The 72,089-nt window shown below is 35.0% G+C and overlaps 5 protein-coding genes and 1 non-coding gene across 7 annotated transcripts; 4 read left to right on the plus strand and 2 right to left on the minus strand.

Moving 5' to 3' along the window:
• The first annotated feature begins 9,027 nt into the window (after positions 1-9,027).
• Positions 9,028-12,914, plus strand: LOC142539206 (UDP-D-apiose/UDP-D-xylose synthase 2-like). Its single transcript, XM_075644490.1, has 9 exons — positions 9,028-9,352; positions 9,819-9,911; positions 9,995-10,102; positions 11,420-11,534; positions 11,624-11,757; positions 11,841-11,942; positions 12,025-12,117; positions 12,319-12,454; positions 12,541-12,914. The coding sequence occupies exons 1-9, from the start codon at positions 9,074-9,076 to the stop codon at positions 12,651-12,653; spliced, it is 1,173 nt and encodes a 390-aa protein (XP_075500605.1). The 5' UTR covers positions 9,028-9,073; the 3' UTR covers positions 12,654-12,914.
• A 2,848-nt stretch (positions 12,915-15,762) lies between these two features.
• On the plus strand, positions 15,763-19,551 carry LOC142539207 (BTB/POZ domain-containing protein At3g44820-like). 2 transcript variants are annotated; one of them, XM_075644493.1, is made up of 5 exons: positions 15,763-16,547; positions 16,951-17,020; positions 17,188-17,959; positions 18,209-18,396; positions 18,567-19,551. In XM_075644493.1, exons 1-5 carry the CDS (start codon positions 16,495-16,497, stop codon positions 19,128-19,130), a joined length of 1,647 nt encoding a protein of 548 aa, XP_075500608.1. In that variant the 5' UTR covers positions 15,763-16,494; the 3' UTR covers positions 19,131-19,551. The 2 variants fall into 2 exon arrangements, with proteins under 2 accessions (XP_075500608.1, XP_075500607.1); XM_075644492.1 differs by having other exon boundaries at positions 17,188-18,396; positions 18,567-19,546.
• Positions 19,552-19,717: 166 nt separating this feature from the next.
• Positions 19,718-23,878, minus strand: LOC142539208 (protein RETICULATA-RELATED 1, chloroplastic-like). Its single transcript, XM_075644494.1, has 7 exons — positions 23,274-23,878; positions 23,042-23,140; positions 22,547-22,767; positions 21,745-21,814; positions 21,516-21,595; positions 20,952-21,016; positions 19,718-20,217 (listed from the first exon to the last, which is right to left on the minus strand). Exons 1-7 carry the CDS (start codon positions 23,745-23,747, stop codon positions 20,024-20,026), a joined length of 1,203 nt encoding a protein of 400 aa, XP_075500609.1. The 5' UTR covers positions 23,748-23,878; the 3' UTR covers positions 19,718-20,023.
• A 6,679-nt stretch (positions 23,879-30,557) lies between these two features.
• On the plus strand, positions 30,558-48,179 carry LOC142538799 (AT-hook motif nuclear-localized protein 11-like). The gene is made up of 6 exons (XM_075644095.1): positions 30,558-30,665; positions 30,802-31,172; positions 32,586-32,656; positions 32,757-32,894; positions 33,245-33,406; positions 47,658-48,179. Coding segments are annotated over exons 1-6 (945 nt in total). The 5' UTR covers positions 30,558-30,663; the 3' UTR covers positions 47,859-48,179.
• Positions 48,180-48,725: 546 nt separating this feature from the next.
• On the minus strand, positions 48,726-49,864 carry LOC142538800 (uncharacterized protein At4g22758-like). The gene is made up of 2 exons (XM_075644096.1): positions 49,361-49,864; positions 48,726-48,932 (listed from the first exon to the last, which is right to left on the minus strand). The coding sequence occupies exons 1-2, from the start codon at positions 49,770-49,772 to the stop codon at positions 48,769-48,771; spliced, it is 576 nt and encodes a 191-aa protein (XP_075500211.1). The 5' UTR covers positions 49,773-49,864; the 3' UTR covers positions 48,726-48,768.
• Positions 49,865-51,561: 1,697 nt separating this feature from the next.
• TRNAR-CCG (transfer RNA arginine (anticodon CCG)) lies at positions 51,562-51,634 on the plus strand. The gene has a single exon. It is a non-coding gene; the product is annotated as a tRNA-Arg (tRNA).
• The last annotated feature ends 20,455 nt before the right edge of the window (positions 51,635-72,089 follow it).

A 72,089-nucleotide genomic window follows, 5' to 3' on the forward strand; every position in this document is an offset into this window, starting at 1 on the left:
AGGCAAGAGTCCGGCTTCCTCAAATTGTTCCCGGCATTTATCAAAGCCGGTCTTGAAAAAAGGATAAGCCTTATCTACCACAGCCTTCTTGAACTCAGGAGATTGGAGGAGGGAGGCCTGCCACTTGTCTTTGTTGTACTCAGCCAGGGCCAAGTCATTCTCGGCCTTCTCCGCCCGAGTTTGCTGCACTTCTATCTGCTCAGATAGAGAAACATTTCTCGATTCCGAAATAGATAAGGCGCTTTGCAAGTTTTTCTCCCGAATAGCGGCTTCGGTAAGATCTTCCCGGGCCTTATCCAGTGCCATTTGGGCCGACTCCAAGGAAGCATGAAGGATGGCCGTCTCTTCTTCATGAAGTCTTTTAGCCCGGTCAAGCTCTCCTTGCAGTTTGTCGTGAAGTTCTTGGGTAGCCCGGACTTGTTGACCTTTCTTGGTAGCCACCAGAGCTACTTCCTCAAAAGCCGAGACCATCATTTGGGCAGCCTGCACAGAGCAAGTTAAAAAAAAAGATGGAGGGGAAAATGAAATGGAGGATAGGCTTACAGATAAGAATCGGTTCGATCCTTCCAGGAATCGGGCACCGGGCCGAGAGTTTTTCAGAAAAGCCTCCTAATCAAGAATGAGCATCTGCTTGAGGAGATGAATGCTGATTGCGGTGGCCCCCTCAAAAAATATGTTAGCCCAGGTGGGCTGTTTAGTCAGGAGCTGCTCTCGGGGGGGCTCTTCTGTTGTCTGTTTGCGGGGAGGGTCAGTTGTCTGGTTGGTCCGGGAGGACCCTTGATCCCCTTCCTGATTACTCTCTATCAAGATCAGCTCGGGGCCTGAAGTGTCCTTTTGCTTCCTCTGAAGGAGAGTAACGTGGTCTTGGGAGTCCGAGGAGGCCTCCCGGTTTGTTTCTTGGTTTGGCTCAGAATTTGCTCGGGCCATCTCCTCTGCCCGGGCTGCCTCCTCGGCTTGTTTTTTCTTTTTTTCAGCAGCAGCCCTCTGAGCTGCCAATTTCTTCTCCTTGGCCAGTCTCTCGGCCTCTTATTTTTTGGCAAAGGCTTCCTACATCTCTGGATTATCTGCAAAGTAAAAGAGGAAAAGAGTTAGTACGAAGGATCCATATGAATAACAAGTGAAGTAATTACAAGCATAAGGAAATGAGGAATTACTAGGTTGAAAGCCCGAGCCAGCCACATCATCGATTACCCGGTCCTAGTGGGTCCTCAGCCCGGGTACTCAACTCGTAGGCAATCAAGTTCTCATTGGAAATAAGAACGGAAGAGGAGAATTTCTTGCCCTCCACCAAATCTTGGCTTCGGGTATAGAATTCCTCGAATTTATAAGCCCGGGGAAGGGCAGGTTGCTGAGGAAGAGAAGTAATGAAGCCGATTTGACAGGACAGAGGGGTTGGGAGTTGAATGAAAAAGTACCCTCCTTCCCATCCCTTCTTCCCAGAAGGGATGTCATCAAGGAATCGGGCATTAAGCCGAGCAGTCAGGGAGAAGGCATTGTCCCCGAGTCTGCAAGAGAAAAAGTAATGGAGAACGAGGGGATTGATAACAAGATTATTCATCTTTAAAAGGATGTAGGTCGAGGCCATGATCTTGAAGGAATTTGGATGAAATTGGTTAACAGGTACGCCAAAAAACTTGGCGACCGCAATATAAAAGGGAGAGACAGGGAACCGGAGATCATTTTTGACTTGGTCCCGGAAGAAGGTAGTATAACCCGTGGGAGGACTGTCTGCCCTGTCAGAAGCCTCGGGATTACGATAGAGAAATTGGACAGAATAGCCCCTAGAGTTCGGAGTTCCTCGCCCGCCCCCGAGTGCAAAGTGCTGCTCATTGAGGAGAACCAAGGAACCCCCGGGGCCTCGGTAGTAGGAGGGTCGGAAACCCGGGCTTTGCCCTTACCCTTGTCCTTTTTCAGGGCTCGGGAAGTGCCCGAAGAAGTGGGTTTTGAAGAGGAGGGTTTTGTTTGTTGAGTTTTTGGTTTTTGGGTGGATTGAGTAATAGAGCGACGAGGTGGGGACGGGGAGGAAGTAGAACGCATCGCGGTGGACTCGTCACTAGGAGAGCCTCGCGCATTCGCTCCAGAAGTTGAAGAAGTAGAATTAGACATTGTTTGAGAGAGAAGACTTACGATTTTTAGGAGAATATGATTTGAGGTTGCAGACGTTGGGAGATCGTTGGAGTCAAGAAATTTGCACGTCGGAAAGCTGAGAGGAAAATTCGCAAGTTCTTCGCTGCAATTTTGAATTTGCAAGTGACTTTTGGGAAATTGGGGGGGCTATTATATATAGGCGGTAAAGAGAGATCATGGCCGTTGGTATAAGTACACGTGGACGGTCAGGATGCGCCTCGTAAATTATACCGGGCATGCGAAAGGACGTGCACATATCTCAAGGTGTCAGACTTATCGGATTCTCGGAATACGGAACGTTTTTTCGACGGGAATTTAATGTTAAAACATGCGTCATAATGACACCCCTTGGATTACCCGAGAATACTAAACGATAAAATATCCGGGAGGACATGAGGCCCCGGCATCTTATTCAAAGCCCGGGCAATATGAGACCCCGGCATATTAGCTTGAGTCCGAGAGACACGAGGCCCCGACATATTATCTCAAGTCCATGAGACATGAGGCTCCGACACCTCATCCCATCTATGACATATTTGACGCCCCTGATGCTCCTACACTTTCTTAATAATGTTCTTACAGATTACAAGTATGACTGATCGGGACAGCGAGTCAAGCTCTAGCCCGACTATTTTAGGGATGGGTGGTGATACCCTCATAAGGATTTTGGTCATCATTTTACCCATTTTGTTACTTGGATAGCCCGAGTCAAAGTTATTGTTCCGGATACTCTCCTCAAACACCCGGGCACTACGTCTCTTCCCGGGCAATCATCATCACAGCCCGGGCTCTCAAGCCAATACCCGGGCTCTCACGCAAATACCTGGGTACCCTACTTCCCGGGCCACCTCGAGAATTGCACCACACTCGAGTGTGATTGGTACAGGACCGTCTAATCTATCAGAACCACTTGACTTGGAGTGTCCTAGAAGTCATCAGAAGCTACAAGTATGGGCAGCCGACTTGCCATACTTAGTAGGTGGCACGAGAATCGAGGTACATGCCCCATTTTTCTACTATAAATAGCATGTATTAATGTCATTTATAGATTCTGAAATCTTTTAACTTTCAAGCACTTACATATTTCCTCTCAGATATTGTTTGTGTTCATCTGAAAACTTGCTGACTTTAGCATCGCAGTGGCTACGTCGGACACCCCTTCGGCGCCCATTCACTGAGTTCCTTTCTTAGTTGCAGGTGTTGTTACAACCATTATCTTCACTCAACTTCCCAAAACACTAAAAATTATTGATTTGATCCGTTGGAGCTCCTTACCTGGCTCATCTATTTTAACGAGATTACATCAATTCAGCACATGCGTCGATCTGCTAATAGTGCAGCTCACTTTCTAGTTCCAAAACTTTAATTTCTTCTCATTCACTGAAACGGCTTGTTTGAAATATTCTAATATGATTTATGAACGTTGTATCTCATATTTCCAAATTAATTTATGTGTCATATTACTATATATATATATATATATATATATATATATTTTGTACAGAATCTTGATGCGAAATCAATATATCATGATGATTACTATTTGTCGGTAAAATGTAGTCCATCCCCATTCACGTGGAACTAAAGAACATCAATCATTTTCATTCAGAAGTTTTGAGTAAGTGAAGTATTTATTTATAAATAAATATTTGATTAATTGTTACAAATTTAATTCTCTTTTACTAATATTTTTTTTGTACGAATATGTCATACAAAATTTGTCGATTGAGACTCATATAACTGATATTGTTTGCAAATTATTGGTTTGTCCAGGAATTTATTAAGAATAGAAATTTCGAGTTACATAACAAAATAAATAAATAACACCAATCATTTCTATTACTTAATTGGGTACTGAATCATTTCGATTATTTAACTAGAAATCATGAATACAAAAAGTCATCTTTATAAATCAAAAGAAACCCACTAAAAAAAATTAAAAGCACTCGAAATGAACTTGAGAAGAAAATTTTGAAATAAAAAATATTAAAATACCAAAAAAATATTATTTTACACAAATAACAGCTGTAAATAAAAATATTTTTTTTTGTAACAACAACCGACATTTCCAAGTTAATGGTTACTTGAAATTTTGAAACAATTAATTTTTAGCATGGAAACAAAACTTACGTGAGCCCACTCGCTATTGAAAAATTCAGAAGGACAATCAAATAATGGTGGTATTGCCTCTAGTTTTTGGATCGGTTTGGCGTGTTACATATGGACGAATATTTTAAAAATTTTGTAAGTGAAAAATTTAATGGAAAAAAAAAATACAATTAAAGGTTTTAGTAAAATTATTGTACGAACACCTTTTTAATTATAAAAAAATATTTATAAAATAATGATCATTCTTAAAATAATTTTTTATATAAAAAACACTTTTATAAATAAACATGTGAAAAACACATATTGCCATATCAATTTTATGTTGTAAGAGCTTACGGTGAATAATTATATATTGTTAGTTGTTTATTAAAGTTAAGCTCAGATTAAAGTTTTGGTTAATGAAATTTAATGTATTTAATAATTTGTGTGTGTTTACGTGTGAATATTAAAATGTAATTTCTGTTTTTATAATGAGTTAAAACAGAAATATGATAAGATGATTATCAACATTATCTTTATAATGGTTATGATTCTTAGACTAGCGTATTGTCATGTTTTCTATCTCTGAAACACCATTATCAAATTTAAATTCAGGGAGAAAACTAAAGAGCTTTCAAAAAAAAAAAAACGCTTAAATTTGGAAGATAAACCACTTGTTATAAATGATTAAGTACTATTAACATACATACGCTTCCGTTACCGTTTATTGATTAATTTTTTTATGATTTAACATTCTAAATTCTTGATTTTTATATGATCATTCTACAACAATAATAACTTGATCAAATCCAAAAATAACAAAATCCGGTACGTCTCTCGTGAGACGATCTCACGAATCTTTATTTGTGAGACGAGTCAACCCTATCGATATTCACAATAAAAAGTAGGCAAAAACTTGTGTGAAACGGTCTCATGTGTCGTATTTTGTGAGACAGATACCTTATTTGGGTCATCCATGAAAAAGTATTATTTTTTATGCTAATAGTATTACTTTTTATTGTGAATATCGATAGGGTTGATCCTTCTCACAGATAAAGATTCGTGAGATCGTATCATAAGAGATCTACTCTAAAAAGTAATACTCTTAACATAAAAAGTAATACTTTTTCGTGGATGACCCAAATAAGAGACTCGTCTCACAAAATACGACATGTGAGACCGTCTCACACAAGTTTTTGTCCAATTATTTTTATAGTGGTTATGGTTCTTAGATCGCGTATTATCATGTTCTCTATGTTCAGAGTATATGTCCTGTAAGCCAACTGTTAGCTGGAGAATTTATTGACTCAAGTGTAATAAACAATCTTTATTTTAATATAATTTACTTTTTAATAGTTTCGTTTTACTTTATCTGTATACCTATGCAATCAGCATAGATAAAGTCCTTGATTATGCTTTAATACAAATGAATCGTAATTCGATGTTGAAACTCATTTGTAAACATTGCATATTCTAAATTCGTTCCTAGTCGATTCAGCCGCCTAAAATAAGGATAAAGGTCGCTTGAGCTCGAGACTAGCATCTGTGATGTTGTGTACTGTGTTTCTTGGTAATGGCATAGAGATGTCCAAACATGCAGATGGGTAGTCATAGGATGATTATACCGAACAACCCTCCCTCGGATTTTTCAAGTGGTTATCATTCATCGAGAAGATAAGTTTGTGGTTATGATTGTACACCATTAGTCCTTATGACTCGGGACAACACTGAGTCTCTATATACTATGACTGTGCTTTGACTCGTTTACCGGCTCCAGGAGAGTCATCAGGTGGCGAGGTTGGGTACAGTTGCAACACATGTAGGAGCCAGTGTATTGTAGTCGAGAATTCACCGTTCACCTACGGGTGTGGATATTATATGTGATCTGATGAAATAATAGTGCGTGGAATCTCTGGCCAGAGTATGAGATGTACATTGAAGAAGGAGTTCTCCAATGATACAAGGGATGCCACTATTTATATGTATCACATAGTTATCGAATTATTATGCAACCCTCGATGAACTAATGGTTACAAATTCAATCGGGATATATAAGATGAAGGGACTGTACTGTACGTTAATCATAATCGACTGATTTTTGCAGGCACTATCAGTGATACCTAGGGGATCATGGGACGATGCTACCAGACGCTCTTACCATGATCCGATGGGTGTAATCAAAAATGAGTTTTGACATTCTCGATCAAGGTGTTGATGAAAAGAATGAGGCTAACTAGGGTAAGCCCGAATAAGAATAAATGTTATTCTGAATCACAAAGAGTTGTGAACCCACGGCTAACTGTATCCCTGAACCATTGAAGATCACACAAGCACTGGATCGTTTGTTCCCGTTGAGAGAATAAATTCAAGAAGTTGAAATTTATGATATAGTAAATTCAAGGAGTTGAATTTTGAGAAAATAAATTCAAGGAGTTGAATTTATGAGATAGTAAATTCAAGAAGTTGAATTTATAAAATTTGGGAGAATAAATTCAAGGAGTTGAATTTATAAAATCTGAGAATTTAATTTATTAAACTCAAAACTCGGTTTATAAAATATTAAATTTTAGAGGTGATAAAATTCAAGGAGTTGAATTTATAATTTAAATAATAAATTCAAATGTCGAATTTATAATCGATTTAATTTATTAAGCTCAAAAGTTGAGTATCAAATATTAAATTAAAATTGGTGGGAAGTATTTTTAATGGGCTTGTAGGAGTACAAGTCCAACAAACTAAATAATTAAAGTTCTTAATGGACTTTGATTAATTAATTAAACTAGTTGGACTAGTCCAATTAATTAATCAAGCTCATTAATGTTAATTATGTGAATTAGGTCATGACTTAATTATAAAAGATAATAATCAAGCCATAACCCTAGCCTCCATCATAGTGATTTTCGAAAAATCACTCTCCTCCTCCTCTCCAAATTTCGGCCACTTCTCTTTGGGAAAAGTTTGAGCCGTCTCTCAAACTTTGATCTCCAACGTAAAATCTCTTCTAATTTTTCAAGTGCAAATTAGAAGATGAACAAATCATCTAGTCGTGGACCTGATTAGAAGAATAAATAAAGATTTCTTGAAGAAAGTTCGTAGGGATTCATCAAGAGCTATATCCGCCTATACCAGATTAGTTGGAGCCAAGTGATTTAATTCACCAAATGTATAATATTACAACACCCTATGAATGTTTGAATATATAAAATCATACGAATACTCAAACAAATATTTTGATTGTCAAAATAAAATAAATTTTTAAACTTCAGCTGCGTTTTGGGCACGAGAAAACCGAGATCCAACACTCTATCTTTGAAACACCATATCAAATTTAAATTCAGGGAGAAAACTAAAGGACTTTTAAAAAAAATGCTTAGATTTGGAAAATAAACCACCTGTTATAAAATATTAAGTACTATGATCATACGTTTCCATTACAGTTTATTGATTAATTTTTTTATGATTTAACAAGACGAATCAAATAATGGTGGTATTGCCTCTAGTTTTTGGATCGGTTTGGCGTGTTACATATGGACGAATATTTTAAAAATTTTGTAAGTGAAAAATTTAATGGAAAAAAAAATACAATTAAAGGTTTTAGTAAAATTATTGTACGAACACCTTTTAAATTATAAAAAAAATATTTATAAAATAATGATCATTCTTAAAATAATTTTTTATATAAAAAAACACTTTTATAAATAAACATGTGAAAAACACATATTGCCATATCAATATGATTATTTCTCCAACAATATATATAATAAAAATAGAATTTGAAATTTTCCATCAAAGTAAATAGCCAAATAAAAGATTAGTCGTCGTTTTTTCAAAAAATAAATAATAAAGTAAGAACAATTTTCTAATTTGCATTATGAAATAGTTAACGTAGAATCAGACTTTATTTTTCTTCCTTTTTTCTTTTACAAATTTTAAATTGAAAAAAAATAATAAAAATTAATTTTTTTAATAAAAAATTAATAAAACAAAAAATAATGATAAACGATTCGAATACTGACGATAGCTAGTCATCATCATCATTTATTATTATATAATGAATTTACTATTTTTGTATTCAATTGACCAATTATTATACCAATTTATACAATACATTCATCATTTATTAAAGTACTATTATAATATAAATAAATATTTATCAAATTAAATTCAAATCGTAAAAATTAAAACTATTTATGAATTTCATGATTATTTATAGATTTACCAATTTTTTATGATTATTTGAAAAATATTGCATGTCAAGTTCAAAAATAAAAAAGAGTAGGTCTCTTGTGAAACGATCTGACGAATATTTATCTGTGAGACGGGTCAACTCTACCGATATTCACAATAAAAAATAATACTCTTAGTATAAAAAGTAATATTTTTTCATGGATGACCCAAATAAGAGATCCATCTCACAAAATACGACCCGTGAGACCGTCTCATACAAGTTTTTGTCAATAAATATACAAAGTAAAAAATTTTATTAAATTTATTTATATTAAGTTGCATTCATAAATTGAAATAGAAAAAAATGATAAAATACGATCATTTTAGGATATTTAAATAATATAAGACTATATTATAAAATTTAATGTAAGTAAGATTATTTTTTTAAAAAATAAAGTTTTTAAATGGGCTAATAAAACTAACATCTCAGAAATCAATGTAGGGACGGCACTGTATCTTTTATTATATATTTTATATTATTTTAGATAAATATATAAAATAATCTTAATCAAATTATATAATTTTTATTTTAAGAAAATGAATATTTAAAATAAAATACCCCCTTTCTCCAGCTTTAAATAACACGTACCAACGTAGAACCAAGAGCCTGTAGGCAAGACAAAAATCAGAAATGGCGAGTGCAAGAGTAGATCTGGACGGTAATCTGATCAAGCCGATCACGATATGCATGATTGGCGCCGGTGGTTTCATCGGCTCGCACTTGTGCGAGAAGCTCATGGCGGAAACGCCGCATGTGGTGTTGGCGGTCGATGTTTACAATGACAAGATTAAGCACCTTCTAGAGCCTTCTGGAAGCGTTTCGGCGCCCTGGGCTGATCGCATCCAGTTTCATCGACTCAACATTAAGAACGACTCTCGCCTCGAAGGTCTCATCAAGATGGCGGATCTCGTAATTTTCTTCGACTTCTTCTCGCATTTCATTCGATTTTGAAGGTGCTTGTGTTTTTATGGGTCGTGGCTCTAATTCGGATCTGAATTCTTTTTTCTTCATTAAGTTTCCTCGTGCTTTCCAGTGTGTGCATTGGCTGTTGCTTTTAAAATCCGTTGCTTTGAAATTCGCAGTTTAAGGATTTTCTGATGAATCTCACGAGATATTTGAAGTTTCACGTCTTTTTCTTGGTGTAAACTATTGATTTCGAAATTTGATGTTTTCACGAGGCCAGAGTTAGAATGCATTCTCGATTTTCTTTTTCTTTGGCAATATGTCTTTGTTTTCCTTTCTTTATTTTATTTTTTTATATATGCTCGCTTTCTCTTCAGCATTAATGATATGATTTCCAGCAGCGATGATAGCGTCGCTGTCGAATGCTATAAATTTACCGGCCTGAATTTTGAATTTTTTATTGTGACGGCAGACCATAAATTTAGCTGCCATATGCACTCCGGCGGATTACAATACGCGTCCTCTCGACACAATTTACAGCAATTTCATTGATGCTCTTCCAGTGGTAAGTGATGATGCTTATTCCATCTAATTGAAAGATCTCATCAATGTTTTGCCCGATTGAATATGATATTGGTTTGGATTTAGGTGAAATACTGCTCAGAGAATGGCAAGCGTCTCATACATTTCTCCACCTGTGAAATCTATGGGAAAACGATCGGTTCTTTTTTACCTAAAGATAGCCCATTGCGGGGGGTGAGCTTTTGCTTTAGTTACCTTTTTAGATTTTATGATTGAGGTATGCTACATAAGAGAAGCCTTGTTTCCATTTGCTTTGTTGAGTGATTTTTCTGTCCTTCACAACTGAACCGACAAAGGAAGGTATCAACTTTTCAAACGTCAGTCAAAAAGTTGTCCATGGCCTCGCAGTCATTTTAAGTTAAAATATTTGATTTTGAGTAATGTGGTTACTCTTAACAAACTCCCTTTCTATCTCGATCATACTCCAGAATTTTGTTAATTGATGTATGATACATTTTAGAAGTCTTCATCCTATTTTTTTTTGTCGAGTTCTTTATCTACGACTGGACCAACAAAGGAAGGTGTCAACGAGTCAACATCTCCAATGTCACTAGAAAATCTGTTCATGCGGATCCACACGGTCATTTTAAATTTAATATTATGTTTTATTAAAAAGATATGTTACCCTTGCTGAATTTTTTTCTATATTGATCATGCTCGAGAAATATATAATTATTTTGATCTATATTATTATTGAAATAACGTGTAGAAGACCCATGAATATGGTATGGCGTAGGGATATGCATTCATTTACAAGTCTCTTTAAGACTGAGCTTAATGTACATTATCTTCTGCCAGAAATTCTAGTTAGTTTATGTATTTATTCTTCTTTCAGCTTGGACTCTATATGATGCACATGCTAATATGTAGATTCCATGTCATGTTCCAAGATAACACCTGCAGGGGCATGCAACTGATATTATCTTACTTTTCTATTTGGCAAAGTAACAATATCAACTTATATTTAACACTGTCCATTTCCTGTTTAAGATAGTTAGTAGTTCATCTTGCCGTTTGAACATCCTTTAGGTTTTTCAGAGCTTATCTGTCCACCTGACCCGATTTACCTCTTGGTTCCCTGTTCTTGATTAAATTTGTTTTTGGCGCATATGACAGAGGCATTTAAACTCGAACAACAGTGTTTTACGACTCGTGTTTTTATTCATGCTCTTTAAGCTTTTAATTTGCTGTGTTGTCCTCCCTGTTTCTTGTTTTATAAGTTCATTCCACTGGTATAGTTTCTCAGAACTGAAGTCAACTTGACAGATTCTATCATTCATTTGCTACTTCCATAATATTGTTTATGTGTGTTTTCAGTGATGTTTCTAATTTACAACATCCGTATGATCCATGTTATTTTTTTAGAGTAATTTATGACGGCCATGACTTGTACTTCGGCTTTGAAATACGTAGGACACAGGGATTTACAATTGCCTTTGGCTTGATTTGTTTGGTGACATTCCTGAAACAAGTTTTATCATCTTTTCTCAGGATCCTGCTTACTATCTTCTTAAAGAAGATGAATCCCCGTGCATTTTTGGCTCAATTGAGAAGCAAAGATGGTCGTATGCATGTGCCAAGCAGTTGATCGAGAGGTTGATCTATGGTAGTAATAATGATCCGCATTAATCCATGTTCCGTTTTGACGTTAAACTGCACATCATTATATTTTTCTCATCTTCCTTTATTTCACAGCTGAGGGTTCTGAGAATGGTCTCGAATTCACAATAGTAAGGCCGTTCAATTGGATTGGTCCTCGAATGGATTTCATACCTGGGATCGATGGTCCAAGCGAGGGTGTTCCCAGGGTTCTTGCATGCTTTAGCAATGTACACTTCTTTCCCCTGGCTATAATACACAACTCATTAACTTTGTTTTGAAAATGGTTTGATTCTCCCTCCTTAATGCTCAGAATCTCTTGAGGCGAGAACCATTAAAGCTTGTTGATGGTGGTCAATCACAGAGAACCTTTGTTTATATTAAGGATGCCATTGAAGCTGTTCATTTGATGATTGTATGTTTGATGTATATTTCCCCTATATTCTTGTCTGGCATAAATCTTTCAAACATTATTTTACTGCAACGTTTTTGCTCAGGAAAATCCAGCCAGGGCTAACGGTCAGATATTCAACGTTGGCAACCCCGATAATGAAGTCACTGTTAAGCAGCTTGCTGAAATGATGACTCAGGTGATTTGTGTTCTATGTTTACCTTTTAATTCTCTAAAATTTGCAATATTTTGTGTTCGATCCTACATCGGGTCTACAAGTAATTGTGAAAAAACTTCTAGGATCGAGGATGACTCTTTTTTAATAGGCTAGTTTTTGAGTAGGACGGTCTTTTCTTCTGGGTATTTTTACAACCGGGTGTTTTTCTTGGTTCATTTGCAGGTTTACTCGAAGGTCACTGGAGAGTCTCCGTTGGATACACCTACGATTGATATAAGCTCCAAAGAATTTTACGGAGAAGGATATGACGACAGTGACAAGAGAATACCAGACATGACCATCATCAATAAACAACTTGGTATATATACTTCGCATAAAACTCGTGACTACTAAAACTCATCTTCCAAAGGTTTTTTTTTCCTCTCTAAATCACATAATTATCAGGCTGGAACCCAAAGACGTCGCTGTGGGACTTACTCGAGTCTACTCTTACTTACCAACACCGGACGTACGCCGAAGCTGTGAAGAAAGCTACTTCCAAACCAGTCGCAAGTTGAATGCAAAATGTGTTCTTTCCCTTCAATTTGCTCTATATATCTTATGTGGATGCCTATAAAATACTAAAGTTGTTTTCTGTATTAATATATATATTTTTAATTTGTCTCTAGCGTCCAGTTTACACCCACTGTGTGTTCAATACCTTGGAGACCTCATGGTGATGTGCAACTATATTTATCCCTGAAATAATTTCTGTATTGTATTATTGTATCCTGTGTTTCTAAATGAATAAAATTACGTGTCGGTGGTTTATTTTTAAATTTATTTTGAGATTTACGTGGAAAACATGTCTTACGTATGATAGCTGAAAGTAGGGATGTAAATGAATTGAACCGTTTGCGAGCAATTTGAAGCTCGGCTCGACAAAAAAGACTCGTTTGAGTTCGTTTGTTAATTATATCAAGTCAAGTTAAAACTCGATTTTGAGCTCAAAAATTTAATCTAACCAAGTTCAAGTTTAAGGATATCCGGCTTGTGAGTTCGCAAACATATTTGGTAATAAGCCCGCGAGTTCGGCTTGTTTAGATGTCTCGTAAGCTCGAACTTGGCTCATTTGTTGAGTTGACAAATAAAAATATTAGTACCAAGTCAATGGAATGAATTGAACATAAAACATAGTTGAAAAAAAGATAAATTTACATTACAATTACATTTTTTATCTTACTTGCATATCATTATACTTAAATGTTCTTTAAAATATAATAAATTAACAGAAATACACTAATTTATTCTCTTTTTCCCCAAAAAATTTACATTACCAATTAATATATACGTTGAGTAACTTTACAAATTATTAAAATATTATATTAAATTGAACATAATGAATTTATATTGATTAAAAAATAAAATTTATTTGGAACACATCGAATGGACAATTAAAAGAGTGAAATTATTGCAATGTAATTTATATGGTGATAGTACGACAAATGTTTGTTATCTGGATACTAGATGTATTGTTTGGAATGTTCAATAATATAATGAGTTTATGTACGACGAATATTTGTTATCTGGATATTAGATGTATTGTTTGAGATGTTCAATAATATAATGAGTTTATGTTTTTTAGTTGTTATTTTGTCGTTTTGGTTATTTATGAATAAATTTATATTTTTGTGTTTGATTTAAAATTAGTTCATATATAGACTTAATTTTTAACAATCTGGAATCAAGTTCAAACTCGAGCTCAATTCTATGCTTTACAAACTCGAAAACGATCCGAGCTCAAGCCAAACTTGTTAAACATGATAAACGAGCTATTAATGAATCAAGCTCGAGTCCGAATTGATTAACATGATAAATGAGCTTTTAACGAGTCGAGCTCGAGCTTTTCTCGAGTTTAGTAATTTAAATACAAACCAAGCTCGAACTTGATAATAAAAACTCGAATCGAGCTCGACTTCAAACAATCTTAAACGAGCCAAACTCAAGTCTAATATTGTTTGGTTTAGTTTAGTTTAGATCGTTTTCATCCCTACCTATGTGGGCACTATTCTCACTTCATTTCAACGGGTAAGATCTTGCCACACATACAATTTCAAAAAAAAAGTGGGTCCTATATATGCATGGACAAATCTTTGTCATCCATCCAATCATGAGGGCAATGCCCACGTGGTTAGGATGAAATAAACCAAATGAAAGGTTAGTAGTTTTGACGTGGAAAACATGTTTTGTCAGATTTCTCTTTTTCGTACAAATAACGATTCCTCAAGGACTTCCAAATATATATCATAAATTGTCTTAGAAGCAAAGGAAAGTGGAAAGTCTACAAGCAAAGGCCAACAGCTTCCATACGAAACAATAAAGTGTTCTTAGGTTTTTGCTGGCCTTTGTTTCATCATATCATTCTAATTCACCTGTACTGTTGCTCTTCATTCATCGAGAAATATTTGAATTATACATTAGAAAGGAGGAAATGTCAAACTACGTTTAAAATCTAGCACCCAGACAATCACAATATGTAGGATTTAAATTATTGCAATGTATTTTAATTTTATTCACACAAACACACACACATATATAAATATGCAAACAAAATATTTATGTAGTATTTAATCATATTAGTGTAATTATTATTTTTAGGGTATAAACATTTTCGGAATAAAATATTTTGATATAAAGTAAAGATGACAGTGAGTTGAGTTCAAATTCAACTCATATTAAATTCAATGTGTTCGGAACGAGTTAGACCTCGTTGAACGAGTCCACAAGTGAGTCTGGGATGGATTAGATATTCATATGATGATTCAAATTAGTTTTATGGACCAAAAGATACTTGTATGATTGAATCAACGTATCCTTTCCAAAACATCTATAAATATACAATATTATGCATCATTTAATATATATATTTTTCAGATCTTGAAATAAATTAGCATACATGTTAAGAGTCTTTTTCTTCTTTCAAAAGAGAGGATAGTTTATATCATTTTTATGTTATGAAACTTTGTGATTTGTAGTGCTATTATTTCGTCAGAACATCTCACTAATCAATTTGTGAGAAAAATTTCTAACATGACTCGCTCGTGAAAAATACTTTTTATGTCATAAAAAATTATTTTTCATTATAAATATGGATCAGGTTGATCCGTCTCACGAATATTCATACTTTAACTATTAATATTATTCATAATATTTTAGGATTGAAATAATTTTATTTTATTTGGTTTTGATATGTTTAATAATGTATAATTATATTTTTTGGTTATGTGTTAATAATAATTAATACGTTAACCTTTTTTCTTAAATATTATTAATATATATTGGAAATTAATTTTGATGATTTATTAATTTTAAACATTTTTTTTGTATCGTATAGTGACAAAAATTTAAAAAGTTTTAACTTATCCAGACTCCCCGGGTTTCGGAGTGAGACGGACAGGGTTTGCCATCCCTTAATGATACACTAAAGTTAATTTTTTTATGGTAAAAATTCGTGGGAGACGGTCTCATGGGTCGTATTTTGTAAGATATATCTCTTATTTTGATCATCCATGAAAAATAATTTATGCTAAAAGTATTACTTTTTATTGTGAATATCGATAGGAATTGACCCGTCTCACAGATAAAAATTCGTGAAATCGTACTCACAAAAGACCTACTCTTTTCAACCGAAGAAGTCCGTTTGTCGACACTGTAATGGGATCCACTGGTCTCCATTTCTCAACATCAACTGTTTGACAAAAAAGCTATCTATCTCCACATAATCCTCTGACGCACAAAACACATTTTACACCCTTGCATTATTAGCTCTGTTCATGGGATTTTCAGAGGGTGGTTCGAATTCTTGTAGAAAATGATAGCTTTTACCGTTTATGTGACCCGTATTCTTGTTTATACCTGTGAATTTATTTAAGCGGAATTATAAATGTGCCATGCTTTTTCTGCTTTGTTAGAAGCACAAGGAGAACCTGCCGGTTGTCAAGATACAGTCTTTATGAGTCATGATTGTTATATTTTTATTTTTTCTGTCAGTTATGACCAAGTTTGACTCCGGAAATTGGGTGGATTCTTTTGAATTATTTAATGATTTCTTTACTGAACTGGATATATGTGGTTTGTATGTTTGGTGGGATGACCTATTGTTGATGGGTCCTTTGTATAGTTATTTAATGAAATGCTGAGCTGTGGAAACAATGAATATCAGGATCTGTTGTGTTTTGAATGGACGGAATTGAGTTAAAGAAACCTTTTATGGTTGGGACAGAGAGATGGGGAAAAAAATGAGAGAGGAAACTGATTTGAATTGGCTGTTTGTCATATAGAAAAAAGGACCCGAATTCAAGAAATTTTCCTGTGTGAATAAAAGAAGGGGGGTGCAGAATCTTGAAGTTTTGGTTGTTAATGGCAGGTCATGCTGGAAAATATTCTGGCTTTTATTGCGAAGGAAATGATTGGTACTCATCTCCCCTCTCTAAATATCTTGTTTTCGTTTTGTGTTTCAATTTAAATCATGATTGATAACTTAAAGTTTCTGTTCTATGATCCTAGAAGTCCAGAACTTTACCCAAGGTTTTCTATTCTTTTAAGTTTGTATATTTGCTAATGCTTGATAGGTGACTGTTTAAATATTTATAAGTACATACTTTTAGCGAGGTAATTGTCTTTTTTACACAATGGGTTTGATTTGGAATCAGCCAAAGCATATATGTTGCTCATATCAGGACTTGGTTAGTTGAGAATGAAGCCTGTAATAATGGAGCTCAACACACTTAAAAGGAAGAACAATAATTGACGGAGGGATGTTTTTTCATTAAGATGGTATTTTTTTTACTGTACAAGTTTTTAATTTTACGTCAGGTACTGCAATGCAAGTCTTCCAAGCGATATAACATTGGTAATGGATGGAGTTAACTTTCATCTTCACAAGGTGATTGAAATTTCATATAAGTAGGTTTTTATATTAAATTTATGTATCTATTAGTAATTCTTGAACTCAAATTATTGCTATTCTTTTTATGGAGAGCATGCATACGTTTGGTAGCAGATCAGTGTCATATGCCATTTATAATCTGATTGAAAATGCTTATTTTCCAGTTTCCTCTTATTTCAAGATGTGGGAAGCTGGCTAAATTTATCGAACAATCTCCAAGTACCTCTGATAAAACCCTCGAGATAACTCTTGAAGAATTCCCAGGTGGTGTTTGTACATTTTTAGAGGCAGTCAGATTCTGTTATGGTGGTCGGATCGAGTTCACGCCAAGAAATATTGTATCGTTGTGTTGTGCAGCAGACTATCTCAATATGACTGATGATTATGGAGAAGATAATTTGTTGTCCAAGTCCGAAATTTGCTTTCATAAGCAAGTACTAAAATCCTGGAAGAATTGCATTGTAGCCCTCAGAAGCTGTGAACCAATTTTTCCAAGATTGGACAAACTTCACATCATTATCCGTTGTCTAGATGCTTTATCGGTGATGGTCTGTACTGACCCCAGTTTATTTGGATGGCCTATGATGATGTATGGTAGCCTGCAGAGCCCTGGAGGTAGCATACTATGGAACGGTATAAACACTGGAGCAAAAATCCACAGTTTTGAATCTGATTGGTGGTTTGAGGATGTTTCATTCCTAGGCGTTGAATTGTTTGAGAGGCTAATTCAGAGACTGGAAGCCAAAGGAATAAAACCTGAAAATTTAGTGCGTGCTATAATGTACTATTGTAAGAAATACCTTCCGGGATTGGACCGATGGAAAGGAGGACAAGTTGGTATATCTAGAACAGTTGCTAGTTTTACCATGACACCAGCTGTTGTTGATCAACTATTTCTCTTGGAACGTGTCGTGAACTTACTTCCTGAGAAGAAGGGTAAAACTTTCTGCCGTTTTTTGCTAGGACTCTTACGGGTGGCATTAATATTGGGAGCTAACCATACATGTCTGGATTCTTTGGAAAGGAGAATAGGCACACAGTTAGAACTGGCAACCTTAGATGGTTTACTTATACCTAGTTATTCGGATTCTGATAACTTATATGCCACCGATTGTGTTGAAAGAATGCTTTGTATTTTTGTATTGTCTGAAGCAAAGTTAACTTCTGTATCTCCATCATCTATAGACCGAGAAACGTCACCAGTAACTGGACGCTGGAAGAAAGTCGCGAAACTTGTAGATAATTATATTGCAGAGGTTGCTTCTGATGTGAACATGAAACCAAAGAAAGTTCGTTCTCTAGCAGAAGCTCTACCGGAATCTTCTAGATCTTTGCACGACGGTTTATATAGAGCATTAGATATATACTTCAAGGTTCGAGGGCCTCCTTTTACTTGTTCTGCTTTAACTTACATGCTTAAAATACTTAGCCGCACCCGATTATTGATTCGATACAATTTTATAGGTTTTTATGCTGCAACCAGAGGATGAAGTTACTTTTTTTTTTTTTGTGTTTAAAATGGGATTTTTCTGAACTTGTACAGACACATCCCTGGCTGTCGGAGAAAGAGCGGGAGCATCTCTGCAGCATCATCGATTTTCAGAAGCTTTCCATTGATGCTTGTGCTCATGCATCCCATAACGAAAGGCTACCACTTCGAGTTACACTTCAAGTATTGTATTTTGAGCAAATTCAGTTGAAAACGGCTTTAGCTCGTTACCGCCATGTTCTTGATGTCCAAACTGCACCTGCAGCTTCCCTCGTTGAAATGTCAGGTCAAATAGTTCAACGAGATGGATGGGTTACTCTTGTCCGAGAAAACCATGGGCTGAAAACGGACATGGAAAGGATGACACCAAGAGTAGAAAAACTTGAACAAGAATTTGGGAAGATAAAGGAAGAGATGAAAAGGGTGGTGAAGCCACATAGTTACCATAGTTCTCCTAGCATCATTGCTCGAAGGATTGGATGTAACTTACTTGTTCGTCATTCAAATGCACAAAGTGACATTTTGGAGAGCATGACACCTACACCAAGAGCATCAGTCGAGCAAGCACAGCCATCTACACCTTATTCTCGCAATCGCAGAAGATTCTCTTTGCTTTGAGCACCATTTATCAGAAAAGCCGATCTCCATTCCGTCTTGCTTCCAAAAATTGATACCGGTAAGTTTTGTTTCTCAAGACCTGTAGATATTAAAGGAACAAGCTTTCATTTATGTTCTTGCAGTCGATGAGAGGTCAATATGTGTATAGGCATAGACAACGCATTTGTGTTGCAAGTAACAGAACTTGGGAAAAAGTAGAGGGTAAGTTGTTCTGTTTCAACAGCCTGCTATCCCTTTTTCCCTGATGTGTTACTAGCTCTGCAGTCATTGTTTTCTTGAAATGTAAATGCACAATGTTTTACGTATAAGAAAAGTTATTTCAGTTTCAAAGACTAGGAATATGGTGTGATAATTTCAGCTCCTCAAGTTTTGTTTCTATACCATGGAATACACAGAGCTTGTCCCAAACGATCTGTGCTTTTCTTTATAGAAATAATAACTGGTTTTAACTTAATAGAACAGTTAAGTATGACACCAGTGACAATATGAATAGATTAGCCAAACAGGAGGTATAATTTATACTTCGAATATTTGTTGATGCTAAAAATTTTCTTTTCTAATCATATATATTCTAATGATTTATCAAATTGCAAAATCTGTGTGCGCTGTTTGTTTTACCTTAAACATAACTTCGATAAACATATCATTATTTCTTCGTCTACTCAATAAATCTCCTGTGTTCAAATTATAAAAAAATCAAAATTTTTAATTCTTTTAAAATAGATTTGCATCACATCATCCTGCAATGAACCATCTGTAACTGCTCTCCAGTATCTTCTGGGTTCTAGACTGTATTTTGTTCCAGTGTATCGCAAGTTCGCGGTAGGGGCGTAGGGCTTTAACATTTTTTCACACTCAGAGTGAACACAGTGCAAATGGAAGAAAACACTTCTTTATTGTACCCCACTCCATTTAGCCCAGTCCACAAACTGCATTCCACCGTAAATATTATTTGCAAATCGTACACCTACTGTGAAGGCCAAAGCCACAGCTGGGATTTGCTTAGCCAAAGGTGAGGCTTCAACGAGACCTTCCAATCCATTTACTATTTGGTAACGGGTGTTGGAAGAGACTGCAAGAAAAACACCTGAAAGGTAAACATGAAACAAAGTGAGATGAACAGGACGGCTTGGATTTAAATGTGAGAGACTAATACCAATGAAGCTGTTGCAATCATATGAAATTATCGGAAGCGTTTGAAGCATGAATGCTGTGAAGTTAATGCAAGGAATTTAGGTCCAAAAAGGACATCTTTAATGTTCGGACCCTTAGCCAAAGGTTTGATCACACATGGACAGACACGACAACCCGACAAAGGGAAAATTTAGGTTGCTTCAACCAGCTACGTTGCATATCGAACGATGAACGGAAAAGCTAGGTTAGCACCTGGGCTTTCTATAACCTTAATACAGAAATTTTTCTTGGATTAGTTCCTAATTCCAGTACACAAGCTTGCCTAAAGTTGGATAGGATCTTTGTTAGAACTCGATCTGTACCCTGATAATAATTCCTTGGATTTTAATTCCTTATCTTCAATATATATAAAAAGGGCTAGGACATGGAATCAATGAAAATTATTTAAATTTTATGAAACAATTTTTTAAAAATCTGATAAGATGAACCAACAAACTATAAAATAAACAGAGAAGAGCTTCTCTATGCAACCAAAGCGTAAATATATGAAAGTGTACTCAAAATAAGAAAGTAGATTCGTTCAATTTGGATATTAACTGTCAGAAGTCAGAACCCATAGCAGCAGATAAATTAGAGGAGATAAATATCTATGTGAAGAAATTCACAAAGCAAAACAAATTTTCTTACCCCACAATGCAGCACTTTTCACCAAGGGAGGCACAGGTATGTCTTCTTCCGACTTCTTGATACTCCTGCAAATTACAAACTATACATCACTAACAATCACAGTTTCACACTCATTTATTAATATAGTATTAACCAGGTCGCACAACGTATAATAAACGGATGCAGTGACTCAAAAATCCTATGCGGAAGTATATTTTGATTACTCAGCATAGCAACATTTTCATGACAAATTTTTAATAGTACATTAATTCAGTAAAATATAAGATGTTGGCGACAAATATCAACAGTCTCTAGCTCTTCACGCTCTCAAACAGAGGTAATGAATCTAGGAGGATGAATGATTCCATATCTTTTTTTTTTTTTGGACTTGGGTCATAATAATTCACATTTTGTTCCAAAATCCCAAGTCAAAATATATACGACCAAATACATATTAAAATGGAGAATACTTCGTATCAATCAAACATGCAACACTCGAACAAGAGAGAGGGTGGATCAAATATTGCTTCTGAACACATTTTCAAGGTAAATTAAAAATAACAAGATAAATAGACAAAAGCAAACCTTTTAGCATTCATGATCACATTAGCAATTCCTTGGCCAATAAGACCACATCCAAACCCAACCGAGCCGTATAATACACCCTACATCCAAAAAAAAAAACTGTACAGGTTTAGAACTATAATTTGGATGACTAAAGACGCTGTCTATCTTCAATGACGTTGAGCGACAAGAAAAGTGTGCAACTACAAGACATTTTATAGCCACTGCAAATGCCAATAAAATGTTGTACCTTGTAGAAGTATGTGCCAATTCGCTGCTGCAATGAGAATCTAATTCCAGGTCTCTCAGCTTCAAAAACACTGAATGATCAAACTATTACAATTGATATATTACAAATGACGGTAGTATTAAGAAAATTAGTGCAATTTCACTGTTCAAATTTAGAAATCTATCAAGGTCCCCAAGGGTTATCACTGAATATTGTACTCATGACACACCTACAGTAAACAAAATTAACTCCTAGTGCATATGCAGTTTCGCTCCCTAATTTCACAATCAGATAGATATATTCGAAGTCCATCTAAAAAATATATTTTTTATGTTGTTAGGAAGGGAATCTATTCATTCCACCTTCCATTGCAAACTAGAATGCTTTCGTTAATATATTTAATTAATCCACTATTTTAAAAACACCCATTATTCAAGAGCAACTAATCAGGAGCAGAACATACAGACATTTCATGAGAAAAACTACCAGTAATAGTAATAGGGTTGTAAAAATACAAAAAAGTTGAACCAACAGCGGAGGCAGCAGTGCATGACTAAATAAAGATTCTGTGGATATTATAAGAGTAATCGGACATCAATGAATATAACAAATCTCTGATCAAGGTTCCCAATCATGAGCATACACTAGTTCCGCAATTTGTTTTGAGAGTAAAAATTACAAAAGGTATTCATCTACTGTTAAAAGTTTTTTGACATACTGCCATATCTACAGAATAGCTTTAAGACAACCCATTAAAAGAGAGCCCTCTTACAGAAGTTCAGACCAGATTAATGAATAATACGACATTTCTGGGATTAGTCACCTGCTGGGAAGAGCACCACAGACATGCCGCATGCGTCCAAGAAATCCACTTGAGATGGATCGTTTGCCTATACGGGCATAAGGAGCCAACATACCAACTAAAGCAATGTCAACAACAATACCAACTAAAAGATCTGCAGCATACAATTCGAACTCTGCCCAGAAATCCGTCCCTCTTTTATTAACTTCAGCAAATGTTGCGCAACAAGAATCAATCACCACCTGAAACATGATCAAATCGAACTCAAATCTTAGGGGAAAGTACCCATCAAATGATTAATAAGGACCAGGCTACAGGGTGTGAATAATCAAATAATCACGTTTTTTTATGCAAAACTGGTATGACAAGAAGTAACTTTTCAGAAAAGTTAAAGCTTCATCCAGCTGAAACAAAAACCATGGCCATTGCTTCTATTTTAATAATTTCCACAAAAAGTGTTTGGCAGTTAAAGACTATTTATACATCAAAACAATGAAAGCACATAAGTTCACAAACCTCGGTTCCAACTTTGAACAAAAACGAAGGATCGGCCAGCATCCGGTTTCGAAGCATCGAGCTATGTCTCACAAAAAATCCTAAAGGCCAAGCCGAACCCTGCATGTCAACCAAAATTCAAAATTAACCAATTTTTCATTACATGCATATCAATCATTATTTATGTTGCCTTCGCAAAAGCATCAAAATATCGTATGCACCAGAAAATTTCAAAACTATATCGGACTCGAACCTGCAAATCTATGTAGCGCGAAAGAATCAGTCTACGAATCCCCATCGATTTCGCAGCTTCCAGCATATCAGCAGGCAGAGTTGCACCTAGTTTTTCTGCCTCTTCTATTACCTCATCATACCTAATAATGGGACCAAACTCCTCCTCCTCACCATCATTGTCCTCTCCTCCTCCTCCACCACCACCTCCAGGAGACCGTCCATTGCCACCATCTCCGCCGCCTCCATGATCACCAACTTTCATATTCTCGAAATTCTCTGATGAAAGACTGGATTCCTTTAATATCTCCTGCTCAGAACACTTGACACGAGACGCCACATCGTGCCGGAGTTTAACGAATTGGTGATTGCAAGGTGTGAAATCTGTGAAGAACTTGAAATCGAAAGCGACGTTTCTGCCCGTACTGCAGTGAGGCAATGAGTCGTGCACTTTGGTGAATGTGAAGCCGCCGGCTGGAGAACAAGTGTACGACATCGTTCAAATCGGAAAACCACAGAGACAGCTGAAATTTCCCCCCGTGGCTGCGCACGATGTAAAGATTGTACCAAAGAGCAAACTAGTCTAGGGTGGGATAACCGCATCAGCCTGTTGTACATTTGAGACAAATTAATCCTTTGTTAAACGCGACCACGCGAGCGTTGTAAAGTTCAGGTTTTGTTGTCCGATTGGGTGGAGCAGTGAATTGGATCCTATGTTGTATTTGAAAACAGACTATATGGTATGTATTTTTTTACACTAAGATGATCAATTGATCATTTGATGAACATCACATAAATTTGAAAAATTGTCGGACGGGACTGAGATGATCAAATGATCATCTCGTGTAAAACGAGCACAACACATATTCAGCCACAACAGATGATCTAAATCCGTGGAGTAGACGATGTCTTATCAATCGTTTTTCGAACGAGTCTGTCATACAATGTGATTTTTCTGGTTTGTCCATGATTTATCCCAGTAGTATTCACTGAATCATAGCGACTATATATTCTTACTTAAAAAAATAGATTTTGTTTTATTTTATTTTTTTCAAATTCGGGAAAGGATTTGTGTTCGTGTTTACGTTTCTTTGAGCTCATAGTTATGTATAGCCTTTGCGAACCTTATTTTTATATTTTAAGATTAAACTTTAATCAGAATTTGGACATAAAACATTGTGCGTTCTACTTATTAGCCTTTACAACTGAAACTTAAAAAACAAATCGAATTTTTGGTTGCCCAATTTTGTGAACTCGATCCGAATTGGGATTAAAAATTCTCAAATAAAGTCTCCTGTTTGTTTTTGTCAAAAAAATGTTTCAAATATTTCAAATTCTTTTTTTTATACCAAATAAAAAGGTACATGTTGGTTTCTTTTTGGGTTGATAATGGTGTAGATTTTGTAAGAATCTACATTTCCGATTCATGTCTGATGCTCTAGAAGAACAAGAATATGGTTCAATGTTCCGAATAACTACCATGAACTGGATGTCCATTTTATGAGCCAAATTCCCACACTAAGAGAATTGGATGACACGTCACCAGAAACCAAAGAATGAACGTTGGAAAAGAGGTCATAGATGTGTTGTTGATCCACCGTTTTCTCTCATCCAAAAAGCAACAAAAATTTAAAATTTTTTGTTTTGACGTTCAAAACTTTACTTGGATGTCATATGATTTAAAACCATTCATAGGCATTTAGAATATTTTCTTTTGTGTTCTAAACACTGGACACCAAACTATTTCGAATTTTAAACGGAGATAGTCCTTATATTTTCCTACAAACTTTCTTCAACTTCCTAATCAAGTTGCAACGGCATTGGGGTGGCGCCGGTGGAAGAGTGGTGGCCGAAATATTTTCTCCAATATATAGGGGTTGGCTGAAATTTTTTGTGAGGTAGATGGGAGTGAAAATTCTTGTGAACAAAATTTGTATATAAAAGTTATGTGTGTTATTCAACTGCTGTGAAAAATACTATATTTAATTAAATCATTATCAACTTTTGATAATCCATAATATACATACATACAAATATATAAATATATATATATATATATATATATATATATATATAAATCTCGTTTATATAATGAAAAATGAAAATTTCAAAAGACTTGGTAGCTGTCAGTTTTGTGAACTTCTTCACTAAAATATGTGGTTCCATCATCCTCACATAATTATCAATTAAGCTAATTTTCACATCTTCCATTACATGGAATCAGCTTATAAACTCCTTTATGTGCAATCTGTTTGATTTTCATCAAACTACAGTTCCCAAATTCAACTCTTTGAACTTGACTATCTCAACGAGAACACATAATCCAATATTTATGTGACCGTCAATGATTCAAATATATAGTTAGCTGCGGATTCACAACTTCTTGTCATTCAAAATAACATTTATTTTTATTCAGACTTACCCTAATTAGCCTAATTCTTTTTATCAACTCCTTAATCAAGAACATCAGAACTCAAGTCTGATTGCACCCATCAGATAATGGTAAGAGTATCTAGTAGCATTATCCCATGATCCCCTAGTCATTGATAGTGCCTGCAAGAACCTTAAGTTATGATTAACGTACAATAAAGTCCCTTTAACTCATATATCCTAATCGAATCTGCAACCATTGCTATATCGAGAGTTGTAAATGAATCCAATAACAATGTGATGTATCTTTGAGTATTAATAGTAACATGATATGTGCAACTACGAAAACGTCTTTCCCTAAAACACATGTCTTGCTCTGGCCAGAGACTCCTTGTACCATAATTTATCAGATCACATAGGATATCTTCACCCGTAGGTGAGCAGTGACTTACCAACTACAATATATTTTCTCCTACATATTTCGAAACTATGCCCAATCTCGCCACCTGTTGACCATCAATAGAGTCGGTAAACGGATCAAAGTGCATGCTAGTACGTAGAGCCTCTACGTTGCCTCGGGTCAAAGGATTAATGATGTACAACCATAACCGCAGACTATTCCATTCTATAAGTGACAACTACTCAGAAAGTCCGATGGATGGTTGTTCAGTGCATCATCAAATTATCATCCATCTGTATGAATGAAAATCTCCATGCCCTTATCCATGAAACATGATGTTTACATCATAGATGACAGTCTCAAGCGCAAGCAACATTTATCCTTATTTTAGGTGGATGAATCGACTTGGAATCTGTTTAGAATATATGGTACGATTCCTCATAAGATTCACGATCTTACGTTGACAGAAAGACCTTACTTCATGCATTTTCCAAGTGAAACAGAAGATTTGGTCCAAGTTTTGATCAGTTTGTCTAACATTTGATTTTTAATCATTATTACTTGGAGTTCAGATCACACGTTTTCATTATCTGTCATAAGCATATTCATTTTGGTCTTTAAACAGTCTAGCTCGTCAGGTTGTATACAACTCGAACTGCTAGACTTATCGTTAGAAATTTGTTTTCTACTTTGACTTTCTCAAATGTCTATGAAAGTCTTTTATACTCCATCACCATATCATTTAGTTCATAGATTAGATCATCCCGTGTAAATTCATCTGAGGTAAGTCAAATATCTCACCATTGTTGGATTCCAGATCATCATCAGCCATTATACGTTTGACTGATTCTTCATAACTCTCGTTGGATGCATTATCTGAACAAGAGGTTTCAGAATCTAACTCGGCCCACTTACTTTTTCTCTCTTTTGCCACCAAATTTTTTTGTTCTCTTGTTTTTTCTGAAATATTTATTTTCATCTTTGGTTCTTCTTTTCTCATATGACTTCTTCTTATCTTTCTTTGGTATGGTGCACCCAGCAATGAAATAGCATGTCCTGACACAATTAAAACATGCTTGATCAAACGAGTTTGTCTCTTTTTGTAATTGTTTTTCGTACTGAAATTTTGAAATTACTATGATTTTTCCTCATTAATTTCTCAAACTTCTTGACAAAAAAAGACATAATGTCATTGCTCAATTGTTCTGTACATATTGATGGAGACTTTTCAGCTACAACAAGTGCTTTTGTTGTTTGTGGAATATATGCCTCTTCTTCATTCCTTGTTCCTAGATCGAACACATAAACTTTTATATTAGTAAATAGATCATGCAACTCGAGTGTATTCAGATCTTTTGATTCATGCATGGCTATGGTCTTGACATCCCACTCTTTTGGAAGTTCTCTTACACTTTCAATATTTCTTCTCGGTTGTTGTACTCGTTTCTAATAGCAGTCAGATCGATTACAATGCTATTGAAACTCTCATCGAACTCGTTCATGGTCTCTCTAACTTTCATCTTGATGTTGTCAAATTTCTTAATAGATGTCATCATCTTGTTTTCTTTACTCTGATCGTTCCCTTCACATATTTGAGTTAATTTCTCTCTGATTTCTTTATCTATAGAACAAATCTTAATCTTACTAAACATATTTTTATCGAGTATTTTGTAAAGTATATCCTTGGCTACGTTATCCAGATTGACTTTTTTATTGTCCTTGGAAGTTCACTCCATTCTTGGTTTATCACCATTTGGGGAGGTCCATTTGATATGGCTACAAGAGTATTGATCTTCACGATCTTCATGGATCCATTAGTTATGACACACATCTTCATCTTGGGCTGACAGGTGTACATCTATCCAAATTTTCCATTCATAATATTATTCCTTAGAAAACATATGGATCTTATTAAAAGATGCCATTGATGTATATCAAATATTCATATATCAGATTACCACTTGTTGGAATCGAATATAAGTTTAGAGGAGGTGAATAAACTTATAAAACAATTATAACAGATTTCCCAATCAAACTGGGTTAGCAGCTTGAAATAGTTTTCTAATCGAACTAATTTATTCAAGCAACTAAGAAGTATATAAGTGCTGAAAAACCTCAATACACAAAGTGAATAAAATATATGCAGAAAGAATCATATCAGATAAGCGAGTGATTAAAAGTAAATGAAGTCTAGAGTTTGTTCATGGAAGTTTAAAGACAATTCTTCTACGCCTCCCCTGCTTCTATTTCCAGAATGATTCTACTAGAATATTTGATTAGTACAACCCTTGTACCAAACCCACTTCAGCTCGGTTTAACAACCTTCTGAGCAAAAACTCCTAGCAACTACACAACAATCTCATCTATTCAAAAACGTATTTCTGTCAGTTACAAGCCTCTCATTACAATGTAATTCAGATAAACAATAGATAAGTGAGAAAATAAACAAGTGCACAAAGTTATCCTCAATCGATCAGATAAAATTTAAGTGTGTGCATATCAGCTTGAAAATATAAATTTGAAAGATGCTAATAAGAATTCTGAAATGTTTGTAATAACAAAAATTTAGAGTTTCAATTGTCTTCAACATTTCTGATGCTTTCTTTTTTTTATATAGATAATTGTCCCAACGACAATAAATTTGAACGATATTCACATATGTACTGGATGCCCAATGATATATCAGAGAAATCCATGTATCCTTGTCGTCTTTTCAGATATAGTACTAGTAAAATAAATTCTTTTGGACGCTAACTAGATATAGTAACCAATAGGTCTTTTAGAGAATGTGACTTGTCTTTGTAGATCAAATTCAAATTGAACTCTTAGGGAACTGTCTCTTGTACGCAGAGAATGTTTCAGACCTGCCCGATGATCAGCTCAATTGGTCTTTTCTGACTTAAGTGATTCAGCTCAATTTATCCTTGATAAGTCGGATTGGTACCATTCTATTCTTTAAGCTCATCAGTCCAATACCGATTCAGCTCAGTTCAGTTCAGACCAATTCTCTTAAACGATATTTAACTATTTAACATTCTTTGTCAAGTCTATTCAATTTCTTGTCCACCGGTTCAGTAATTTGTATCAAACTGATACTGTGGCAGATTAGTTTAATATTATCTGACCAGTTTAATTTATAATTATCAAAATTTAAATCCAAAATTTTATCTTAACAGTGATCAATGGGTGTTTCACAGTCGCTGAAAAACAAAAACCCAAAGAATTGGGCGTCACTGTCTCCGAGTTACTTCAACTCGTTATTACATGGTTTTTTGCAACAAGCGGGATAGTCAAATTTCAACAAATTTTCGGCTGAACATTTACAGACTCTTTTCTATATCATAGAATGATTTATATATTTCATTAATATAATAAAAATAGTTGTTCAAGCAAGTTACAAAAAAATCAGTATAAGAAGGACATAAAATATTAATAATTGCAATGAACTCATTAGTTTACAAGGATAGGAGTATCGAAAATATAATTGATGAAAAAAATACTTTAGTGCACATAAATTGGCCGTGTATCAAATTAAATGAAGGGTAGGTCTCTTGTGAGACGATCTCACAAATCTTTATTTGTGAGACGGGTCAACACTATCGATATTCACAATAAAAAGTAATACTCTTAGCATAAAAAGTAATATTTTTTCATGGATGACCCAAATAAGAGATCCGTCTCACAAAATATGACCCATGAGACCGTCTCACACAAGCTTTTGCCTTAAATGAATTGGGGAAGAATAATTACAGGAAATTGGAAATTAATGGCATGCAACAAATATATGAGAATCAAATAGGATTTTAGAAGATTGTAACTGTTAAAAAAATTAGAAAACAATTTAAGAATATTATTTTCATTTTAAAAACAAAAATACTAAAATAAAATGTGAGTAACAACACTTCATAAATGGCACAATTCACTGCAAATAAAGAAAAAAATCAATTTAAATTTTATTTACACATTATATATACGACTTTTATCCCTATTTTGTTGGTGATTTATTGACATATATATTACATTTAATTCGTTTTTATCTTCGGGACATAGCGACAAAATTAAATAAATTCATTCCCCGTTGTCGCAATAATTTAAGTAATATCGACGTAATTCGAATAGATTATTTTATTCCAACTTTTACAGTAATATCTATATGAGATTTCGAGTTCTTCTATTTCATAATTGATACACAAAATAAATTAATACAAATAAAGAAAGACAGGAAAATTACAGCCCTATATGATTTTGTTTTCCATTTTGTCAAAGAAAAAATAATATTTCAATGATGATACTATTTTTTTTTATTCTGAAAATAAATATTTTCTTCCTTTTCAAATCTAAAAGATTTAAAATATCCCGATTATTAATTAGTAATTACTCCATATTAAAAGGTTCCCAAATTTTATTTTTTTTTATAAAAAAATATTTGACGACAAAAATGAAGAGGGTATGGTATTCTTGTAATTCACTCAAAATCCTCTCCATAAAAAGCGTATACAGCCGTTTTTTAATTATCAAATTCTCATCATTTGGACTGAAAAGTTCACAAAAATTCTAAAAACCTCACAAATCTCTCTTCACCAGACAAAGAAAGACTTCCTTCTCCAATCTGCCACTCTCTCTTCATATACATACAGCGTAAATGTATGTATATTCACGTACATGTGTGTGAGATTTCACAAGCATGAAAAGCAACATTCTTCAATACATTTATGTGCATCAAATCTTTTTTTTTTTCTATTTTTTTACTGATTGGAGTTTGATTTATATATATTTGTAGGGATCAAGAGTTGTCAATAATGGAGGAGGAAATCAATACCAGTGTTCCGCTCCCCGATTCGGACCTTGTAGAGCCGGAGGTTCCGGTGAGTCCAGGGGAAGAAAATGCCACTGATATGGTCGTAAACATGGTTGAGAGGACGAACGATGTGGACGATGAGAATATTGGGGTGATTGTTGACGTTGAAAACGGCAGCAGCGGTGGTGGTGAGTTTAAGGAGAGAAGGAAGAGAGGGAGGCCAAGGAAGGAGGCAGAGGACCTTGGGCATCAGGAACTGGTATTGACGCCGGAATATTTGGCTACTCAGCAGAAGAGGGGGCGTGGTCGCCCAAAGGGCACCGGGAAATGGCAGACACTTGCCGCATCTTTTGGTATCATTTCTGTTGATTTGAGACTTCATATTTTTAACAAACTGGAATACGAATGGACGTATATGTAATTTTTTTCCTAAAAAATTGTAAATTATTTTATTTTTAAATTTAAATTACATGTAATTTTTAAATGGATATAAAGCATACATACCAAGTCAAAGTCCATGTGAAATAAAATAAAAGAAATTATTATGTCACACGTTAATTCGACCTGCTTGCAAAAAATATATTATATTTTATGACAAAAATTCATTTTCATGGACCTAATTGTAACCTTATAACAAATGCCTAATCAAAATAAGGTGGTGTTATAGAAATGGTTTTAATTTTAATTACATGTCATTTTCTGTTTTATTTTTCTAGAGGAATTAATTCATTCTCATGTTGATTAAATTATCTTCTAAATTAGTAAATTTAAAATTTTGAATAATTCATTTATCTAATAAATAGTTAAATTAATTGTTATTTTATGAATTTTTTTAGACTAAAATATGTATAATGATTGATATAAAGTTTCCAAGTTGGTAACTACTTATTATACTAATAGTTTATTTAATTATTATATTAAATTATTTGTTTAAATAAATTAAAAAAGTTGTTTAAAATTGTTTTCATTGAAATAATTGCGTAGACTTATTAAGAGTAATTTATTTTAATACATTTTTTTATATATATTTTATGGAATAAAATAATTATTGAAAATAAAATTGTAGGTAATATTTTGGAGGATATTTCTTTTGGTGTTGAGTTTGGAATGGATGAGTTGAAGATAGTTTATATTTAGTGCAGAAATTGTGTTATTTTGGTGCAAAATCTGCACTAAAATAAAATCTATGGCCTAATAATTGGGAAAAAAATGTGAAATTGAAATAATGTTTGTGAACGTTGCATAGAAGTTAAAAAATTATTGAAATTTCAAATGACCAATGTTTTTCACGGGAATATTTTTTTTTAATATTTATATTCAGGGTTTGTATATTTATGTTTGTGATTCATGTATACTTTATTTTATAACAATTTTAGATTTTTTTCCATTGAGAACATCGTCGTATTGGTGTCACATCAACGCCACATCGAAAAATTATTAAAATTGATCCCAAAAAAACCAAAGATAATAGACTACAATCGAAATTTGACAGTATAAAATATCAAAATTACAACAGAACAAATATACGTAGCAAGAAATGCAATTTCTCTTATATTTATGTTTTTGTTGATCTTACCCTTAGACAATATTTATTTTGTTGATTTGTTTTCTTCGAAATACATGTTTTTTCATCATTTTTTTTACAGGTTCTTATGGTTTATAGTATAGATAGACAATTTTGTACAAAATCTTTTAGACTTGATTTACGTACAGCGTTTCAAGAGATATGGTACTGTTCAATATGATGTATAATTATGACTTTGAAGGAGGAATGGCTGTAAGCGCCGCAGCTGGGAGCAACTTCACACCTTATACGATGATTATCCCAATAGGAGAGGTAATATTAATTAATTAATTAATGTTGTACAATTAACCAATCAAAATTAATATGATTTTCAAATAATAGTTGTTTGGACGGTGATTTATGATGATTACAGAACATTGCTCAGAAGATTTGGTCCGTCTCTCAAAGCCAAAGAGCTTCTGATTCCATGTGTGTGCTTTCAGCTTCGGGTGCTGTTTCCATTGCAGAAATTCTGCAACCTGGTCCACTTGGAGCCACTGTCAAATACGAGGTAGAATCTTTGTTTTCATATCCATTTAGACATCTCTACATTGTACAAACACTGTGTGCATGCATAAGATATTTTGGAAAGAAAATTTGGCATATTTTGATCTTCGTATTTTATATTTTTTATTATTTTGGTTATTTTGCAGTTGTGCATGGTTCACTAATTCATATTTTTTGGCTTTTAATCTTTTTATCATTGACATGATAATAAAAAGTCACCGAAAAAGTTAACTTAGCGACGACCATTGCTTGCACTTTCTATGTCACATCAATATTACAGTAAAATGACTAAGATTGAAAAAAAAAACCAGCACTCTACCATGTCTTCCATATCTTATTTTTGCTCCTTTTTAGGGCCGCTTTGATATTGTTAGTTTGAGTGGCTCGCATATCTACACCGAACGTGGGCTTGGGGGACGAAGAGTTGCTCGGTTGAGCATTCAGCTGGCAAATCCCGATGGTCGTATCTTCGGTGGCGTCGTGGGGGGCTGGCTCATTGCTGCTGTCCCCACTCAAGTAAGCTCTTTTTCTCTCTGTAAACGCGTGCAATTCTCGATAATTCATGTACACAAGAATGTACACACATTTCTGGCTGAAACTGTAATATTTTGGAGAAATTATACATAACATCTTTCTTTAAAAAAATCTTTTGATGAAGGCGACAACCGGAAAAATAACTTTTTTGCTCCATTAACTTATCTCATTTTGAGCTTTAATTCATCGAGCATTCGAAGTTTGATTTTGAATATAATAAAGTTGACTTTTTTATGCTTTAATCTTTATTTCGTCGAAAGTGTTTATGTGATAGCTAAACAAATATTGATTTGACATCGAAAAATGCTAACATGAAACCGAGTGACATGACTGATGTCATGGCAACAAATACCAAAGACTTGGACAACTTATTTTAAAATTGGTAGTTGAAATTGTCGTGTCGATGGTTTTGCGTGATACTAATTTTTTTTCCGTGACATGAATGCAGTCTGCTTTATGTTTGTTGAGTATATATTGTTGGTTCCACTTGCGGTAATTTGAGATAATAAACCCGAAAATAAAGAATAAACTGGACACCGAGATTTACGTGGAAAACTCAGAAAAATTATTAGGGTAAAAACCACGGGCAAGATGAAAAGAATTCCACTATAATATTTTACGGTGTACAACTCACTCACTGTGTTTCCAAAGAGAACACACGCTCCCTTAATACAGGAGAACAAACAACTCACAAATATTACAGAACTAATAAGAGGAATAAGAAAACTCAAGAGGAGACTTGAGAATGGGATACACCAACTGATGAAGGAATGCATCTATTTATAGATGCAATTCCTCGTCTGAACAAAAAAACTTCCGTTTCAAACTTTTCCTACTTGGTCACAAACATGTGCCGATTATTCAACAACCATTAAATGGTTGTCTGCCAATTTGTCAATTGTCAATAATCAATTGCCGACTTTTCTCTCACTTGGAGATTTGATTGAGAATCAAACACATCTCCACACATCATTTTCAATCTTGCCATTTCTTGCTTCTTACGATTCTGTTAGGCCAATTGAGAATCTGCACCACTCAAACTTATTATTGTTCAATGACTTGGTCAGAAAATCAGCTATGTTATCTTTTGTATGGATTTTCTGCATATCCACACTTCTTTCTTCTACTACTCCCGTACAAAGTGAAATTGGACTCCAATATATTTAGTCCTGGAATGAAAGGCTGGATTCCTTGCGATGTGCAAGGCACTCTGACTGTCACAAGACAAAGGAACATTCTCTTGTTTGTGTCCGATCTCCTCCAATAACATTTTAGTCCATATTGCCTCTTTGCAAGCCTGAGTAGCTGCCATATATTCTACCTCCGTTGTAGATAATGCCACAACTATTTGCGGTTTTGAAACCCAGCTTAATGCTCCTCCTGCAAGTGTAAACACATAACCAGTAGTAGATTTTCTCTTATCAGAATTGTGGGGATCCGGACGTTAATCATGTTCTTAATCATCATTGAGACAATTTAATCGATTATAATAAACAGGGTCTACATTTTTTTTTAAAAATACAGTATTAAATGCGGAACGTAATGGAATACATTCTAATATACATGTCAGTATTAAAGTACAAGTCTTGTACTATATACAATCATTCAAACTAAGGTTTAACAACTAAATATCAAGTGTCCAAACCCTATCTCTAATCATGGTCCGTAGTCTCCACTATAATCACGATCTCTCTTCATCTCCTCAACCCCGATCCTGTCCCACCTGTTGCCATGCACACATACAAAGACGACAACAGCCGGATAACTCCGATGAGAAATATATCCCAGTATAAATCAACGAAACATGCAATCATATAAACAATGTAAAAGCATGTAACAAATATCAGTAATATGTATCAAAATCTGAAACATAACCAATATAAAATCGTCAATCAGACTCGTGACTCCACGTCTCATACTAGACTCAATCCTAGTCTAGGGATCCCGGTTTCCAGATGTTGGTATTCCATATCGAATATCAGTAATAGAAGAAACTCCAATTCTATTCAACATCGATATAACCAAACATCCGGTGTCTTGACCTATCCGTCACAGACTTTGGCACTTTCGCCAAATCACTATCATGTGACAATGTGCAATGTGCCAGTGACGATTACATCACTATCTGACACCTATGTCACAAGATCACTCGTCTAATAATCGTCTAATACATGCTTTGTATAAATCAATAGAACAAGCATATCAATTCAAATCAATGCACACAATAACAATAAGTATGTGATTTAGGGAAACTGAAGTATATCATACTCGAGTCGTTCTCCCGGTACCACATTGACTTATACCTTTCTTTAGTTGCAGTTCTGACAACGTTCAAGTCTGGAATTCGAAGTCTGTCAATACTCAATCTGGCAATGACAATATCAAGAAGTACAATATCAATATACTGCTCAAATCAATACCGAATCTGATCAATCTGAATCTAACTCAAAATCACGGTATAACGGAACAATCTGAATATCTTTGTCAATACAATATCAACGGATATCAATTATCACAACTCATAATCGATACAACACAAATCTGATATCAATCTCAATCAAATCAACTCTAAAAATAATAACAATTCCATACGGTATCTGTTCTTCAATCCGATTCCGATTATACGATGTCTAGCATGTCGAGAATACCATTTATGAATCATATCCGATTCTGACAGTATCATAATTTCAACTCATATCAAAACTTAAGAAAAATTACGTCCAGTTGTAGCTTGCGTCGAAAGGAACACAATACTGAAGTCAGATTCAAATTTTGACGGGGCGGATTTCTCGCAATCACAATTTAAACCTACAAAAGTGAAAGCTTTTTCCCTGGAGTCCTTCTCGGTCACTTTTCCTTTTGAAATGAAGGAAATGAATTGTTTACTTATAAGTTGCATGAGAAAGGAACGTGGCTTCATTTTTGGTCCAACACGTCTCGCGCATATGCGCGAGACCTACTGGTCTCAGCACATAACATCTCGGCAGCTCGCGCATATGCGCGCCCTCATTCGGCGCATATGCGCGAGGTCCTTCACCATTCTTCACAACTCTCGGGTACCCTCGTGCACATGCGCGGATCCATGTCGCGCATATGCGCGAGGTCCTCTGCCTGCCTCGCGCATATGCGCCCGGCAGGGTCGCGCATATGCGCGAGGTCTTTTCCTCGCACATAAATCCAACTTCTTTCCGGCTTCTCCGATCTGATCCGTTCTGTCTATAATCACATCAATTAATCAATGAATCATTTCAAATTAACAACACCATAAATCTCGGGCATTACATTTCTCCCACCTAAGATACGATTTCGTCCCCGAAATCACATGCAATCAATCATATCAATAAGGAGTATATAACAGAATACTGAATATAAAACTCACATCAATGAATTAACTCTGGGAATCTCTGTCTCATGTCTGACTCAGTCTCCCAGGTAGCTTCCTCGATGCCATGATGACTCCACTGAACTTTCACAAGCGGAATTGTCTTCGTTCTGAGCTCTTTTTCCTTGCGATCGAGAATCTGAATCGTTTTTTCAAAATAGCTCAATGTCTCGTCAAGTTCGGCCTCGGCTGGCTTAATAACATGTGAAGCATCAGGCAGGTATTTACGCAATAATGATACATGAAAGACATCATGTATCCCAGATAGAGAAGGCGGTAAGGCAAGTCGATAGGCACGATCTCCTATCTTCTCGGGAATCTCATACGGCCCAATATATCATGGAGACAGCTTCCCTTTCTTGCCAAATCTGACAACTCCCTTGAAAGGTGAAATCTTCAAAAATACTTGGTCTCCTGCCTCAAATACCAACGGTCGTCGTCTGATGTTGGCATATTTGGCTTGTCTATCTTGAGCTGCCTTCATTCTCTTCTGAATCATCTTCACTTTCTCAGTCATATCTCTGATCATGTCAGGTCCAATCTCAGGTACCTCAGAGATATCATCCAAATACAGAGGGGATTTGCATTTCTTTCCGTACAATGCCTCGAAAGGAGCCATCTCAATACTCGTATGATAGCTGTTGTTGTACGAAAATTCACATAGTGGCAATGCATCCTGCCAACTAGTGCTAAAATCAAGCACTACAGCTCTAAGCATATCTTCTAATGTCTGGATAGTCCGCTCTGACTGTCCGTCGGTCTGGGGATGATATGCGGTACTCAGATGTAACTTCGTACCTAGAGCCTGCTGTAAACTCTTCCAGAAGTGCGAAGTAAACCGAAGATCACGGTCTGATACAATCGACTTCGGCAATCCATGCAATCTGAGCACTTCTCTGACATAAATATCTGCCATCTGGTCATGTCCGTACGTCATCTTGTATGGCATAAAACATGCGGATTTGGTCAATCTATCAATCACAACCCAAATCGCATCACAACCTCTAGAGGAACGTGGTAACTGCGTCACAAAATCTATGGAAATGTGATCCCATTTCCATTCAGGAATAGATAAACTATGCAATAGACCTCCTGGTTTCTTTCTTTCTGCTTTCACCTGTTGGCAATTCAGATACTTGGATACAAATTCAGTAACATCAGATTTCATCTGTTTCCACCAATACTGTGTCTTCAAATCATTATACATTTTTCTGCCAGCAGGATGAATGATAAAACGACTGCTGTGTGCTTCTGCTAGTATCCGCTGTCTCAAATCTGAAACATTCGGCACAACAATACAATTATTCACATACAAAACACCGTCACGAACCTGATATTTCGATTGATGTCCAGATCTGACAATAGCAATCGAATTCTGCACCTTCTGATCAACTTTATGTGCCTATTTGATTCTCACTATCAGTTCTGGTTTAGCTCGAATAGTACATAATCTCAGAGGCTGACGATCTATTTCAAAAGCTAATCCAGACAAACACCAATCTTCTATCAAATTTGAAACACCAATTGTCGATAAGGACAAAGAACATACCTTACGACTCAGTGCATCAGCTGCTGCATTAGACTTTCCAGGATAGTATTTGATTTCACAATCAAAATCATTCAGCAAATCTAGCCACATTCTTTGTCGCATATTCAGCTCTGATTGTGAAAACAGATATTTCAAGCTTTTATGATCAGAATAGATTTCAAACTTCTCACCATAAAGGTAGTGTCGTCATATCTTCAAAGCAAATACAATGGCAGTCAATTCAAGATCATGAATTGGGTAACGAGTCTCATGTGGCTTCAGCTGTCTCGAGGCATAAGCAATAACATGCCCTCGCTGCATCAAAACACAACCCAATTCTCGGTGAGATGCATCACAATAAACCACAAAATCACCAGTACCTGATGGAATAGTCAATATCGGTGCACTAGTCAGTCTTTTCTTCAGTTCCAGAAAACTGGACTCACAGTCTTCAGACCATACAAACGGAGCATTCTTCTGAGTCAACTGCGTAATCGGTTTGGCAATATTCGAGAAATCTTTAATAAATCGACGATAATAACCTGCTAAACCCATAAAGTTGCGTATCTCTGGTACAGATGTCGGTCTCGGCCAAGAAATCACGGCTTCAACCTTACTGGGATCAACTGATATACCATCTTCGGATATGATGTGACCCAGAAATACCACCTGTCTCAACCAAAACTCGCATTTTGACAATTTAGCATACAGTTTCTCAGCCCTCAGAATTTTCAATACAGTTCTCAAATGCTCGGCATGCTCAATCATATTCTTCGAATAAATCAAGATATCATCGATGAATATAATAACAAAATCATCAAGATACCTCTGAAATATGCGGTTCATCAGACCCATAAACACAGCTGGAGTGTTATTCAAACCGAACGGCATGACAATAAATTCATATTGTCCATACATGGTTCGGAATGCTTTCTTCGATATATAAGAATCCCTGACTCTCAGCTGATGATATTCAGATCTCAAATCGATCTTGGAATATACTGAAGAACCCTGCAACTGATCAAACAAATCATCAATACGAGGCAAGGGATATTTATTCTTTACCGTCGCCTTGTTCAGTTGCCGGTAGTCAATGTAAAGTCACATTGAACCGTCTTTCTTTCAAACAAACAATACTGAAGCACCCCAAGGAGACACGTTCGGTCTGATATACCCTTTGGCTAGTAAATCCTCCAACTGTTCTTTCAATTCTATCGGTGCCATTCTGTACGGAGCTCTAGAAATCGGAACCGTACCTGGCATCAACTCAATACTGTTGTCTATCTCTCGAATCGGAGGCAATCCAGGAATTTCATCTGGGAAGACATCAGCAAACTCACACACCACTGGCAAATCCGCCAATGATGGACTCGATTTCAGTAAATCCACTGAATAGACAAGGAATCCATCCACTCCTTTCTGCAATAATCGAGTCATATTTATAGCAGATATCAAAGGAATTCTGGCTCGAGAACCCTTACCGTAAAACTTCCACTCATCAGCCATTTCAGGTCTGAATCTCACAATCTTGTGGAAACAATCAACAGTAGCTCTGTACTTGGTCAACATAACGATACCGATAATACAGTTAAAATCAGATAAACCAAGTACAATACAATCCAACTCGATCTCATGTTTATCATACTGCAGTATACAAGATTTAACATATTTCACTGATATCAAACATGTCCCCAACGGAGAAGAGACAGACACTACCGCAGATAATGACTCAATAGGCAATGCATGACTCAATGCAAATCGCTTAGATATAAATGTATGCGATGCCACCAGTATCCATCAATACATATGCAGGATAACCAGAAATAACACAGTTACCTGCCACAACATCGTCTGGTGTGTCCTGAGCCTGCTCCTCAGTCAAAGCGAACACTCTGGCCTGCTGTCTAGGAGGCTGGCTAACTGTCTGGCTTCCTCTGGCCTTGGCTGTGACTGGGCTGGTGCTGGCTGGAAGGAGTGGACTGCAACTGGTGGTCGTCTACTAGTCTGAGCTACTGATCCCGATGACTCGGCACCCTGTGACCTCTGAGTATCTCTCTGGGGACAAACTCGAGCAAAATGTCCCTGCTGTCTACAAATACGGCAAGTGCCAAACACTCCTCGGCACTGCTATGTGGAATGCTTCCCTCCAAAAGTGCTGCAATAAGGTCCTGTATAACTCTGGCCCTGACCGGTCTGTCTCGAGCCACTAGAACTGGATAAACCGCTTCCAGATCTCTTGAACTATTTCCCTTTAGCTTTCAGGAAATCTTTCTTTCCACCACTGCTGCTGCCACTCTCAAATCGGGGAGGTGATTGCTGTGGTCTCGGTGCTGAAGGCACAAACGAAGCTCCCTTCTGTTTCATCAGACCAGCTTCGGTTCCCTTGGCTCTATTCAAGACATCAGTAAAATTATTCGGTCGTCCCGTATTCACCAGTGTAAATATTTCAGGATTCAGGCCATTAATAAACTGATCCGCAATGGCTTCGTCGTTTTCAGCCACATGTGGAGCAAATCTTAACAAGGTAGAGAACTTGGACACATACTCTTCAATGTTCAGCTGACCCTGTCTCAAGTTTGCAAACTCTGCTCCCTTATCCTTCCTGTACGACACTGAAAAGAATCTCTGATAAAACTCAGTTCTAAATACATTCCAGGTGATAACTGTACCTCGATGCTCCAAGGCCCGTTTTGTTGTAATCCACCAGTTCTTTGCAACATCATGCAACTGGTGCCCAATCAGTTTCACTTTCCGCTCATCAGTGTAATCCAAGGACTCAAACAGCATCTCAATGTCGTCTAACCAACTCTCGCAATCAACTGAAGTCTCAGTACCCTTCAGAGTCGGTGGATGGAATGACTGACATCTCTTCAACAATGTCTCCATCGGTGTTGCTGTCACATCCATTGGAGGATTCGAAGTGCTACCCTGTTCCGGTATTCTTCGAGGAGGCATATCTGATTACCAAAAGGGTTAGCAACCAAATACAATACAACAATATATATATATCAGTTCCCTTCTGATCATCTTACCTCTGATCAAGAATTGGTTCTGATTCAATCTCAATAATACACATTACCATATCAATGTCAGATAATCAGGTAAACATGTATTAAAGCAGTAAATCATGCTAGCAATCAAAAGCAAGGAAAGAAAACTCAATCTACCCCGCTTCCTAACTTCTATCTCAATCTAAAGGATTTATCGCTCTGATACCACCTTTTGTGGGGACCCGGACGCTAATCATGTTTTTAATCATCATTGGGACAATTTAATCGATTATAATAAACAGGGTCTACATTTTTTTTAAAATACAGTATTAAATATGGAACGTAATGGAATACATTCTAATATACATGTCAGTATTAAAGTACAAGTCTTGTACTATATACAATCATTCAAACTAAGGTTTAACAACTAAATATCAAGTTTCCAAACCCTATCTCTAATCATGGTCCGTAGTCTCCATTCTAATCACGATCTCTATTCATCTTCTCGACCCTGATCATGTCCCACCTGTTGCCATGCACACATACAAACACGACAACAGCCGGATAACTCATCCCAGTATAAATCAACGAAACATGCAATCATATAAACAATGTAAAAGCATGTAACATATATCAGTAATATGTATCAAAATCTGAAACACTAACAAATATAAAATCGTCAATCAGACTCGTGACTCCACGTCTCAGACTAGACTCAATCCTAGTCTAGGGATCCCGGTTTCCAGACGTTGGTATTCCATATCGAATATCAATAATAGAAAAAACTCCAATTCTATTCAACATCGATATAACCAAATATCCGGTGTCTTGACCTATCCGTCACAGATTTTGGCACTTTCGCCAAATCACTATCCTGTGACAATGTGCAATTTGCCAGTGACGATTCCATCACTATCTGACACCTATGTCACAAGATCACTCGTCTAATACTCGTCTAATACATGCTTTCTATAAATCAATAGAACATGCATATCAATTCAAATCAATGCACACAATAACAATAAGTATGTGATTTAGGGAAACTGAAGTATATCATACTCGAGTCGTTCTCCCGGTACCACATTGACTTATACCTTTCTTTAGTTGCAGTTCTGACAACGTTCAAGTCTGGAATTCGAATTCTGTCAATACTCAATCTGGCAATGACAATATCAAGAAGTACAATATCAATATACTGCTCAAATCAATACCGAATCTGATCAATCTGAATCTAACTCAAAATCACGGTATAACGGAACAATCTGAATATCTTTGTCAATACAATATCAACGGATATCAATTATCACAACTCATAATCGATACAACACAAATCTGATATCAATCTCAATCAAATCAACTCTAAAAATAATAACAATTCCATACGGTATCTGTTCTTCAATCCGATTCCGATTATACGATGTCTAGCATGTCGAGAATACCATATATGAATCATATCCGATTCTGACAGTATCATAATTTCAACTCATATCAAAACTTAAGAAAAATTACGTCCAGTTGTAGTCTGCGTCGATAGGAACACAGTACTGAAGTCAGATTCAAATTCTGACGGGCGGATTTCTCGCAATCACAATTTAAACCTACAAAAGTGAAAGCTTTTTCCCTGGAGTCCTTCTCGGTCACTTTTCCTTTTGAAATGAAGGAAATGAATTGTTTACTTATAAGTTGCATGAGAAAGGAACGTGGCTTCATTTTTGGTCCAACACTTCTCGCGCATATGCGCGACCTCAACTCGCGCATATGCGCGAGACCTACTGGTCTCAGCACATAACATCTCGGCAGCTCATGCATATGCGCGCCCTCATTCGGCGCATATGCGCGAGGTCCTTCACCATTCTTCACAACTCTCGGGTACCCTCGCGCACATGCGCGGATCCATGTCGCGCATATGCGCGAGGTCCTCTGCCTGCCTCGCGCATATGCGCCCGGCAGGGTCGCGCATATGCGCGAGGTCTTTTCCTCGCACATAAATCCAACTTCTTTCCGACTTCTCCGGTCTGATCCGTTCTGTCTATAATCACATCAATTAATCAATGAATCATTTCAGATTAACAACACCATAAATCTCGAGCATTACAAGAATCACTTGCATAATCTGAATCGACATAGCCCCTGAGTGTAAAATCTGATCCTCCATAACATAATTTAGCATTTAAGGTACCCTTAATGTATCTAATGATCCTCTTAACAATGCTCAAATGCTCTCGTCCAGGATTCGCCATATACCGACTAACTGCTCCCACTGCTTGAGAAATGTCCGGTCTTGTACAGATCATAGCGAACATCAAACTTCTCACTGCTGATACATATGGTACTCGAGACATCTCCATCCTCTCTGCTTCACTGTTAGGACACATCTCGGAGAATAACTTGAAGTTAACAGGAAGAAGGGTCGATATTGGCTTACTATATTGCATGTTGAAGCGTTGCAAGATTTTCTTCAAATAATTTTTTTGGGAAAAACCAAATTTTTCTGTTACTTCTGTCTCGGTGAACTTGCATCCTTAGAATCTTGTTTGCCTGTCCCAAGTCCTTCATATCAAATTCTCTAGCCAACTGTGCCTTCAATCCTTGGACTTGATCTTTGTTGGGGCCTGCTACCAACATGTTATCCACATACAACAATAAAATAATATAATCATCACCAGACCTCTTGAAATATGTACAAGGGTCTGTACAAAGTCTGTTATATCCAAGACTCATGATATAAGAATCAAATCTCTTGTACCAACACCTCGGTGCCTGTTTGAGACTGTATAGAGATTTGTTCAACCTGCAAACCAAGTTCTATTTGCCTTTTTCCGCAAAACCTTCTAGCTGGAGCATATAGATTTCTTCTTCAAGATCTCCATGAAGAAACTCCATTTTCACATTTAGTTGTTCTAGATGTAGGTCAAACACCGCACATAATGTCAGCACCACTCTGACTGTTGTAAGCCGAACCACATGAGAAAATATCTCATTGAAGTCAATGCCTTCTTTCTGAGCATACCCTTTTACCACCAATCTAGCACGATACCGCTCCACTTGGATATTGTCATCACGCTTGATCTTATAGACCCATCTGTTTCCAATAGCTTTCCTCCCTCGTGATAGTGTAACAAGATCCCAAGTTTTATTCATGTCTAATGCCTCCAACTCTTCTTGCATTGCTATCATCCACAAGGATACATCCGAGCTTTGAGTAGCCTCGTGAAAATTCGATGGCTCACCATCCTCTGATAATAGACAATATGCAATATTACTTTCAGTGACATAATCTGAAAGCCAACATGGTGGTCTTCTGTCTCGAGTTGACTGCCTTATATTGGAAACCTCAAACTCAACATATTCTTGTTCTTCGTGCTCTGATACTGCTTCACAAGAAATTTGACATTCGTCTGTCTTATTTTCCACCTGAAATATAGTAGTTTTTGAATTCAGTATGACTTTGTCTCCTTTTACTTTATATTCATCGAAGACAACATCTCTGCTGATGACAAGCTTTTGGACAGTATGATCCCACAAGCGAAACCCCTTTACTCCAGCAGCATAACCCAAGAAGATATATTTTCTAAATTTCGAATCCAACTTCGATCTTTCTTGATTATTGTACAGAACGTACACATAACTTCCAAATGTATGCAAATGAGAATAATCTGTCGGCTTCTCAATCCACATCTCCATCGGAGTCTTGAGATCAATCGCTTCTAAAAGAGAACGATTGATAATATAACAAGCGGTTTTGACTGATTCCGTCCAAAATGACTTGTCTAGATCTACAGTCCTCAACATAGCTCTTGTTCTGTGCAACAAGGTTCTGTTCATCCGCTCTGCCACTCCATTCTGTTGAGGTGTGTAAGCCGTCGTGAATTGTCTTTTGATGTCTTCATGTTGACAATATGCATCAAATTCGTTACTGGTATATTTTTCTCCATTGTCAGTCCTCAAACACTTGATTTTCTTTTCTGAATCAAGTTCAACCCGCGCTTTGAATTCTTTGAAGATCTGGAAAATATCTGATTTCTTCTTGATCGAATACACCCAACATCTCCTAGATAAATCATCAATAAACGAGACAAAGTATCTCGCTCCTCCTAGGAATACAACTGGTGCTTGCCAAACATTCGGAATGAATTAGCTCCAATATACTTTTTCTCCTGGCAGTAGAAGTGCCAAACTTTAATCTGTGTTGTTTACTGGTAACACAATGCTCACAAAAGAGTAGTGACACTTTTGTAAGTCCCGGCAGCAGCTTTCATTCTGAGAGAATTTTCAATCGTCGTTCTTACATATGCCCGATCTTTCTATGCTATAATACTTTTAATTCTTCTCCTGAACCAATTGATGCAACAGCTAGTTTTAGCCTCTTTGTGTGTTTCTCCCAAAAGTACATACAGATTTGCAGCAACTTTTTCCGCATTCATAACCACAAGCGTACCCTTCACAATTTTCATGATCCTGTTCTCGATCCATGTTTTGCATCCGATGTCATCCAATTACCCCAAGGACAAAAGATTCTTCGTCAGTTCTTTCACATGTCGTACTTCATGTATGGTGCGAATGGTGCCATCAAACATTTTAATTTTGATAGTACCGACCCCAGCGATTTTCAAGGCATGATCATTTCCCATTAATACAGATCCTCCTGAGACTGGTTCATAATGATCAAATCATTCTCTCCGAGACGTCATGTGCCACGTCGCTCCTAAATCCATAATCCATGTGTCACAAAATTTGTGTTTGTCTTTTGCAACTTTTGTCGCTTCGCTGAATAATATTTCACCACTGCCTGAAGTACTAGCCACATTTCCTTGAGAATTTTTTTCATACTCGTATATAAAGCAGTATATAAAGAAGTGCCCTTTACCGCCATATTTAAAGCAGTAAATACTTTTCTTCTTACTTCTCGACTTTGATCTACCTCGTCTTTGGCTCCCACTGGAGTCACGGTCCATAAATCTTCCTCTTATCATTGGTAAAACCTCTGCCTTCTTCAAGGTTACCAATCTATCTTCCTTATTCTTGCGCCTGCTTTCTTCTCCGAGAACCGCGGTTAAGACATCGTCGAATCTTAGAAAATCCATAAATATTGTTGGTTATGTTGATGATAAGTTGATAATATGAATATGGTAGACTTTGAAATAGAAGCTCCGCACGTTCATTTTCCCCTATTTTATGCCCCATGGAAGTGAGTTGGAGAAATAAATATTTAGTGTGTTGATATGGTCGGTCATCGATGAAGATTCCGTCATCCGAAGAATATAAAGCTTTTTCTTTAGGAAAATCATATTGTGTAGCGACTTGACCTCGTACATCTTTTTCAGAGTATCCCAGATAAATTTGGCTTTTTTTATTCAAGAGATACTTGACAGTACTTCGTCTGCTATAGCCAAGTGTAAATTGACAACATCATTATCATTCATGTCATTCCACTTTCCATCATCCGTAATTTCCACCGGTCTATCTCCAATAGCCGTCAAGCAAATCTTCTTTCTTAAAACTGCTTGTATCTTTATTTTCACATCATAAAATTGCTTCCATTGAACTTTGCTATCTCGTACTTTCCCGCCATTATGTCTACAATAATTTAGTAGACTGAACAAAATAATCTCACTTAATAAAAAAAATCTCAAAAAATCTTTTCTGATTTGAAATATTAGTCTAGACTGCAACCATAAAGCATACTCGGAATGGTAAGAATTTTAAACCAAGGCTCTGGTACCACTTGTTGGTCCCACTTGTGGTAATTTGATATAATAAATCCAAAAATAAAGAATAAACTGGACACCGAGATTTACGTGGAAAACTCCTAAAAATTATTAGGGTAAAAACCAGGGGCAAGATGAAAAGAATTCCACTATAATATTTTACGGTGTACAACTCACTCACTGTGTTCCCAAAGAGAACACACACTCTTTTCATACAAAAGAACAAACAACTCACAAATATTATAAAACTAATAGAAAGAATAATAAAACTCAAAAGGAGATTTGAGAATGAGATACACCTAACTGATGAAAAAATACATCTATTTATGGATGCAATTACTCTTTGAACAAAAACCTTCCGTTTCAAATTTTTCCAATTTGATCACAAAACATGTGCTGATTATTCAACAACCATTAAATGATTGTCTGCCAATTTGTCAATTGTCAATAACCAGTTGCCGACATATATTCTTAGAATTAGCGTTGCCTTTACTCTCTTAATTTCTGGTCCACATATTTTTGGTTTAATTCAATGTAATTTTTCAGCTATCTAAGATTTTGATTGGTCAGAATTTTAAATATTAATTTGTCGACACTGATCCAAAATTTTTAACATACTTTGCAGCTAGTGGTTGCAACCTTCAGACAGAATACAAAGGAGCTTCCAAAGGCCAGGCCAATTAGCCGTAGCGTCGCAGTGGCTACCTCCGCGCCGACCGCTCCTCCAAATGCTGTAATCGGAAATGTCATAACCGAGTCTAAAGAGAATCACGCTTCTCCGTCCGCTGTCCACGAAAACTCTCCGCAATCGTGCCCAGGATCGTAATTTCCGCTTCCCAATGACCCCAGGAAGAAAAAACTACATTTGATATGTGTAATATTAAGTTGCAAACTTTGTTAGTCTATTAGTATGAAGAGTTTGGAGCTTCAAATTTTATGTAGAGAAATCATGAAGATCGAAGTGATGGATAATTTTTAGAAAAATGAAGTGGAAGAGGCTGGTGCTTTCTGGCTCCACCTTTCGGTAGTCGAATTTTGTTTGTTGTATTGTTATTTTAGTACAACATTGATGTTGGTCATTAGGCTTCATAATTTTTTCATTGATTTCCTGGTTGTATTTCTCAGTTATTTGGTTTGAAAAATAGAAGACACCATTCTTGACTCTCTTTTTTTTTTGGGGGGGATAAATTTAATTGTTTTTTTTTAATCAAATAGACCATAATCAGTTGAATTTATTAAAAATTAATTCACTTTATAATGTAATTTACTCTAAATATGTGATACAAAGATTCTAACGAAATAATTTGATTGAATCATGCATGTAAGACAAAAATTTGTGTGATACTATCTCACATGTCATATTTTTTGAGACGAATCTCTTATTTTGGTTATCCATGAAAAAAAATTAATTTTTATGTTAAGATTATTATTTTTTATTGTGAATATCAGTAGAGTTGACCCGTCTCACACATAAAAATTCCTTAAAATTGTCTCAGAAAAAATAATGTATAATATAGCCATGATACGTGCATTTGACAAGTCACATCACATACAATCATAGAAATATCCAAGCGACGATAATTTTTTGACATTTGTACAACAATGTCGGGGCCTCGTAAAAGTGAGAGGCGTATCCTGATTAATAGCTAGACTATCGTATTATCCTTAAATCGACCGCTCTTGAGATAGGAAATTAAAAATTGTTGTCTCAAAATTGCGTGTATGTAATTGACTAATCAAAAATCGAAATCCATGAATTTGAGCCAAGGTAGTCCTTGTTTCTTGGCCGCCCTTGAACAGCTTGAGGTGGGCGGTGCGCCACCAATTCCTGCCGCCGTATTCCGGCACAGAAAGAAATTTCTTGAATCCAATGCCATTAGCTTCTCTTCCACCTTTAAACCTACATGCACCATAATGTTACTTTCAAGTTCATGTTAAACTTGTCGTGGGAAAATTAGAAAAGAAATTACCTAAGAAACTATCAAATCTTTCACTTAATATAGAATTACATATACAAAGGAATTTGGTTGAAATGAACACAAGAGTCATCTGACAGTTTTAAAAAATACACTATTTTGTGTTTTGTTTTTAAATATAATATAATAGAGTTATTGACTGTAATCTTCAAAAAAAAAATTTAATTTCGTATATTTATATTTAAGATAATCTCTTTTCAAATATTATTATAAAGCAAAAATATATATTCATATCCTTTATTATTTATTATAGTGATATTTTAATTTTAAAAAAAATAAGGAGAAAAAGATCTCATCAATTCTAAAAGTTAATAAATCAAATTACGCACGAAATTAAGTTGATGATACTAACTTTCCAAGGAAAACTGGGAGTAATGGAGCTCGAAGTCGGCCGCGTCGGTGGACGGCAGCAGTGGCCGCCGCCCCTCCTTAACATACAGCAGCAGCACCGCAGAAATCAAGTCCTTGACCGACGACTCGGGCGACATCACCACCTGCACGGGGCCGAGGATCCTCTCTATCGTCACTTTCAACAGCAATTTCGTAGGCTTCGACGGCTTTCCTTTCGACGCCACGTCCTCAAATCTGAGCCCTGTGACTCTTTTTCCATCCAGAATATCCGGCACACTCCTCGGCCTTGACAACACCTCCAACGCCCCTCCGCCACCATCTCTGACGTTAAACGACGGCAACATCTCCGAGACGTACCTCTCCTTCATGTAATATTCTTGACCAGCTCCTTTCCGCTGATTCTTCGGCGACATACTTTTAATGTCAGGGTCCGTAAATGGCGGAGACGTGTCTGCGTAGAGAAACCAGAAAGATAACTGCGAATTGCAGGGTATACTTGTATGGAATAGAAGACGAAACGATGGGATATATATATCTTCGGAAATCTCCAGTGTAATGCCACATGTACATGATTTAGTGAGCAATGCACTGAAAAGACGTGTCCAGTTGTTCTTGCATCCTTTTGTGGGATAGGCTGAGAGGCAGGCGTGTACGTGTTATACGAATCTTCGGTTCAGTTCAAATCATCTTAAAGAATTATTTTAATTTTTTCATATTTTATATTTTGTAGGTACATAGAATTTAACATTAAAAACCTAATATTTAATAACTTTATTATATAAAACTAATTATACAAATATTTTTTTAAAATCCTCGTGAATTTTAATTTTTTTTTGCACCCATTGAATTATCTTCCACGATTCCTATAATCGTTGATATCAAAAATTTATATTTTTTTTTTTTATAATATACTAAAATTTCAAAACAAATAAACAATTATAAAGATAACGTTCCAATATTGTGTTATATGTATATCGCTGCAAATGCTGAATACTACAGCCAGGTGTTTAAGTAGCTCATCACATTGCCTCAGGGATATAAAGGAGAGGGTGAAGTTTAGGGTGACGTGAATTAATATTTTTCTGATGATCGATTCTGTTAAGCATATTTTTCACTGAAATATTGTGAGAGATATAATCTAGGATTGGTGTTTGTTGTCTTTTCTCTCGAATCTCAGTCTACTTGTAAACATTCTTCAAAGACGACATTTGCAAGACATCATTACAATTTCTGATATACTAATAAAATATGCACATATCTCGTGTATGTGAAATAATAATCATAATCTATAAGAGGAAAATGATATTATTATTTTTATTTCATTAAACGGTTAATTTTAAGTTTAATTTAACAAAAATGGAGAACTAATTAAATTTTAGAAGGAAAAATAGTGAAAAAATGAGAGAGATTAGATAAGAGAAAAAAATGAGAATAATTTAGTAAATTGAGATCTAACGTAGAGAAGAGATGAGTCAAACTTTGGAAGTAAAATAGAAGAAATTTTGGTGTGACTTAGACATATCAAAAGTCAGAGGTTGTTTGTCTTATTGGATGAAATGTCGAATAATGTATAATACAGTTATGATAAATCATTATATATAGACCTAATCATTTATAACTATGATATTTTGTAGAACTTGAGTCAAACGTGAGAGACCATGTCTCATACCGTTACGGACAGATGAATAAATATTTTAGATACATTTTTTTTTTTAAAAAAACTATATTTTAAAACAAACTCAAGAACCTATGAAAGGAATTTCATTATTGAATATTGATTAACCCAGTAATTTGGTCCGGCCCAGGAGGCCGGCTAAGATGATTATGGGCCAATCAAGCTTACAAATAAAAACAGCGCGTAAACTGAAATTGGCCATGCTCCAAGGAATCAAACGCGGTGCCCTAGCTCGCTGTCCCTGTTCCTGTTTCTCTCAGATCCGATCTGCTTCTCCGTTTCATCCGATTTTCTTCTGTTCAATGCTTCATCGTCGATGCCTGGCGGAAGAATAAGGTGCGCGTGTGGATTATTTGTGATACATTATCTATTTGGATTATTACATGAATTTTGCTTCCTATTCGAATTTGTCCTTTTCTACGTTTATTGTGGTTGGTTTCTACCTATTTCATTGTGCAGAAACATCCAAAAATCATCTACAATTTTCATTTTTATTCGTTGTTTTGTTCCTTTGAGCTACCGAAAGGGATCGCATAGCGGAGTGGATATCGCGTTAGACTCCGGATCTAAAGGTCGTGGGTTCGAATCCCACTGCGATCGCCTCCTCTCTTTTTTTTTTTTGTTCTAATTTTCACACTGTTCAATGTTATTTCACTCTTTTACAAAAAATTCAAATTTTATTAAATCACAAATTATGAATCATGTTATCTCTAAAATATTCAAACAAGGGCTTCTCATGCTCATAGTCTGAGTTTATAAATTTCTTAGTTTTAGTTCGGGCTGTTTATTGAATTATTTTATAGTTGACGCCTGATGGGATTGAAAATCCAGAACATTTAAAGGCATCAAATTTTATTATAAAAACTTGGGTTTTTTAACGGTTTACTCTATTAATTTGGGCTTTTTCACTGTTTACCGTGAATAAAATAATAACTAGATGGATATAAATTAAAATCTACGGTCTTACGTCAATGGTGAGGGCATGATATACTTTTTTTTTGAAAAAAAATCAACAAGTCAAGCTTTTTAAGATGATGTGACTTGATTTTTAAATTTTTTTTTACACGTAAATTATTAAAAATAATAATTAGAATTGTGGTGATAGAGTTATGAGATGTATAACGATCAGCACAAATCACTCGAACCAATTACCATGCCCTGTTAAATGACGTGATTTTGATCGAATATCAAACATTTGCTTATATAACTTGTGAACGTCTAGAGAACATTTGCTTACATAATTGGTGAACGTCTAGAGAACATTTGCTATCATTATTCTTTACTTGTTTAAATTTTTTTTTGAAGTGTATCATTCGTTTGCTTTTATCATTATTCGAATTTATCAAATTTGCGGGATACATCAATCCTGATGATATAGTCACCGTCAACATTAAGCCCCCAAATTATCGCAACATCTTGTAGTGTGATTGTTGTATCGTCAACTCGAATGTGGAAGGTATGAGTTATCGGCGCCATCTTTCCATAAGAGCAGTTATCAAATGATATCGTAAACACAATCACCACAAGATAGGATGTTGTAAAAGCCCATTTCATGTAGACATGACCGAGTACGGTGGTGTATTATACCACTTTTCTACAATTCTCGAATTAAATTATCTGATCTACGCACTCTTAGGGTGTTATCAAAGTTGTTATGTTTAATAAAACTAGATATATATATGTTTGTTGTTAATAAAGAACAGTAGCATCAACTGGTGCAGCATGTAATGACATCCTATAATTAATAAAAATAATAATATATTATTATCTAGCACAATATTGTCTAAAAAACAATTACAACATCAATTAACAAAAAAAATTATAACATACAAACATTAACTATAAGTAAACCAATTTTTAAAAAATTAAAAATAATAAAGACACTAAAAATAATATATTCATAATCTACGAGTTTTGGAAATAAAAAATTATTTTAATAATAAAAATTTATTTACATATCTTGTTTGAAATTTTTATAATGAAATTTTAATTATATGAAAAAATTCAAAAACAAATATTGATAATATAATTAAAATCAAATAAAAAATTAGCTTGACATTATAAATAAAATCGAATAAAGTAATTATTATATCTATTAATATAAACAATAATTTTGAAGATCTACAAAATAATAATAATCACGAACACATAATAATTTTAATATATACACATAATAATAAATATTTGATCGCGTCAAAACAAAAATATTTTTTGTAATAAATATTGGTGTCACGGTCTCACAAATGACATGATTTTATTTTATTTTTTAAAAATTAATCAATTCACCCTTTTTAAGAGCACGTGACTTGATTAAGTACTAATAAAACTTTAAATTTATCATAAATAATTAAATTAGTCTTACATTATTGTAGTTAATATCTACAGAAAACTTGAATGAGTCGGAAAATGCATTTTTCTAAAATATTTAAGACATGACTTTTTATTACTGGTTTTAAAAAAAACTAAAACAAGTCACACGTGTTTTTAAAGAAAGACAACTTAACCAAAATATAAATACGAAAACATATTATACTTAAAATTATTATTATCTAACATATAATTATACAAAAATTATAAAAATTAATAATAACAAACAAAATCAAGATATAACATTATTGTAGCTCGTGATTATATCGGAGAGTGTTAGTATCGAACGCTTACCACTAGGCCAAAAGTTATAACTGTTAGTCAAGGCGCAACTTTATTTCATTATACTTGTGGCAGCGCAGAGTGCACATACTTGGATGCTAATGGATCTGACTGGTAGGCTCATGAGTCCGGAGATATGCATGTCTATCTGCCGGTGCTGTCTTATATCTCTTAGATATCAGTCTTACATTTTCCCTACTGTCAGTCATGTCCTCAACAGAGACATTATTATTCGTTAAGATCTGATGTCACTTTTTTACGGTCTATTTAGCCAACCAGATCAAGCGGCGCAACGTAAACATCTTGACGCATGAGAAATTTCTAAGAAGTTATCTATCCCAGTACTATTCTCACTCATGCAGATTTAACCCAACAGAGAGTATATTTTTCAAAAATATTTAAGAATTAATTTAAAAAACGTGACTCTTTATTTTTAAACAAAAATCTACTTGACTTTTATTTTTTATTTTAAAATAATATTTGAAATTAAATTTGGAATAAAAATATACATACAAAAACATATTAAATCTAAAATTATTTATCTTCATAATATATAATTATGCAATTATTATAAAACAATAATAATAACTGGAAAAAAACATATAACATACATTTTCTTAACATTTTTTTAATGATAATTTATTATAATAAATGATTTTGAAATTTTTATAAAAATTAATAATAATTTAAAAATCATGTAATAATTAAAATCGAAAAAAAAAATTTAACCTAACACATAAAAAAATAATCTAACATAAATAATAATTTCATTTATAAATTTAATATCTAACATAAATAATTTATATTAGTATTTAAGATTGAATAAAAATTTATCTCAAAAACATAAAAAAAAACTTCAAATTAATAAAAAATTGTCGGAAGTGATGAAAAAATAAATTCAAAAATTTAGGAGAACTTATCAATGAAAGATATGAGAGAAATGAACGAAGATAGAAAATGAACTATTCAATTTATATAGAACAAAGATATGGTATAACAATGTGTTCGAAATTATTTAGGCTGAGTAGCTTTTAACACATGTTGTACATTTTTCGATCAGAGTGATCGAGGCGTACAACTTTAATTTTTTTTTATTTAAGCAAGTGTCCATTATTTTGTTTCAAAAAATAATTCTAAATGGTCACGGACTTGCTTTGTTTTAAAAAAAAATTTACGAGAATTTCTAAATGAAAATATGAATTAAGAAAAAATGATGAAAAAAGTATAAAACAAAATTTATGGGAATTTACTAATAAAGAGATGAAATGATTAAAAAAGTATGATGCATACGATTCAATTTCTAGAGGGAAAAAAGAAATGTATTATTTAGGCTACATGTTTGCAGCCTTTGACCCGACTTTAAATTTTTTTCTGAAAATCAAGTCACGCTTACTTTGTAGACATGACTTCCATTATTATTATTTTTTAAAAAATAATGTAAGTCATGCTTACTTGGTAGCCATGACTTACATTGTATTAAAAAAATAATAATACAAGTCACGCCTACATGTTAGGCGTGATTTTTATTTATTTATTTATTTAAAAAAAATAAAAGTCGCGCCTATCATGCATAAATTTTTTTAAAAAATATGTAATTGTATCACGTCAATTCTGTAGGCGTGATATATTAATTTCACGATTTTTTCAAATTTACTTTATTTTATTAAATTATTAAAATTAATAGGGAAATTAATATATTAAACCGTTAAAAAGCCTAATGAATTTTAATAATTTTATAAAATAAAGCAATTGTGAAACTAATGTATCACGTTTGTTGAATTGATGTGATACAATTAATTTTTTTTTAAAAATATTAGACATGATAGGCGTGACTTTTATTTTTTTAAAAAAAAATAAATAAAAGTCAAGCCTAGCATGTAGGCGTGACTTGCATTATTTTTTTTTTAATGCAATCAAGTCACTCTTACCAAGTAGACGTGACTTGCATTATTTTTTTAAAAAATAATAATAATGCAAGTCATGCCTACTTGGTAGGCGTGACTTGCTTTTTTACGAAAACACATTTAAGGCGGGTCTAACGCTACAAAACTGTAGCCTAAATAATACATTTCTCTTTTACCTCTATAAATTAAAAAATATGCATCATGCTTTTTAATAATTTATTTTTCATTCATCTCCTCGTTTGTCAATTCTTGTAAATTTTGTTTTATAATTTTTTCATCTTTTTCTCTTCATTCAAGTATTCATTTGGAAATTCTCGTAATTTTTTTTAAGCAAGTCCGTGATCACTTAGCATCATTTTAAAAAAAAAACAAAATAATGGGCACTTGTTTTAATTACAAAAAAAATTAAAATTGTACGTTTCGGTCACTCTGATCGAGGAATGTACAACATGTGTTAAAAGTCGCAAAAATACAGCCTAAATAATTTCAAAATCATTTTATTATACCATATCTTTCTTTCTTTTTTTGTTTGATATAAATTGAAGAGTTCATTTGCTCTCTTCATCCATATCTCTCATAGCTTTCATTGATAACTTGTCCTAAATTTTTGAATTTATTTTTTCTTCCTTTCCAACAATTTTTTATTTATTTGAAGTTTTTTTTGTGTTTTTACAGGTAAATTTTTGTTCCAACTTAAATATAATATGTGTATACTAATATAAATTATTTATTTTAAATTTATAAATAAAATTATTATTTATGTTACTTTTTTATGTGTAAGGTTAATTTTTTTTTTTGAAATTTTAATTATTACGTGATTTTTTAGTTATCATTAATTTTTATAAAGAAATTTCAAAATCATTTAATATAATAAATTATCGTTATTGTATGTATATTTATGTTCTAAATTTAATTTTAAAAATTATTTTGGAAATAAGTCACGTAATTTTTTGTTTAAAAATAAAGAATCACGTTTTTTAACTTGATTCTTAAATATGTATGAAAAAAATAACTTTTTGGTATAATCATGAACTATAATAATGTTATATCTTTATTTGTTATTTATTATTAATTTTTATAATTTTTATATAATTATATGTTAGATAATAATTTTAATTATAATGTAGGACCGAGTGCTTACCGCTTTACCAAAAGCTATAGCTAGTGGTAATGGTGCAACTCAAATCTTTTAAACCGCACAGTAACTCAAGCATCACGATTCGGTCGCTCTACCAAGCAGTGACAATTATTGCACCGAACAATCTTTCTCTCAATAATTGCAATCCTTGTAATCAATAGGAATTGAACCCGTGACCTTGGCTCTGATACCAATTGTTGGGGATCGATATAGAGTTTAGAGGGGAGGTGAATAAACTCGTTGCTTTGTCGGTCGTTTTTGCAAATGGCGCTAGAATCCTATTAGAGATTATATATTATCTTGTACAAGTATATAACCAGCAGACCACAATATAGTGCGGAAACGATATGATGGTTTAAGGGTGAAAATGATAAAACAGTAGGCAGTAGACAATGGTTGTTTATGGAAGTTCGAAGATGAAGTCTTCTACGTCTCCCATTCTTCTGTTTTCAGAAGGTATCACTAAAAGAATTTGGATTTTACAGTACAACACTTGTACACACCCACTTCAGCAGGACTTATTCTTTGTCTACTTAAACTCTTAGTTTCACAACACAATAAAACAAATCAACAAAGTTTTGGAAAAGACTCTTTTCCATATTACAAACTCTTTAAAAAATATAGTAACGTGAATAGCTTGTAGAGATAGTAAGAAACAGTTAGCACAATATGATCTCAAAAGATCAGATAACTACTATGAAGCATGTGCTGCTTTTCTGTATATTGAGTTTGAAGATGATAAGTAGTTCTGTAATAGAGAATGTGATCGTTGTTTTTTGGTAACCTATAAACGTCATTGATCTTGTGTATTTATAGAAGTCTTGATTCCAACGTCTATGAACAAAACGGCTTCTTTGACTTCTGATAGAACCGGCTTTATTACCGAAAAAAGTTCCTGCAAAAAGCTTCAGAACAATCAGTCTTGTTTCATACCAAAATTGGTAAACGTATTAAATGACTTTGTTCAGCATTAATGATGCATTTAATACTCGTACTTGGTAAAATAACGGTAACATTTAATATATGTTCGATAGGTTATGATTTAGTAAAAGTCAAGTTCTGCTTGTGTTTATCTAAGCTGATAAGTACTCGAAGAGTACTTCTTTGTTAAGGTGATACGTGAACTTCTGCTTTTATACTGTCTTCTGATTTTACTAACGCGATCTACTGGTTTTGACTCTCATCACCACAATTAAATTAAGTCTAACAATTTCTCCCTTTGCGGTGATGCCAAAACCTAGAAGTTAGTATCAATGAATATGAAAGCAGATAGCAATTATAACCAAATAATCGATCAGTAAATAAAAGTAAAACAGAGTTCAGAAGAGTATTAATCAAAAAGATTAATCATCAGTTCCGATATCCTTGAACAGTGTATCCTCATCATGAGGATCTTGGCTTCTGAAAGATGATTCTGCTTGATGATGATGTCCTCCAGATCTACCTTCTTCTGTCCTTCCTTCTGTCATACCTACTGCTTCCTTCTTTTTGGCATCAATACGAGTGAGTAATTCATCCACTCGTCTAGTAAGATTGATAATGCTATCATTCATCATCTCCAGAAATGAGACTTGATTCGAAACACGATCATTAAGGGCTTGAAGAGATTGAGATTGGGACTCAATCTTGGCATCGATGGTTTCAAGTTTCGAATCAGTTGCTTCAACTTTAGTTGAGATTGAGCGAAGAGACGAGTCATGATCAGAGACAGTTCGAATAACATTAGATTGACTGAGCATGATGTTAGCATGGCTGGTTAAAACATTTTTCCTGAAGAGGCTGGATTCAACTTCAAGCTTTGCCAATGATTCTGCCGTGTTAATGACATGTTTCGAAATGCGTTTACGGAAGAAGTTGGTGGCACCGACTTCACCAGCATGGTCGTAGGACAACTGTTTTACCATCTCTGAAATTCTTTCAATATTACGTCTCAGTGTATCAATCTCAGACTCAAGATCAAAGTGCTCTTCTCCTGGTGATGTAGTTCTTGCGAGTAGACGTTCTGAGATTTCAGCAAGATGAGCAATATGAGCTATGTAAGCCGGTGAATCAGTAGGAAGGACAATCAAGGTAGTAGAAAAGACAATTTCGGTTGGAGCAGTAGCAGCAGCAGGGGACTGTTCAGTAGAATTTCCTTCAAAAGCAGTAGATTGGTCAGGAGCTGCATTTTCTTCTGGTGGATCAGCTTCAATGGTTACCATTTGCGCATCAGCTAGAATGGATTCAGATGGAATGTTCAACAGAGCTTCCATTTCTGCTTGATGTTCTGCAGAAAATGTCTCCAAATTTGGCAGTAGTGAAGCAGCATCTGATCCTTCCGTCGGTTGTTCTGCTGGATGAGCTTCTATATGAACCACATCATCAGCTTGAGTAGGTTCTGGGGCAGTAGAGACAGTAACAGCAATTGATTGAATTACTTCATCAACTGAAGCCAATACCCGAACAGAAATAAGGGAAGATGCTTGAGTAGGCAACTTCGGTGATGCAGGAGTACTAGAGACCTTAGCTTCTTGTGGAGCTGTAGTCCTTTCCTCAACTGGCTTAGTCTGAGTAAAGTCTGGAATGAAGCCTACTGAGTTCTGTACAGGTTCTTCAAATGTCTGTTCTTGAGCAAGAAGTTGCTCATTCATCATTCTCAATCGGTCAGTCAGAATATGGATCACATTCTGATATTGAGCAGCAGTGGGAATCATAGCATCAAAATTAGACTGAAGAGTCTTTAAAACTGATTCCAGCTTCTGTCGTTTCAGCTGCTCAAGAATGAAACTTCGTCGTCTCATTGCTTCAATCGCATTTTCAGTTTTGGCAAGATCAAACACCTTCTCTTCATTCTTTATCATTTTACGAAATGCACCTGGTGTTTTGAAGAACGTGATTGGATGGAAAACTCGAACCTTATGACAACCATCAAAGAAGGATATGTCTTCACTGGCTGATTTTTCAATTTCCTCCAAGTGAAGATCAACAGCAGTATGAACAGATGATTTGACGCCAAAAGATTGTGGTTCTGCAACGAGTTTTCCTTTCCCTTTGAAAACAATCAAGTCGGGTCTAAAAGCAGAAGACCCTGCTGTTGATTCTCGAATGACGACTCCAGACGAGGGTCTGAAATTCGGTGCAATAGTTGAGGTTGTGGCAGAAGAAGTGGCTGTTGGTTTAGTGACAGGAACAGATTCTTGCAAAGAATAGGTGGCTTCTGGAAACACTTGTCTCATAGGGACATTGTCTAAATCAGCAATGACTGCTGTTTTCTTGATGCGGAGCACCGTGCGAGCCTTCTTCTTGCTAGGGGTGGCAGGGGTAGATGCTTGGGTAGGAGCAGCAGACTCCTCAGATACTGTTTTATCAGAATCAATGGAAATAACCACTCTTTTTCTCTTGATCTTCTCCTGAGGTCCTTGAGCCTTAGATTGAGCATCTCCCACCTCTTCTTCAAAGCAACGAACTCAGCCACATATGGCTTTGGCCTTAAAGCAAGTACATTGTCAGCATCGGCCATTGTTACGTAAGAAGCGTCATGTTCAGTAGTGATAGGAAAACCAACATCCTTAAGAATTTTGCTGATCTGAACAGCAAAACCAGAACTCTTCCTCACAACCATATCTTTCAAGATTCTAAACAAGAATACACTCCAATCCACCTTAAATCCAGAAGTGATGGCCAACATCACTTGTACCTTCTCCTTAGTCAATCTATCAAAAGTACCAGCTTTGACCAATAATGCCTTTGCCACAATATCAGCAAGCACTTGATATTCCATCTTCAGAAGCTTTTTGAAGCAAGAGGGAGAGAAGAAGCTGAGAAAGTGACGAGGGCAGCCGACATCTCCTCCTTAGAAATATCAGAAAAGTCAGAGATACCTGAGCATGGGAGAAAGAAGGTCGATCCCAATAGGGCAGCATCAATGGAAAAAAATACATCTCCCTAGGAATAGATGATTTTCCCTTCGTCAACCGTTGCTTTGGCATAGAAATCTAAGAGAGCAGTCTTGTAGATAACAGCTGGTGCTTCCAAAAACCTTCTGAGACCAGATTTCTCGATGGCTTTAACATGCTGACAATATTTTCGTCCTTGATTGTTAGGGCTGAAGCAAAATTAACTTGATAAGCATTTAGAGTGTGCTCCAGCCATTTCTGCAAACAAAAAGAATTTGGAGTAGATTCTGCAGTAGAGTGTGAATGCGAGAGAAAGCAGTAGCTAGTATGCGAAAGATCTGAAAGCGTAGCTTGAATTGCTGTGCGGTTTAAAAGATTTGAGTGGCACCATTAGCTATAGTGGTAATGGTGCAACTCAAATCTTTTAAACCGCACAGCAAATCAAGTACCACGATTCGATCGCTTTACCAAGCAGGGACAATTATTGCACCTAACATATAATATGTTTTTGTATTTATATTTTTGTTAAAGTTGTATTTTAAAAAAAAAAAACATGTGACTTGTTTTAGTTTTTTTAAAAAAATAATAAAAAGTCACATCTTTAAATATTTTAGAAAAATGCATTGTCTAACTCATTCAAGTTTTATGTATATATTAACTACAATAATGTAAGATTAATTTAATTATTTAAGATAAAATTAAAAATTTATTACTACTTAATCAAGTCACGCCCTCTTGTAAGGGGTGAGTTGATTAATTTTTTTTTATTAACGAAGTCATGTCATTTGAGAGAGCGTAACAACAATATGTATTACAAAAACAAAATTTGTTGTGACGCGGTCAAATATTTATTAGTATGTGTATATCTTAAAATTATTATGTGTTTTTTATTATTATTATTTGTGTAGATTTTCATATTATTGTTTATATTAATAATTATAATAATTACTTTATTCGATTTTATTTATATTGTCAAGCTAACTTTTTTACTTATATTGTCAGTACTTGTTTTTTGTTTTTTTTATGCAATTAAAATTTTATTATAAAAATTTCAATCGAGGTATGTATATATTATAATTAAAATATGTTTGTATTTATAAAACTCTTAGATTGTGAATATATTATTTTTAGTGTATTTATTATTTTTAATTTTTTTAAAATTGTTATAATTGATTTGTTAATTGATGCTGTATTTGTTTTTTTAGATAATATTATGCTAGATAATAATATATTATTATTGTTATTAATTATAGGATGTCATTAAATGCTTGACATGTTGATGCTACTGTTATTTAACAGCAACAAATACATATATCTAGTTTTATTACACCTAACAACTTCGATAACATCATAAGAATGCGTAGATCAGATAATTTAATTTGAAAATTGTGAAAAAGTTGTATGATACACCACCGTTCTCGGTCATGTCTATATGAAATGGGTTTTCACGACATCTTCTGTTGTGGTGATTGTGTTTACGGATAATTATTTGATAGTTGCTTTTGTGAAAAGATGGCGCCAAGAACTCAATACTTTGCACCTTCGAGTAGGCGAGACAACAATTACGCTACATGATGTTGCGATAATTTGGGGGCTTAATGTTGATGGTGACCCTATCAACGGGATTGATGCATCCCGCAAGTTTGATAAATTCAGAGAATGATAAAAGCAAACAAATGACTCATTTCGAAAATTTTTTTAGACTAACGAAGAATAATGACATCAAATGTTCTCTAGGCGTTCATCTATTTTATAAGCAAATTTTCTAACATCTCATCATTCTGTTTCTAATTATTATTTTGTAATAATTTACGTGTAAAATTTTTTAAAAAAATCAGGTCACGTCGTCCTAGAAAGCATGATTTTTTGATTTTTTTTAAGTGACTTGAATATTTTTTTTTTAAAAAAACAAGCGATGTGACTTTAATTTTTTCCCAAAAAAAAAAATAGTGTATCACGCATTCTCCATTGGCGTGATATGGTAGGATTATTAATTTCTATCCACATGCATTATTTATTTAAGTCATTATTTTATTCACGGTAAACATTAAAAAAGCCCTAAAAAATTATTTTGATTATTTTTGAATGGTAATATAAATTTAATTGGTTTTAGTTTTTGTATCGAATGTTTTATCGATAATCAAACTAATCCACCTTAACATAGCAGTTCCACCTATCGATCGGATCGAAACTGTTATATCATATAAAATAATATTATAATATAGTAAATGATATATTTTAAATTCTAAATCTCTGTACATTAATAAAAATAATAATAATTATAAGAATAATAATATAATTTACTATGTTTAAACAATCAAAGAAGCTCCAATACTTTTAAAACAATATTTTTAATAAAATTCAAAATCCAAATAATCTTTTATGTAAAAAAAATTAAATTCACAATTTTTTACACAATATTTTTTAAAAAAATTGTGAATCGGTCTAACCGAGTTTTGAACAGTTTTTTGGCCGATTGAATACTGGTTTGATCAATTTTTGACCGGTTTTGACTGATTTCAGCGGTAGAACGGTTTTGGATGAAATCTTCGTTCAAATGTAGAACATGTAGAACACCTCAATTTCCCCAAATTCCGGTGTCTTTTAGTCTCTGAGGTAAGTTAACAGGTAAAACTAGCATTCGTCATAAAGTCCGAATTTTCAATAACCGATTGATTTTTTTAATAACCATAACCGAGCCGAATTTATATTTAAATGACATTTAGACAAAAATTTAGAAAAGTGACTTGTTCGCTATAATAGGGATTTATTTTAGTTTCAAAAGATTGAGATGATTTATTTTAAAAAAGTAATACAAAATATACTGTTTTATATTTTTTTGGTAAGATATCAGAAAACTTCTAAATTTGTTCGTGGTTGAAAATGGCCATGAAATCAAATAATTTTTTTTAGATTTTATTGAAATTATAGAGTAATCAACTTTTAAATTAAAAATGTCAGTTTAGACAAATTTCAAGAATGAGAAAATGCAAACCATAACCCACACATTATATAAAATAGTAGGAGTGTCAATATAGGACCCGATTTGCTAAATCGAATCTGGTTTGGGTCGGGTGTTTTCGGGTTCAAGTCAAATAGGGTTGGAATCGATATCCGACCCGAAAAATAATCGAGTTCGAAATTTTGAAAAAAATTATTGTATATTTATATCAAAAATTTTCATCATTTAGTATTTATTTTGTACATTTTAAATTTTTGAACTAAAGTTTATTTGATTTATTAAATATATTTTTAATTTTATATAATTGACTTTCAAATTTAAATCATGTATAATAGAGGTTTTCTTATTATATGTTTAGATTAAAATATTTTTTTGAGTTTTTATTTAATTATCTTTTAAAAATTTTAAAAAGTAAAAATCGTGTTGATTAGGTTTAGTCGAGTTAGTCGGTTTCGTGTTCGGATTCACGATGGAAGTTTTCGGTTTGGTTCATATTCGTGTTGTACCAAAATCCATTGTCTTTCATGAGACCAAAATATGTTGTATCATGAAAGACAATGGATTCCAAAGCAATGCTAAAATAATAATAGTAATTTTATGAAACTTTTTCGCGAAACCCCCTGGATCACATTCAAAGCCTCGAAGCCATAAAAAAACCCAAAAATAATAATAAAAAGACAGATAATTACATGAATTATATGCTAAACTCCATGAAACCATGTTAATAATAATAATAATAATAATTTTATAAAATTTCTTCGCAAAACCCCCCCGAATCACATTCAAAGACTTCAAGCCATAAAAAAACCCAAAAAATAAAAACAGTGCTAAACTCCATGATCTATAGCTTTGCACACAACATAAAATTAAAAACATTGAAAAATGATGAAGAAACATATATGCACAATTTGTTGCAATCCATCACCTATGCGCAAGAGAAATTGCGGGAACTTCTGGAAATGTGCTTAAGATAGTATGAGTAAATGTAGATTTCAAATGCAAGATATTTTATTTAGACTAAATGTGCCTTGCATTTACTGTTGAAGGAACAGAGAGAAAGACGCAGTGAAAGCTTGGCTAAAAAGCAATCTCATCTTTTTGATGCGTCTAATCTATCGGCTGCTGCTTAAGCACATTTCTAGGATGTAACTATAAATGATTATCGCATCTGTCACAACAAAGTAGGAGACCCACCATTTGATTTTTTTAAAATAACATACATCCTGCTATTCAAAGATTTTTGTAAGGGTAGCGAGCATAAATGACAACATAATCGTATTAAGAAATTCGTAAATTAAAACCAAGAACAACCAGAGAGATTAAGAGGAAGAAAACTTACCTTTGGTGAAAGAGGGAAGCGAAATTCGTGAAGCCGAACCGACATTGGGAGAGATTCAGAGGAAAGAAAGTCTTATGTGAAAGATTTTCGAGAGAGAAGATTTGAAAGAAGGAAGCGAAATTCGTGAAGCTAAAATGAACAGCTCAAATTGCACACCCATTTCTCCGTCGTTTCCTCTGTGAATGGTTAAGATGTCTAAAAATCTAAAAGCAAAACTTCTGAGGAATGAAGCTGTGCGTAGGTAGTTAGTGTAGGTGGAAGGTTTCTAATGATGATTTCTGAGTAAATATGCAATAAACTCACAATCAACCCAACAAAATACAAATTACCCATAAACCAACGCATTCGTGATTCGAGCATGTCTTCTCCATACATGAATTACTACGAACACATTTCAATCATTGAATGAAAGCAAGAGAACACAAATCCGGACTGATACCTGATTTATTCTGAAAAATGCATTCGTGATTCGAGATCTAGAGGAAAGAAATCGGCCTTTTGTGAAATATATTAGAGAGAAGTTTTGGGATTAGGAGAATAAAATATTGTGTGTAAGCACGGCATGATATGTACATTATATGGTTTTTTTTTGTTATTTGTCGATATTATATCTATTATATAATTATCACTTTACTCTGAAAATTTTATAATTACCAACTTACCTTTTGAAAATTTAAATATAAACCATATTGCATTTATTATTTAATATAACATGTCAATTTTACAAATTTTGGATATAAAATTTGGATAAATCCAAGATAGAATTTTTATTAAAAAAGACTATATAAACATGAAAATCATGTATAAAGAGTTAGTTATTAATTATAATTTTGGAAGAGACGGCACTCAAATCGTCAGGAATCCAAATTGTATGTATAATATTATTGAATCTAATTCTAAGAGGAGTTCTCTTGTGAGATGGTCTCACGAATCTTTATCTGTGAGACGTGTCAACTCTACCGATATCTACAATAAAAAGTAATATTCTTAGCATAAAAAGTAATATTTTTTTATGGATGACCCAAATAAAAGATCCGTCTCACAAAATACGACTCGTGAAACCGTCTCACACAAGTTTTTTCTTTAAATATAACAAGATTGGTCACCATAACAATCATCCCTAAACAAGTATGTAAAAGAAATTCTCGTCGCCATTTCATGCCAAAATATATCCATGTTCTACACCAAAATAACGGGAAAAATGGCAAAGGACCTCTTGCCCTAGTGTAAAAAATGCGGCCCTTAATGATCTTGAGTTCAAATTTCACAGACTATGTGAGACGTTTAGTTTGGTAGGTCAGGCTTAGATAAATCTCTCACCTTCCTTGTATAAAAATAATAATGGAAAATTTAGAATTTAAAAATAAAAAATTAAACTATGCAGAAATTCACTAGTTTTGTGAAAATAATGAGAACTTTCTTACCAGTGAAAGTTCAAACTCTGTGACTGATGAAACTATATTTACACAAAGTTCAAAGTATCCATGATATGTATAATGTAGTAATCCTTTCAGTGTCTCGTAAAAGATTTCAGATATTCCCCCCTCTAATTAATTGATCATTGCATACGAAAATTATGTTACAATCTAATGACTTAGGATGCAAAACAGTTCCTATGCAGCGAGTTAAAAAGTTTAAGAATAGCCACATATCCCAAAACTCGGAAAATTTCAGTGTCTCTTTAATTTGGATACTACCACAAGAGTGAATGTCACGCCCCGGGACGGGGATTGGTTGACACCGGCGTTGCTCTCAAATTTACATTCGAAAACAACAAGCCTCAGAAATACAAAATTCAGAAATCAGTCTTTTATTCATAATACTGAATATCTCAATGTCTGACACAAACTCAAATGTTTTACAGCGGAAATGTAAAACCGAACATAATACCGTCTTAACAGATGCAGCGAAATCTAATTACATAAATCAGAAGTGAGAAAAATAACAGTCTTCTTCACCAGCCCCAGAACTGATGCTGTTCTTCTTCTTCTAACAATTCTTCCTCGCTCTTATCTGAGATGGATTTGGTGGGTAAGTGATATGGTTGTCACTCAGTAAGCGGGGCGAGAATAACTCCCAGTTTTCGAAATCATTTTCATACAGAAACAGTAATATTAATAATATACAGAAATTCTTATTTTCATAACAGAAATCAGTATTCAGTATTCCGAAATCAGTAATCAGTATTCAGTAATCAGTAATCAGAAATTTAATAAGTAAGCACTGAGCACGTTTGTGAATTTCATGGCTAAACTGATATCAGTCCCCTATATGTTCTCTCCTCTAAGGGATGTGGTCAGTAATCAGTAATGTTCAGAATATATATTCCTACCATTAGTTCACTAAGTTTCAGTGCTTCAAAAATCAGAGATCAGAAATACTTAAAACAGGAATTATCAAACTGATTTCAAGATATTTATACACAGCCCACTTACTGTAATTTGCTAGAGTTTCGGTTGAAGTATACTGGAAATCTGCTGCTCTCGCTACTGGATTTTACAGCTCGAACAAGGCACTCTCTTAGCTCGAAAATTTAAGTAATAATCTCAAGATTTGTGTAACACCAATTCAGAGAATTGAGGGTGTTATTTATAGGACAGAATCTGACTGTTAGATTCCCTATTATTGGCCATAATCTGCATTTAACAGCCTTTATTCCATTTTAAATGCTTTAATTACAAGTCATGAGTTGAACTAGTAACTGTCTGCTGGAATCTCGTTTTTCTGCTGCTGGATTCTATCTGCTGGGAAATATCAACTTCTGAAATATTAGCTTGATGCTGAACTTGTTAGCTTCTGCTGGAATTTTTCTTTGCTACTGAATATTGCTAGCTACTGGAAATATTAACTTCTGCTGGAGTTTTGCATTGCTGCTGAAATGCTGGAAATTCGGGTTCTCACATCCCTCCCTCCTTATGGAAAGTTTCGTCCTCGAAACTTGGCTATACATGTTCCTCAAAGAGATAGGGGTATTGCCCTCGCATCTTTTCTTCCAACTCCCAAGTAGCTTCTCTTTCAGTGTGGTTGGACCATTGTACTTTGACATATGGAATAGTTCGTCTCCTCAGTACTTGGTCTTTGTTATCCACAATCCGAATTGGAATTTCTTCATACTTCAGTTCTTCATTTAAATTATCCTCAACCAACAGTGGTTCAACTTCAAGAATATGACTTGGATCAGAAATATATCTTCTTAATTGTGACACGTGGAAAACATTATGGATCCTTGACATATCAGGGGGAAGTGATAATCTGTAAGCAAGTGTTCCCACTTTCTCAAGAATTTCAAATGGTCCGACGTATCTGGGATTCAGTTTCCCAGCCTTATTGAATCGGATTACACCCTTCATGGGTGACACTTTCACATATGCCTTTTCTCCCACTTCAAATTCCACGGGTCATCTTTTGTGATCAGCCCAGCTTTTCTGTCGATCTTGTGCATCTTTTAGTCGCTCTTTGATCATAGCAACTTTATCCACTGTTTCTTGGATCAGTTCGGGTCCAACGATGACTTTTTCCCCTACCTCATCCCATTATAGTGGTAATCGACATTTTCGTCCATATAGAGCTTCGTATGGTGCCATTCCAATATTACTGTGGTAACTATTATTGTACGCGAACTCAATTAAGGGCAGATGTTCGCTCCAAATACCACTGAAGTCTAGAGCACATGCTCTCAGCATATCTTCTAGAGTTTGAATTGTCCTCTCTGTTTGGCCAGCATATCTTCTAGAGTTTGAATTGTCCTCTCTGTTTGGCCATTGGTCTGAGGATGATAGGCCGTGCTAAGAGTAATTTTGGTCCCCATAACTTGTTGAAAGCTCTTCCAAAAACGGGATGTAAACATCGGATCTCTGTCTGATAGTATGCTAGCTGGAACTCCATGTAATCGTACGATCTCATTCATGTACAATGTGGCTAGCTTGTCCAAATTATAGTTCATGCGGACAGGTAAGAAATGCGCAGATTTCGTGAGTCTATCTACGATTACCCAGATGCCGTCGTGACTTTGTCTAGACTTTGGTAACCCGACAATAAAGTCCATGGAGATATGTTCTCATTTCCATTCGGGAATCTCTAGAGGTTGCAGAAGTCTTCCAGGTCTTTGGTGCTCTGCCTTGACTTGCTGGCACACGTGACACTTGGAAACAAACATTGCCATGTCTTTCTTCATTCCACTCCACCAAAAATTTTTCTTCAAATCTCTGTACATCTTGGTACTGCCAGGATGGACTGAAAATTTCGATTTATGTGCCTCAGACATTACTTCTTGTCGAAGGTTATCGATGTCTGGTACGCACAATCGTCCTTTCATCCACAAGATTCTTTTGTTATCCGTCTCGAAATCTGGTGATTTTCCTTCTTTAACTTGCTCTTTTAGTTTCACCAAAGTGGAATCTCTATCCTGACTTATGTTGATTGTCTCTCGAAGACATGGTTGTGCTGAAAGTGATGTCAGGATCACCTTACTCATATTCTTTCGACTTAAAGCATCTGCTATCTTGTTGGCTTTGCCTGGATGGTAGCTTATCGTCAAGTCGTAATCTTTCATGAGTTCAATCCACCGTCTTTGTCTCATATTTAGTTCTTTTTGAGTGAACAAATACTTGAGACTTTGGTGATCAGTGAAAATCTCACATTTGGCTCCATAAAGATAATGTCTCCAAATTTTTAGTGCGAACACCACTACGGCTAGTTCGAGATCATGCGTTGGGTAATTCTGTTCATACGGCTTCAACTGTCTTGACGCGTATGCTATCACCCTTCCCTTTTGCATGAGTACACATCCTAAACCTTCTTTAGATGCATCACTGTAGATGGTGAAGTCTTTGCCTTCAGTTGGCAATACCAGCACTGGTGTGGATGTAAGCTTCTTCTTCACAGTGTCAAAGCTTTGCTCACATTCTTCACTCCATTGAAACTTAGAGTTTTTCTGTGTGAGATTGGTGAGAGGTATGGCTATTGAAGAGAATCCTTCAACAAATTTTCGATAATAGCCTGCTAGTCCCAAGAAGCTTCGAATTTCTGTCACATTCTTTGGTCTAGGCCAATCTGAGATTGCCTCTACTTTCTTAGGGTCCACAGATACTCCTGCTGCTGATATTATGTGCCTCAAGAATGCGACGCTCTCTAGCCAGAATTCGAATTTCTTGAACTAGGCGTAAAGTTCTTTTTCTTTCAGCGTCTGGAGGGTGAGACAAAGATGTTCTTTGTGGTCTTCCTCACTTGATGAATATACCAGAATATCGTCGATGAACACCACAACAAACTTGTCAAGAAATGGTTTGAACACCCTGTTCATGAGATCCATGAACACTGATGGAGCGTTTGTTAACCCGAACAGCATCACCATGAACTCATAGTGTCCATACCTTGTTCTGAAGACTGTCTTCGGAATATCGTCTGTCTTGACCTTCAGTTGGTGGTAGCCTGACCTTAAGTCGAGCTTGAAAAAGACTGAAGCTCCTTTGAGTTGGTCAAGCAGGTCATCTATCCTTGGAAGTGGTTACTTGTTTTTGATTGTGATCTTATTCAGCTCTCTGTAATCAATACACATTCTCATGCTTCCGCCCTTCTTCTTTACAAATAGGACAGGAGCTCCCCATGGAGATGCGCTTGGTCGGATTTGCTTCTTATCCAACAATTCTTGAAGTTGCTCTTTGAGTTCTTTCAACTCTGCCGAAGCCATTTGGTACGGTGCTTTTGAGATTGATGTAGCATTGGGCACTAAATTAATCTCAAATTCTACCTCGCGGTTGGGAAGTTCGCCAGGGAGTTCTTCAGGAAAGACATCCGAAAATTCTTGTACTACCGGAATCTCTTCTAGCGTAAATGTGGTTTCTTTCTTTACCTCGCTTAACATAGGTAGGTAAATTTCTTCTCCACTTTTCATGGCTTTCCAAGTTTGAGAAGCAGAAAGAAGAGTCTTTCGTTCTTTTGTCTTACCATGAAATAAAAGTTTCTCTTGGTGTGGAGCTTGGATGGTTACCGCCTTTCCATGACAGTCTATTAAAGCATGATTCTTGGCTAACCAATCCATTCCAAGAATTACGTTGAATTCCACCATATTTAGTTGAATCATGTTTGCCTTGAAATTCTGATCTTCTATGAGAACACTAATATCCCGATATAGAGTGCGAGTTTCTAAAATTCGGTTTGCAGGAGTTGCTACTCTATATGGTTCTTCTAAGTTATCAGGCTTAGCTCCTAAATTCTTGGCAAATCTCTTAGACATGAATGAATGCGTAGTACCACAATCAAATAACACATAAGCAGGTATATTATTGATTAGAGTGGTACCAGCTACGACATCATTTGAGTTGTCAGCCTCTTCTTGAGTGATAGCATAGAATCGAGCATTTGGCTTGTTCTCCTTAGTCTTGTTTGGAGTTGTTGATCCTGCTGGACCATTCCTTGGATCTGGAAAAGGGCATTGAGCAATGCGGTGGCCCATCTTTCCACAACGGAAACAAGCTCCAGAATTCTTATGGCATTCACCAGTGTGAGTGACTCCACAATTTTGGCACTTGACTTCTTCTTTGCTTGATGGAGAAGAAGTGGTTCCTTTAGCTAGAGCACTGGTGGATTGATTGCTTGAAATCTAGGCCTCTTGAATTGTTGGCCCGGTTGGTATTGACTTGACTGAGGACGTTTGAGTTTGTTCTCACCTTCATGCCTCTTGATGTCATTATCAGTCCTGATGGCGGCTCCCATCAATTCATCAAAATTGTTGGGCTCTATAACAGCAAGAGCAGATTGAATACGGCTATTCAATCCCTTCTTGAAGCGAAGTATCTTCAAGGCCTCGTCCCCATTATGGTTGGGGAGTAAGTTCCCAATGAGTGGAACTTGGATGAATACTCCACCACTGTCATGTTTGGTTCTTGAACCAAGCTTTCAAATTCTGACATCTTCTGCACTCGAACTGGTGTCGGGAAGTACTGCCTCAGAAATGCCTCTCGGAACCTTTGCCAAGTGATAGGTCACGCCCTTACCATAGCTTGTGAGACTCTTTCCCACCATTTGGCTGCTTTATCCACAAGAAAAGGTGTAATCACATCTACCGAACCTCAAGTAGTCGAAGATGGTTCTCTACCTCCTTCATCCAATTCTGTCCGACCTCAGGATCGGAGCTTCCGTCGAAATTCGGGACTCTTGCTCTTCGGAGAGCCTCATAGTGTTTCTTAG

Source organism: Primulina tabacum, chromosome 3 (assembly GCF_025594145.1).
Source record: "Primulina tabacum isolate GXHZ01 chromosome 3, ASM2559414v2, whole genome shotgun sequence".
Lineage (NCBI taxonomy): Eukaryota > Viridiplantae > Streptophyta > Magnoliopsida > Lamiales > Gesneriaceae > Primulina > Primulina tabacum.

Bases quoted from the DNA above. Each gene is read 5' to 3' on its own strand.
- LOC142539206 (XM_075644490.1), top strand. From the start codon at position 9,074: ATGGCGAGTGCAAGAGTAGATCTGGACGGTAATCTGATCAAGCCGATC. The intron at 11,758-11,840 runs GTACACTTCTTT...CTTAATGCTCAG, and splicing joins TTCTTGCATGCTTTAGCAAT to AATCTCTTGAGGCGAGAACC. The intron at 11,943-12,024 runs GTATGTTTGATG...GTTTTTGCTCAG, and splicing joins AAGCTGTTCATTTGATGATT to GAAAATCCAGCCAGGGCTAA.
- LOC142539207 (XM_075644492.1), top strand. From the start codon at position 16,495: ATGGCAGGTCATGCTGGAAAATATTCTGGCTTTTATTGCGAAGGAAAT. The intron at 16,548-16,950 runs GTACTCATCTCC...ATTTTACGTCAG, and splicing joins TATTGCGAAGGAAATGATTG to GTACTGCAATGCAAGTCTTC. The intron at 18,397-18,566 runs GTTCGAGGGCCT...GAACTTGTACAG, and splicing joins CATTAGATATATACTTCAAG to ACACATCCCTGGCTGTCGGA.
- LOC142539208 (XM_075644494.1), bottom strand. From the start codon at position 23,747: ATGTCGTACACTTGTTCTCCAGCCGGCGGCTTCACATTCACCAAAGTG. The intron at 23,141-23,273 runs GTTCGAGTCCGA...GTTGACATGCAG, and splicing joins CGCGCTACATAGATTTGCAG to GGTTCGGCTTGGCCTTTAGG. The intron at 22,768-23,041 runs GTTTGTGAACTT...ATCATGTTTCAG, and splicing joins TGTTCAAAGTTGGAACCGAG to GTGGTGATTGATTCTTGTTG.
- LOC142538799 (XM_075644095.1), top strand. The intron at 31,173-32,585 runs GTATCATTTCTG...ATGACTTTGAAG, and splicing joins GACACTTGCCGCATCTTTTG to GAGGAATGGCTGTAAGCGCC. The intron at 32,657-32,756 runs GTAATATTAATT...TGATGATTACAG, and splicing joins TGATTATCCCAATAGGAGAG to AACATTGCTCAGAAGATTTG.
- LOC142538800 (XM_075644096.1), bottom strand. From the start codon at position 49,772: ATGTCGCCGAAGAATCAGCGGAAAGGAGCTGGTCAAGAATATTACATG. The intron at 48,933-49,360 runs GTTAGTATCATC...TGGTGCATGTAG, and splicing joins CTCCCAGTTTTCCTTGGAAA to GTTTAAAGGTGGAAGAGAAG.